We start from the raw sequence: 72089 nt of genomic DNA on the forward strand, positions 1-72089 counted from the left end.
CAAGGCCGTGCTGAAGGAGGCGACACCGTTCTGTAACCAGCACCTTGTTATATCAGATTTGACAGGACCATCCACAGCCTGGTGTCAGGCTCCAGGACGTGCTGAAGGAGGCGACACCGTTCAGTAACCAGCTCCTTGTTATATCAGATTTGACAGGACCATCCACAGCCTGGTGTCAGGCTCCAGGCCGTGCTGAAGGAGGTGACACCGTTCTGTAACCAGCTCCTTGTTATATCAGATTTGACAGGATGATCCACAGCCTGGTGTCAGGCTCCAGGCCGTGCTGAAGGAGGCGACACCGTTCTGTAACCAGCTCCTTGTTATATCAGATTTGACAGGACCATCCACAGCCTGGTGTCAGGCTCCATGCCGTGCTGAAGGAGGCGACACCGTTCTGTAACCAGCTCCTTGATATATCAGATTTGACAGGACCATCCACAGCCTGGTGTCAGGCTCCAGGCCGTGCTGAAGGAGGTGACACCGTTCTGTAACCAGCTCCTTGTTATATCAGATTTGACAGGACCATCCACAGCCTGGTGTCAGGCTCCAGGCCGTGCTGAAGGAGGTGACACCGTTCTGTAACCAGCACCTTGTTATATCAGATTTGACAGGACCATCCACAGCCTGGTGTCAGACTCAAGGCCGTGCTGAAGGAGGCGACACCGTTCTGTAACCAGCACCTTGTTATATCAGATTTGACAGGACCATCCACAGCCTGGTGTCAGGCTCCAGGCCGTGCTGAAGGAGGCGACACCGTTCTGTAACCAGCTCCTTGTTATATCAGATTTGACAGGACCATCCACAGCCTGGTGTCAGGCTCCAGGCCGTGCTGAAGGAGGAGACACCGTTCTGTAACCAGCTCCTTGTTATATCAGATTTGACAGGTCCATCCACAGCCTGGTGTCAGGCTCCAGGCCGTGCTGAAGGAGGTGACACCGTTCTGGAACCAACACCTTGTTATATCAGATTTGACAGGGCCACCCACAGCCTGGTGTCAGGCTCCAGGCCGTGCTGAAGGAGGCGACACCGTTCTGTAACCTGCTCCTTGTTATATCAGATTTGACAGGACCATCCTCAGACTGGTGTCAGGCTCCAGGCCGTGCTGAAGGAGGCGACACCGTTCTGTAACCAGCTCCTTGTTGGATCAGATTTGACAGGACCATCCACAGCCTGGTGTCAGGCTCCAGGCCGTGCTGAAGGAGGTGACACCGTTCTGTAACCAGGTCCTTGTTATATCAGATTTGACAGGACCATCCACAGCCTGGTGTCATCTCCAGGCCGAGCTGAAGGAGGCGACACCGTTATGTAACCAGCTCCTTGTTATATCAGATTTGACAGGACCATCCACAGCCTGGTGTCATGCTCCAGGCCGTGCTGAAGGAGGTGACACCGTTCTGTAACCAGCTCCTTGTTGTATCAGATTTGACAGGACCATCCACAGCCTGGTGTCAGGCTCCAGGCCGTGATGAAGGAGTCGACACCGTTCTGTAACCAGCTCCTTGTTATATCAGATTTGACAGGACCATCCACAGCCTGGTGTCAGGATCCAGGCCGTGCTGAAGGAGGCGACACCGTTCTGTAACCAGCACCTTGTTGTATCAGATTTGACAGGACCATCCACAGCCTGGTGTCAGGCTCCAGGCCGTGCTGAAGGAGGTGACACCGTTCTGTAACCAGCACCTTGTTGTATCAGATTTGACAGGACCATCCACAGCCTGGTGTCAGGCTCCAGGCCGTGCTGAAGGAGGCGACATCGATCTGTAACCAGCACCTTGTTATATCAGGTTTGACAGGACCATCCACAGCCTGGTATCAGGCTCCAGCCCGTGCTGAAGGAGGCGACACCGTTCTGTAACCAGCACCTTGTTATATCAGATTTGACAGGACCATCCACAGCCTGATGTCAGGCTCCAGGCCGTGCTGAAGGAGGCGACACCGTTCTGTAACCAGCACCTTGTTATATCAGATTTGACAGGACCATCCACAGCCTGGTGTCAGGCTCCAGGCCGTGCTGAAGGAGGCGACAACGTTCTGTAACCAGCTCCGTGTTATATCAGATTTGACAGGACCATCCACAGCCTGATGTCAGGCTCCAGGCCGTGCTGAAGGAGGCGACACCGTTCTGTAACCAGCACCTTGTTATATCAGATTTGACAGGACCATCCACAGCCTGGCGTCAGGCTCCAGGCCGTGCTGAAGGAGGCGACACCGTTCTATAACCAGCTCCTTGTTATATCAGATTTGACAGGAACATCCACAGCCTGGTGTCAGGCTCCAGGCCGTGCTGAAGGAGGCGACACCGTTCTGTAACCAGCACCTTGTTATATCAGATTTGTCAGGACCATCCACAGCCTGGTGTCAGGCTCCAGGCGGTGCTGAAGGAGGCGACACCGTTCTGTAACCAGCTCCTTGTTGTATCAGATTTGACAGGACCATCCACAGCCTGGTGTCAGGCTCCAGGCCGTGCTGAAGGAGGCGACACCGTTCTGTAACCAGCTCCTTGTTGTATCAGATTTGACAGGACCATCCACAGCCTGGTGTCAGGCTCCAGGCCGTGCTGAAGGAGGTGACACCGTTCTGTAACCAGCTCCTTGTTATATCAGATTTGACAGGATGATCCACAGCCTGGTGTCAGGCTCCAGGCCGTGCTGAAGGAGGCGACACCGTTCTGTAACCAGCTCCTTGTTATATCAGATTTGACAGGACCATCCACAGCCTGGTGTCAGGCTCCAGGCCGTGCTGAAGGAGGCGACACCGTTCTGTAACCAGCTCCTTGATATATCAGATTTGACAGGACAATCCACAGCCTGGTGTCAGGCTCCAGGCCGTGCTGAAGGAGGCGACACCGTTCTGTAACCAGCACCTTGTTATATCAGATTTGACAGGACCATCCACAGCCTGGTGTCAGGCTCCAGGCCGTGCTGAATGAGGCGACACCGTTCTGTAACCAGCTCCTTGTTATATCAAATTTGACAGTACCATCCACAGCCTGGTGTCAGGCTCCAGGCCGTGCTGAAGGAGGAGACACCGTTCTGTAACCAGCTCCTTGTTATATCAGATTTGACAGGTCCATCCACAGCCTGGTGTCAGGCTCCAGGCCGTGCTGAAGGAGGTGACACCGTTCTGGAACCAGCACCTTGTTGTATCAGATTTGACAGGAGCATCCACAGCCTGGTGTTAGGGTCCAGGCCGTGCTGAAGGAGGCGACACCGTTCTGTAACTAGCACCTTGTTATATCAGATTTGACAGGGCCACCCACAGCCTGGTGTCAGGCTCCAGGCCGTGCTGAAGGAGGCGACACCGTTCTGTAACCTGCTCCTTGTTATATCAGATTTGACAGGACCATCCTCAGACTGGTGTCAGGCTCCAGGCCGTGCTGAAGGAGGCGACACCGTTCTGTAACCAGCTCCTTGTTGTATCAGATTTGACAGGACCATCCACAGCCTGGTGTCAGGCTCCAGGCCGTGCTGAAGGAGGTGACACCGTTCTGTAACCAGGTCCTTGTTATATCAGATTTGACAGGACCATCCACAGCCTGGTGTCATCTTCAGGCCGAGCTGAAGGAGGCGACACCGTTCTGTAACCAGCTCCTTGTTATATCAGATTTGACAGGACCATCCACAGCCTGGTGTCATGCTCCAGGCCGTGCTGAAGGAGGTGACACCGTTCTGTAACCAGCTCCTTGTTGTATCAGATTTGACAGGACCATCCACAGCCTGGTGTCAGGCTCCAGGCCGTGCTGAAGGAGGTGACACCGTTCTGTAACCAGCACCTTGTTGTATCAGATTTGACAGGACCATCCACAGCCTGGTGTCAGGCTCCAGACCGTGCTGAAGGAGGCGACATCGTTCTGTAACCAGCACCTTGTTATATCAGGTTTGACAGGACCATCCACAGCCTGGTATCAGGCTCCAGCCCGTGCTGAAGGAGGCGACACCGTTCTGTAACCAGCACCTTGTTATATCAGATTTGACAGGACCATCCACAGCCTGATGTCAGGCTCCAGGCCGTGCTGAAGGAGGCGACACCGTTCTGTAACCAGCACCTTGTTATATCAGATTTGACAGGACCATCCACAGCCTGGTGTCAGGCTCCAGGCCGTGCTGAAGGAGGCGACACCGTTCTGTAACCAGCTCCGTGTTATATCAGATTTGACAGGACCATCCACAGCCTGATGTCAGGCTCCAGGCCGTGCTGAAGGAGGCGACACCGTTCTGTAACCAGCACCTTGTTATATCAGATTTGACAGGACCATCCACAGCCTGGCGTCAGGCTCCAGGCCGTGCTGAAGGAGGCGACACCGTTCTGTAACCAGCTCCTTGTTATATCAGATTTGACAGGACCATCCACAGCCTGGTGTCAGGCTCCAGGCCGTGCTGAAGGAGGCGACACCGTTCTGTAACCAGCTCCTTGTTATATCAGATTTGGCAGGAACATCCACAGCCTGGTGTCAGGCTCCAGGCCGTGCTGAAGGAGGCGACACCGTTCTGTAACCAGCACCTTGTTATATCAGATTTGTCAGGACCATCCACAGCCTGGTGTCAGGCTCCAGGCGGTGCTGAAGGAGGCGACACCGTTCTGTAACCAGCTCCTTGTTGTATCAGATTTGACAGGACCATCCACAGCCTGGTGTCAGGCTCCAGGCCGTGCTGAAGGAGGCGACACCGTTCTGTAACCAGCTCCTTGTTGTATCAGATTTGACAGGACCATCCACAGCCTGGTGTCAGGCTCCAGGCCGTGCTGAAGGAGGAGACACCGTTCTGTAACCAGCTCCTTGTTATATCTGATTTGACAGGTCCATCCACAGCCTGGTTTCAGGCTCCAGGCCGTGCTGAATGAGGTGACACCGTTCTGGAACCAGCACCTTGTTGTATCAGATTTGACAGGAGCATCCACAGCCTGGTGTTAGGGTCCAGGCCGTGCTGAAGGAGGCGACACCGTTCTGTAACTAGCACCTTGTTATATCAGATTTGACAGGGCCACCCACAGCCTGGTGTCAGGCTCCAGGCCGTGCTGAAGGAGGCGACACCGTTCTGTAACCTGCTCCTTGTTATATCAGATTTGACAGGACCATCCTCAGACTGGTGTCAGGCTCCAGGCCGTGCTGAAGGAGGCGACACCGTTCTGTAACCAGCTCCTTGTTGTATCAGATTTGACAGGACCATCCACAGCCTGGTGTCAGGCTCCAGGCCGTGCTGAAGGAGGTGACACCGTTCTGTAACCAGGTCCTTGTTATATCAGATTTGACAGGACCATCCACAGCCTGGTGTCATCTTCAGGCCGAGCTGAAGGAGGCGACACCGTTCTGTAACCAGCTCCTTGTTATATCAGATTTGACAGGACCATCCACAGCATGGTGTCATGCTCCAGGCCGTGCTGAAGGAGGTGACACCGTTCTGTAACCAGCTCCTTGTTGTATCAGATTTGACAGGACCATCCACAGCCTGGTGTCAGGCTCCAGGCCGTGCTGAAGGAGGTGACACCGTTCTGTAACCAGCACCTTGTTGTATCAGATTTGACAGGACCATCCACAGCCTGGTGTCAGGCTCCAGGCCGTGCTGAAGGAGGCGACATCGTTCTGTAACCAGCACCTTGTTATATCAGGTTTGACAGGACCATCCACAGCCTGGTATCAGGCTCCAGCCCGTGCTGAAGGAGGCGACACCGTTCTGTAACCAGCACCTTGTTATATCAGATTTGACAGGACCATCCACAGCCTGATGTCAGGCTCCAGGCCGTGCTGAAGGAGGCGACACCGTTCTGTAACCAGCACCTTGTTATATCAGATTTGACAGGACCATCCACAGCCTGGTGTCAGGCTCCAGGCCGTGCTGAAGGAGGCGACACCGTTCTGTAACCAGCTCCGTGTTATATCAGATTTGACAGGACCATCCACAGCCTGATGTCAGGCTCCAGGCCGTGCTGAAGGAGGCGACACCGTTCTGTAACCAGCACCTTGTTATATCAGATTTGACAGGACCATCCACAGCCTGGCGTCAGGCTCTAGGCCGTGCTGAAGGAGGCGACACCGTTCTGTAACAAGCTCCTTGTTATATCAGATTTGACAGGACCATCCACAGCCTGGTGTCAGGCTCCAGGCCGTGCTGAAGGAGGCGACACCGTTCTGTAACCAGCTCCTTGTTATATCAGATTTGGCAGGAACATCCACAGCCTGGTGTCAGGCTCCAGGCCGTGCTGAAGGAGGCGACACCGTTCTGTAACCAGCACCTTGTTATATCAGATTTGTCAGGACCATCCACAGCCTGGTGTCAGGCTCCAGGCGGTGCTGAAGGAGGCGACACCGTTCTGTAACCAGCTCCTTGTTGTATCAGATTTGACAGGACCATCCACAGCCTGGTGTCAGGCTCCAGGCCGTGCTGAAGGAGGCGACACCGTTCTGTAACCAGCTCCTTGTTGTATCAGATTTGACAGTACCATCCACAGACTGGTGTCAGGCTCCAGGCCGTGCTGAAGGAGGAGACACCGTCGTTCTGTAACCAGCTCCTTGTTATATCAGATTTGACAGGTCCATCCACAGCCTGGTGTCAGGCTCCAGGCCGTGCTGAAGGAGGTGACACCGTTCTGGAACCAGCACCTTGTTGTATCAGATTTGACAGGAGCATCCACAGCCTGGTGTTAGGGTCCAGGCCGTGCTGAAGGAGGCGACACCGTTCTGTAACTAGCACCTTGTTATATCAGTTTTGACAGGGCCACCCACAGCCTGGTGTCAGGCTCCAGGCCGTGCTGTAGGAGGCGACACCGTTCTGTAACCTGCGCCTTGTTATATCAGATTTGACAGGACCATCCTCAGACTGGTGTCAGGCTCCAGGCCGTGCTGAAGGAGGCGACACCGTTCTGTAACCAGCTCCTTGTTGTATCAGATTTGACAGGACCATCCACAGCCTGGTGTCAGGCTCCAGGCCGTGCTGAAGGAGGTGACACCGTTCTGTAACCAGGTCCTTGTTATATCAGATTTGACAGGACCATCCACAGCCTGGTGTCATCTCCAGGCCGAGCTGAAGGAGGCGACACCGTTCTGTAACCAGCTCCTTGTTATATCAGATTTGACAGGACCATCCACAGCCTGGTGTCATGCTCCAGGCCGTGCTGAAGGAGGTGACACCGTTCTGTAACCAGCTCCTTGTTGTATCAGATTTGACAGGACCATCCACAGCCTGGTGTCAGGCTCCAGGCCGTGCTGAAGGAGGTGACACCGTTCTGTAACCAGCACCTTGTTGTATCAGATTTGACAGGACCATCCACAGCCTGGTGTCAGGCTCCAGGCCGTGCTGAAGGAGGCGACACCGTTCTGTAACCAGCACCTTGTTATATCAGATTTGACAGGACCATCCACAGCCTGATGTCAGGCTCCAGGCCGTGCTGAAGGAGGCGACACCGTTCTGTAACCAGCACCTTGTTATATCAGATTTGACAGGACCATCCACAGCCTGATGTCAGGCTCCAGGCCGTGCTGAAGGAGGCAACACCGTTCTGTAACCAGCACCTTGTTATATCAGATTTGACAGGACAATCCACAGCCTGGCGTCAGGCTCCAGGCCGTGCTGAAGGAGGCGACACCGTTCTGTAACCAGCTCCTTGTTATATCAGATTTGACAGGACCATCCACAGCCTGGTGTCAGGCTCCAGGCCGTGCTGAAGGAGGCGACACCGTTCTGTAACCAGCTCCTTGTTATATCAGATTTGGCAGGAACATCCACAGCCTGGTGTCAGGCTCCAGGCCGTGCTGAAGGAGGCGACACCGTTCTGTAACCAGCACCTTGTTATATCAGATTTGTCAGGACCATCCACAGCCTGGTGTCAGGCTCCAGGCGGTGCTGAAGGAGGCGACACCGTTCTGTAACCAGCTCCTTGTTGTATCAGATTTGACAGGACCATCCACAGCCTGGTGTCAGGCTCCAGGCCGTGCTGAAGGAGGCGACACCGTTCTGTAACCAGCTCCTTGTTGTATCAGATTTGACAGGACCATCCACAGCCTGGTGTCAGGCTCCAGGCCGTGCTGAAGGAGGCGACACCGTTCTGTAACCAGCTCCTTGTTATATCAGATTTGACAGGACCATCCACAGCCTGGCGTCAGGCTCCAGGCCGTGCTGAAGGAGGTGACACCGTTCTGTAACCAGCTCCTTGTTGTATCAGATTTGACAGGACCATCCACAGCCTGGTGTCAGGCTCCAGGCCGTGCTGAAGGAGGCGACTCCGTTCTGTAACCAGCACCTTGTTATATCAGATTTGACAGGACCATCCACAGCCTGGTGTCAGGCTCCAGGCCGTGCTGAAGGAGGCGACATCGTTCTGTAACCAGCACCTTGTTATATCAGGTTTGACAGGACCATCCACAGCCTGGTGTCAGGCTCCAGGCCGTGCTGAAGGAGGCGACATCGTTCTGTAACCAGCACCTTGTTATATCAGGTGTGACAGGGCCATCCACAGCCTGGTATCAGGCTCCAGCCCGTGCTGAAGGAGGCGACACCGTTCTGTAACCAGCACCTTGTTGTATCAGATTTGACAGGACCATCCACAGCCTGGTGTCAGGCTCCAGGCCGTGCTGAAGGAGGCGACACCGTTCTGTAACCAGCACCTTGTTATATCAGGTTTGACAGGACCATCCACAGCCTGGTATCAGGCTCCAGCCCGTGCTGAAGGAGGCGACACCATTCTGTAACCAGCACCTTGTTATATCAGATTTGACAGGACCATCCACAGCCTGATGTCAGGCTCCAGGCCGTGCTGAAGGAGGCGACACCGTTCTGTAACCAGCACCTTGTTATATCAGATTTGACAGGACCATCCACAGCCTGGCGTCAGGCTCCAGGCCGTGCTGAAGGAGGCGACACCGTTCTGTAACCAGCTCCTTGTTATATCAGATTTGACAGGACCATCCACAGCCTGGTGTCAGGCTCCAGGCCGTGCTGAAGGAGGCGACACCGTTCTGTAACCAGCTCCTTGTTATATCAGATTTGGCAGGAACATCCACAGCCTGGTGTCAGGCTCCAGGCCGTGCTAAAGGAGGCGACACCGTTCTGTAACCAGCACCTTGTTATATCAGATTTGTCAGGACCATCCACAGCCTGGTGTCAGGCTCCAGGCGGTGCTGAAGGAGTAGACACCGTTCTGTAACCAGCTCCTTGTTGTATCAGATTTGACAGGACCATCCACAGCCTGGTGTCAGGCTCCAGGCCGTGCTGAAGGAGGCGACACCGTTCTGTAACCAGCTCCTTGTTGTATCAGATTTGACAGGACCATCCACAGCCTGGTGTCAGGCTCCAGGCCGTGCTGAAGGAGGAGACACCGTTCTGTAACCAGCTCCTTGTTATATCAGATTTGACAGGTCCATCCACAGCCTGGTGTCAGGCTCCAGGCCGTGCTGAAGGAGGTGACACCGTTCTGGAACCAGCACCTTGTTGTATCAGATTTGACAGGAGCATCCACTGCCTGGTGTTAGGGTCCAGGCCGTGCTGAAGGAGGCGACACCGTTCTGTAACTAGCACCTTGTTATATCAGATTTGACAGGGCCACCCACAGCCTGGTGTCAGGCTCCAGGCCGTGCTGAAGGAGGCGACACCGTTCTGTAACCTGCTCCTTGTTATATCAGATTTGACAGGACCATCCACAGCCTGGTGTCATCTCCAGGCCGAGCTGAAGGAGGCGACACCGTTCTGTAACCAGCTCCTTGTTATATCAGATTTGACAGGACCATCCACAGCCTGGTGTCATGCTCCAGGCCGTGCTGAAGGAGGTGACACCGTTCTGTAACCAGCTCCTTGTTGTATCAGATTTGACAGGACCATCCACAGCCTGGTGTCAGTCTCCAGGCCGTGCTGAAGGAGGCGACATCGTTCTGTAACCAGCACCTTGTTATATCAGGTTTGACAGGACCATCCACAGCCTGGTATCAGGCTCCAGCCCGTGCTGAAGGAGGCGACACCGTTCTGTAACCAGCACCTTGTTATATCAGATTTGACAGGACCATCCACAGCCTGGTGTCAGGCTCCAGGCCGTGCTGAAGGAGGCGACACCGTTCTGTAACCAGCTCCGTGTTATATCAGATTTGACAGGACCATCCACAGCCTGATGTCAGGCTCCAGGCCGTGCTGAAGGAGGCGACACCGTTCTGTAACCAGCACCTTGTTATATCAGATTTGACAGGACCATCCACAGCCTGGCGTCAGGCTCCAGGCCGTGCTGAAGGAGGCGACACCGTTCTGTAACCAGCTCCTTGTTATATCAGATTTGACAGGACCATCCACAGCATGGTCTCAGCCTCCAGGCCGTGCTGAAGGAGGCGACACCGTTCTGTAACCAGCTCCTTGTTATATCAGATTTGGCAGGAACATCCACAGCCTGGTGTCAGGCTCCAGGCCGTGCTGAAGGAGGCGACACCGTTCTGTAACCAGCACCTTGTTATATCAGATTTGTCACGACCATCCACAGCCTGGTGTCAGGCTCCAGGCGGTGCTGAAGGAGGCGACACCGTTCTGTAACCAGCTCCTTGTTGTATCAGATTTGACAGGACCATCCACAGCCTGGTGTCAGGCTCCAGGCCGTGCTGAAGGAGGCGACACCGTTCTGTAACCAGCTCCTTGTTGTATCAGATTTGACAGGACCATCCACAGCCTGGTGTCAGGCTCCAGGCCGTGCTGAAGGAGGAGACACCGTTCTGTAACCAGCTCCTTGTTATATCAGATTTGACAGGTCCATCCACAGCCTGGTGTCAGGCTCCAGGCCGTGCTGAAGGAGGTGACACCGTTCTGGAACCAGCACCTTGTTGTATCAGATTTGACAGGAGCATCCACAGCCTGGTGTTAGGGTCCAGGCCGTGCTGAAGGAGGCGACACCGTTCTGTAACTAGCACCTTGTTATATCAGTTTTGACAGGGCCACCCACAGCCTGGTGTCAGGCTCCAGGCCGTGCTGAAGGAGGCGACACCGTTCTGTAACCTGCTCCTTGTTATATCAGATTTGACAGGACCATCCTCAGACTTGTGTCAGGCTCCAGGCCGTGCTGAAGGAGGCGACACCGTTCTGTAACCAGCTCCTTGTTGTATCAGATTTGACAGGACCATCCACAGCCTGGTGTCAGGCTCCAGGCCGTGCTGAAGGAGGTGACACCGTTCTGTAACCAGCTCCTTGTTATAACAGATTTGACAGGACCATCCACAGCCTGGTGTCATGCTCCAGGCCGTTCTGAAGGAGGTGACACCGTTCTGTAACCAGCTCCTTGTTGTATCAGATTTGACAGGCCCATCCACAGCCTGGTGTCAGGCTCCAGGCCGTGCTGAAGGAGGTGACACCGTTCTGTAACCAGCACCTTGTTGTATCAGATTTGACAGGACCATCCACAGCCTGGTGTCAGGCTCCAGGCCGTGCTGAAGGAGGCGACACCGTTCTGTAACCATCACCTTGTTATATCAGATTTGACAGGACCATCCACAGCCTGATGTCAGGCTCCAGGCCGTGCTGAAGGAGGCGACACCGTTCTGTAACCAGCACCTTGTTATATCAGATTTGACAGGACCATCCACAGCCTGGTGTCAGGCTCCAGGCCGTGCTGAAGGAGGCGACACCGTTCTGTAACCAGCTCCGTGTTATATCAGATTTGACAGGACCATCCACAGCCTGATGTCAGGCTCCAGGCCGTGCTGAAGGAGGCGACACCGTTCTGTAACCAGCACCTTGTTATATCAGATTTGACAGGACAATCCACAGCCTGGCGTCAGGCTCCAGGCCGTGCTGAAGGAGGCGACACCGTTCTGTAACCAGCTCCTTGTTATATCAGATTTGACAGGACCATCCACAGCCTGGTGTCAGGCTCCAGGCCGTGCTGAAGGAGGCGACACCGTTCTGTAACCAGCTCCTTGTTATATCAGATTTGGCAGGAACATCCACAGCCTGGTGTCAGGCTCCAGGCCGTGCTGAAGGAGGCGACACCGTTCTGTAACCAGCACCTTGTTATATCAGATTTGTCAGGACCATCCACAGCCTGGTGTCAGGCTCCAGGCGGTGCTGAAGGAGGCGACACCGTTCTGTAACCAGCTCCTTGTTGTATCAGATTTGACAGGACCATCCACAGCCTGGTGTCAGGCTCCAGGCCGTGCTGAAGGAGGCGACACCGTTCTGTAACCAGCTCCTTGTTGTATCAGATTTGACAGGACCATCCACAGCCTGGTGTCAGGCTCCAGGCCGTGCTGAAGGAGGCGACACCGTTCTGTAACCAGCTCCTTGTTATATCAGATTTGACAGGACCATCCACAGCCTGGTGTCAGGCTCCAGGCCGTGCTGAAGGAGGTGACACCGTTCTGTAACCAGCTCCTTGTTGTATCAGATTTGACAGGACCATCCACAGCCTGGTGTCAGGCTCCAGGCCGTGCTGAAGGAGGCGACTCCGTTCTGTAACCAGCACCTTGTTATATCAGATTTGACAGGACCATCCACAGCCTGGTGTCAGGCTCCAGGCCTTGCTGAAGGAGGCGACATCGTTCTGTAACCAGCACCTTGTTATATCAGGTTTGACAGGACCATCCACAGCCTGGTGTCAGGCTCCAGGCCGTGCTGAAGGAGGCGACATCGTTCTGTAACCAGCACCTTGTTATATCAGGTTTGACAGGACCATCCACAGCCTGGTATCAGGCTCCAGCCCGTGCTGAAGGAGGCGACACCGTTCTGTAACCAGCACCTTGTTGTATCAGATTTGACAGGACCATCCACAGCCTGGTGTCAGGCTCCAGGCCGTGCTGAAGGAGGCGACATCGTTCTGTAACCAGCACCTTGTTATATCAGGTTTGACAGGACCATCCACTGCCTGGTATCAGGCTCCAGCCCGTGCTGAAGGAGGCGACACCATTCTGCAACCAGCACCTTGTTATATCAGATTTGACAGGACCATCCACAGCCTGATGTCAGGCTCCAGGCCGTGCTGAAGGAGGCGACACCGTTCTGTAACCAGCACCTTGTTATATCAGATTTGACAGGACCATCCACAGCCTGGTGTCAGGCTCCAGGCCGTGCTGAAGGAGGCGACACCGTTCTGTAACCAGCTCCGTGTTATATCAGATTTGACAGGACCATCCACAGCCTGATGTCAGGCTCCAGGCCGTGCTGAAGGAGGCGACACCGTTCTGTAACCAGCACCTTGTTATATCAGATTTGACAGGACCATCCACAGCCTGGCGTCAGGCTCCAGGCCGTGCTGAAGGAGGCGACACCGTTCTGTAACCAGCTCCTTGTTATATCAGATTTGACAGGACCATCCACAGCCTGGTGTCAGGCTCCAGGCCGTGCTGAAGGAGGCGACACCGTTCTGTAACCAGCTCCTTGTTATATCAGATTTGGCAGGAACATCCACAGCCTGGTGTCAGGCTCCAGGCCGTGCTGAAGGAGGCGACACCGTTCTGTAACCAGCACCTTGTTATATCAGATTTGTCAGGACCATCCACAGCCTGGTGTCAGGCTCCAGGCGGTGCTGAAGGAGGCGACACCGTTCTGTAACCAGCTCCTTGTTGTATCAGATTTGACAGGACCATCCACAGCCTGGTGTCAGGCTCCAGGCCGTGCTGAAGGAGGCGACACCGTTCTGTAACCAGCTCCTTGTTGTATCAGATTTGACAGGACCATCCACAGCCTGGTGTCAGGCTCCAGGCCGTGCTGAAGGAGGAGACACCGTTCTGTAACCAGCTCCTTGTTATATCAGATTTGACAGGTCCATCCACAGCCTGGTGTCAGGCTCCAGGCCGTGCTGAAGGAGGTGACACCGTTCTGGAACCAGCACCTTGTTGTATCAGATTTGACAGGAGCATCCACAGCCTGGTGTTAGGGTCCAGGCCGTGCTGAAGGAGGCGACACCGTTCTGTAACTAGCACCTTGTTATATCAGATTTGACAGGGCCACCCACAGCATGGTGTCAGGCTCCAGGCCGTGCTGAAGGAGGCGACACCGTTCTGTAACCTGCTCCTTGTTATATCAGATTTGACAGGACCATCCTCAGACTGGTGTCAGGCTCCAGGCCGTGCTGAAGGAGGCGACACCGTTCTGTAACCAGCTCCTTGTTGTATCAGATTTGACAGGACCATCCACAGCCTGGTGTCAGGCTCCAGGCCGTGCTGAAGGAGGTGACACCGTTCTGGAACCAGCACCTTGTTGTATCAGATTTGACAGGAGCATCCACAGCCTGGTGTTATGGTCCAGGCCGTGCTGAAGGAGGCGACACCGTTCTGTAACTAGCACCTTGTTATATCAGATTTGACAGGGCCACCCACAGCCTGGTGTCAGGCTCCAGGCCGTGCTGAAGGAGGCGACACCGTTCTGTAACCTGCTCCTTGTTATATCAGATTTGACAGGACCATCCTCAGACTGGTGTCAGGCTCCAGGCCGTGCTGAAGGAGGCGACACCGTTCTGTAACCAGCTCCTTGTTGTATCAGATTTGACAGGACCATCCACAGCCTGGTGTCAGGCTCCAGGCCGTGCTGAAGGAGGTGACACCGTTCTGTAACCAGGTCCTTGTTATATCAGATTTGACAGGACCATCCACAGCCTGGTGTCATCTCCAGGCCGAGCTGAAGGAGGCGACACCGTTCTGTAACCAGCTCCTTGTTATATCAGATTTGACAGGACCATCCACAGCCTGGTGTCATGCTCCAGGCCGTGCTGAAGGAGGTGACACCGTTCTGTAACCAGCTCCTTGTTGTATCAGATTTGACAGGACCATCCACAGCCTGGTGTCAGGCTCCAGGCAGTGCTGAAGGAGGTGACACCGTTCTGTAACCAGCATCTTGTTGTATCAGATTTGACAGGACCATCCACAGCCTGGTGTCAGGCTCCAGGCCGTGCTGAAGGAGGCGACATCGTTCTGTAACCAGCACCTTGTTATATCAGGTTTGACAGGACCATCCACAGCCTGGTATCAGGCTCCAGCCCGTGCTGAAGGAGGCGACACCGTTCTGTAACCAGCACCTTGTTATATCAGATTTGACAGGACCATCCACAGCCTGATGTCAGGCTCCAGGCCGTGCTGAAGGAGGCGACACCGTTCTGTAACCAGCACCTTGTTATATCAGATTTGACAGGACCATCCACAGCCTGGTGTCAGGCTCCAGGCCGTGCTGAAGGAGGCGACACCGTTCTGTAACCAGCTCCGTGTTATATCAGATTTGACAGGACCATCCACAGCCTGATGTCAGGCTCCAGGCCGTGCTGAAGGAGGCGACACCGTTCTGTAACCAGCACCTTGTTATATCAGATTTGACAGGACCATCCACAGCCTGGCGTCAGGCTCCAGGCCGTGCTGAAGGAGGCGACACCGTTCTGTAACCAGCTCCTTGTAATATCAGATTTGACAGGACCATCCACAGCCTGGTGTCAGGCTCCAGGCCGTGCTGAAGGAGGCGACACCGTTCTGTAACCAGCTCCTTGTTATATCAGATTTGGCAGGAACATCCACAGCCTGGTGTCAGGCTCCAGGCCGTGCTGAAGGAGGCGACACCGTTCTGTAACCAGCACCTTGTTATATCAGATTTGTCAGGACCATCCACAGCCTGGTGTCAGGCTCCAGGCGGTGCTGAAGGAGGCGACACCGTTCTGTAACCAGCTCCTTGTTGTATCAGATTTGACAGGACCATCCACAGCCTGGTGTCAGGCTCCAGGCCGTGCTGAAGGAGGCGACACCGTTCTGTAACCAGCTCCTTGTTGTATCAGATTTGACAGGACCATCCACAGCCTGGTGTCAGGCTCCAGGCCGTGCTGAGGAAGGAGACACCGTTCTGTAACCAGCTCCTTGTTATATCAGATTTGACAGGTCCATCCACAGCCTGGTGTCAGGCTCCAGGCCGTGCTGAAGGAGGTGACACCGTTCTGGAACCAGCACCTTGTTGTATCAGATTTGACAGGAGCATCCACAGCCTGGTGTTAGGGTCCAGGCCGTGCTGAAGGAGGCGACACCGTTCTGTAACTAGCACCTTGTTATATCAGTTTTGACAGGGCCACCCACAGCCTGGTGTCAGGCTCCAGGCCGTGCTGAAGGAGGCGACACCGTTCTGTAAACAGCTCCTTGTTATATCAGATTTGGCAGGACCATCCTCAGACTGGTGTCAGGCTCCAGGCCGTGCTGAAGGAGGCGACACCGTTCTGTAACCAGCACCTTGTTATATCAGATTTGTCAGGACCATCCACAGCCTGGTGTCAGGCTCCAGGCGGTGCTGAAGGAGGCGACACCGTTCTGTAACCAGCTCCTTGTTGTATCAGATTTGACAGGACCATCCACAGCCTGGTGTCAGGCTCCAGGCCGTGCTGAAGGAGGCGACACCGTTCTGTAACCAGCTCCTTGTTGTATCAGATTTGACAGGACCATCCACAGCCTGGTGTCAGGCTCCAGGCCGTGCTGAAGGAGGCGACACCGTTCTGTAACCAGCTCCTTGTTATATCAGATTTGACAGGACCATCCACAGCCTGGTGTCAGGCTCCAGGCCGTGCTGAAGGAGGTGACACCGTTCTGTAACCAGCTCCTTGTTGTATCAGATTTGACAGGACCATCCACAGCCTGGTGTCAGGCTCCAGGCCGTGCTGAAGGAGGCGACTCCGTTCTGTAACCAGCACCTTGTTATATCAGATTTGACAGGACCATCCACAGCCTGGTGTCAGGCTCCAGGCCTTGCTGAAGGAGGCGACATCGTTCTGTAACCAGCACCTTGTTATATCAGGTTTGACAGGACCATCCACAGCCTGGTGTCAGGCTCCAGGCCGTGCTGAAGGAGGCGACATCGTTCTGTAACCAGCACCTTGTTATATCAGGTTTGACAGGACCATCCACAGCCTGGTATCAGGCTCCAGCCCGTGCTGAAGGAGGCGACACCGTTCTGTAACCAGCACCTTGTTGTATCAGATTTGACAGGACCATCCACAGCCTGGTGTCAGGCTCCAGGCCGTGCTGAAGGAGGCGACATCGTTCTGTAACCAGCACCTTGTTATATCAGGTTTGACAGGACCATCCACTGCCTGGTATCAGGCTCCAGCCCTTGCTGAAGGAGGCGACACCATTCTGCAACCAGCACCTTGTTATATCAGATTTGACAGGACCATCCACAGCCTGATGTCAGGCTCCAGGCCGTGCTGAAGGAGGCGACACCGTTCTGTAACCAGCACCTTGTTATATCAGATTTGACAGGACCATCCACAGCCTGGTGTCAGGCTCCAGGCCGTGCTGAAGGAGGCGACACCGTTCTGTAACCAGCTCCGTGTTATATCAGATTTGACAGGACCATCCACAGCCTGATGTCAGGCTCCAGGCCGTGCTGAAGGAGGCGACACCGTTCTGTAACCAGCACCTTGTTATATCAGATTTGACAGGACCATCCACAGCCTGGCGTCAGGCTCCAGGCCGTGCTGAAGGAGGCGACACCGTTCTGTAACCAGCTCCTTGTTATATCAGATTTCACAGGACCATCCACAGCCTGGTGTCAGGCTCCAGGCCGTGCTGAAGGAGGCGACACCGTTCTGTAACCAGCTCCTTGTTATATCAGATTTGGCAGGAACATCCACAGCCTGGTGTCAGGCTCCAGGCCGTGCTGAAGGAGGCGACACCGTTCTGTAACCAGCACCTTGTTATATCAGATTTGTCAGGACCATCCACAGCCTGGTGTCAGGCTCCAGGCGGTGCTGAAGGAGGCGACACCGTTCTGTAACCAGCTCCTTGTTGTATCAGATTTGACAGGACCATCCACAGCCTGGTGTCAGGCTCCAGGCCGTGCTGAAGGAGGCGACACCGTTCTGTAACCAGCTCCTTGTTGTATCAGATTTGACAGGACCATCCACAGCCTGGTGTCAGGCTCCAGGCCGTGCTGAAGGAGGAGACACCGTTCTGTAACCAGCTCCTTGTTATATCAGATTTGACAGGTCCATCCACAGCCTGGTGTCAGGCTCCAGGCCGTGCTGAAGGAGGTGACACCGTTCTGGAACCAGCACCTTGTTGTATCAGATTTGACAGGAGCATCCACAGCCTGGTGTTAGGGTCCAGGCCGTGCTGAAGGAGGCGACACCGTTCTGTAACTAGCACCTTGTTATATCAGATTTGACAGGGCCACCCACAGCATGGTGTCAGGCTCCAGGCCGTGCTGAAGGAGGCGACACCGTTCTGTAACCTGCTCCTTGTTATATCAGATTTGACAGGACCATCCTCAGACTGGTGTCAGGCTCCAGGCCGTGCTGAAGGAGGCGACACCGTTCTGTAACCAGCTCCTTGTTGTATCAGATTTGACAGGACCATCCACAGCCTGGTGTCAGGCTCCAGGCCGTGCTGAAGGAGGTGACACCGTTCTGGAACCAGCACCTTGTTGTATCAGATTTGACAGGAGCATCCACAGCCTGGTGTTAGGGTCCAGGCCGTGCTGAAGGAGGCGACACCGTTCTGTAACTAGCACCTTGTTATATCAGATTTGACAGGGCCACCCACAGCCTGGTGTCAGGCTCCAGGCCGTGCTGAAGGAGGCGACACCGTTCTGTAACCTGCTCCTTGTTATATCAGATTTGACAGGACCATCCTCAGACTGGTGTCAGGCTCCAGGCCGTGCTGAAGGAGGCGACACCGTTCTGTAACCAGCTCCTTGTTGTATCAGATTTGACAGGACCATCCACAGCCTGGTGTCAGGCTCCAGGCCGTGCTGAAGGAGGTGACACCGTTCTGTAACCAGGTCCTTGTTATATCAGATTTGACAGGACCATCCACAGCCTGGTGTCATCTCCAGGCCGAGCTGAAGGAGGCGACACCGTTCTGTAACCAGCTCCTTGTTATATCAGATTTGACAGGACCATCCACAGCCTGGTGTCATGCTCCAGGCCGTGCTGAAGGAGGTGACACCGTTCTGTAACCAGCTCCTTGTTGTATCAGATTTGACAGGACCATCCACAGCCTGGTGTCAGGCTCCAGGCAGTGCTGAAGGAGGTGACACCGTTCTGTAACCAGCATCTTGTTGTATCAGATTTGACAGGACCATCCACAGCCTGGTGTCAGGCTCCAGGCCGTGCTGAAGGAGGCGACATCGTTCTGTAACCAGCACCTTGTTATATCAGGTTTGACAGGACCATCCACAGCCTGGTATCAGGCTCCAGCCCGTGCTGAAGGAGGCGACACCGTTCTGTAACCAGCACCTTGTTATATCAGATTTGACAGGACCATCCACAGCCTGATGTCAGGCTCCAGGCCGTGCTGAAGGAGGCGACACCGTTCTGTAACCAGCACCTTGTTATATCAGATTTGACAGGACCATCCACAGCCTGGTGTCAGGCTCCAGGCCGTGCTGAAGGAGGCGACACCGTTCTGTAACCAGCTCCGTGTTATATCAGATTTGACAGGACCATCCACAGCCTGATGTCAGGCTCCAGGCCGTGCTGAAGGAGGCGACACCGTTCTGTAACCAGCACCTTGTTATATCAGATTTGACAGGACCATCCACAGCCTGGCGTCAGGCTCCAGGCCGTGCTGAAGGAGGCGACACCGTTCTGTAACCAGCTCCTTGTTATATCAGATTTGACAGGACCATCCACAGCCTGGTGTCAGGCTCCAGGCCGTGCTGAAGGAGGCGACACCGTTCTGTAACCAGCTCCTTGTTATATCAGATTTGGCAGGAACATCCACAGCCTGGTGTCAGGCTCCAGGCCGTGCTGAAGGAGGCGACACCGTTCTGTAACCAGCACCTTGTTATATCAGATTTGTCAGGACCATCCACAGCCTGGTGTCAGGCTCCAGGCGGTGCTGAAGGAGGCGACACCGTTCTGTAACCAGCTCCTTGTTGTATCAGATTTGACAGGACCATCCACAGCCTGGTGTCAGGCTCCAGGCCGTGCTGAAGGAGGCGACACCGTTCTGTAACCAGCTCCTTGTTGTATCAGATTTGACAGGACCATCCACAGCCTGGTGTCAGGCTCCAGGCCGTGCTGAAGGAGGAGACACCGTTCTGTAACCAGCTCCTTGTTATATCAGATTTGACAGGTCCATCCACAGCCTGGTGTCAGGCTCCAGGCCGTGCTGAAGGAGGTGACACCGTTCTGGAACCAGCACCTTGTTGTATCAGATTTGACAGGAGCATCCACAGCCTGGTGTTAGGGTCCAGGCCGTGCTGAAGGAGGCGACACCGTTCTGTAACTAGCACCTTGTTATATCAGTTTTGACAGGGCCACCCACAGCCTGGTGTCAGGCTCCAGGCCGTGCTGAAGGAGGCGACACCGTTCTGTAAACTGCTCCTTGTTATATCAGATTTGACAGGACCATCCTCAGACTGGTGTCAGGCTCCAGGCCGTGCTGAAGGAGGCGACACCGTTCTGTAACCAGCTCCTTGTTGTATCAGATTTGACAGGACCATCCACAGTCTGGTGTCAGGCATCAGGCCGTGCTGAAGGAGGTGACACCGTTCTGTAACCAGGTCCTTGTTATATCAGATTTGACAGGACCATCCACAGCCTGGTGTCATCTCCAGGCCGAGCTGAAGGAGGCGACACCGTTCTGTAACCAGCTCCTTGTTATATCAGATTTGACAGGACCATCCACAGCCTGGTGTCATGCTCCAGGCCGTGCTGAAGGAGGTGACACCGTTCTGTAACCAGCTCCTTGTTGTATCAGATTTGACAGGACCATCCACAGCCTGGTGTCAGGCTCCAGGCCGTGCTGAAGGAGGCGACATCGTTCTGTAACCAGCACCTTGTTATATCAGGTTTGACAGGACCATCCACAGCCTGGTGTCAGGCTCCAGGCCGTGCTGAAGGAGGCGACATCGTTCTGTAACCAGCACCTTGTTATATCAGGTTTGACAGGACCATCCACAGCCTGGTATCAGGCTCCAGCCCGTGCTGAAGGAGGCGACACCGTTCTGTAACCAGCATCTTGTTGTATCAGATTTGACAGGACCATCCACAGCCTGGTGTCAGGCTCCAGGCCGTGCTGAAGGAGGTGACACCGTTCTGTAACCAGCTCCTTGTTATATCAGATTTGACAGGACCATCCACAGCCTGGTGTCAGGCTCCAGGCCGTGCTGAAGGAGGCGACACCGTTCTGTAACCAGCACCTTGTTGTATCAGATTTGACAGGACCATCCACAGCCTGGTGTCAGGCTCCAGGCCGTGCTGAAGGAGGCGACATCGTTCTGTAACCAGCACCTTGTTATATCAGGTTTGACAGGACCATCCACAGCCTGGTATCAGGCTCCAGCCCGTGCTGAAGGAGACGACACCATTCTGTAACCAGCACCTTGTTATATCAGATTTGACAGGACCATCCACAGCCTGATGTCAGGCTCCAGGCCGTGCTGAAGGAGGCGACACCGTTCTGTAACCAGCACCTTGTTATATCAGATTTGACAGGACCATCCACAGCCTGGTGTCAGGCTCCAGGCCGTGCTGAAGGAGGCGACACCGTTCTGTAACCAGCTCCGTGTTATATCAGATTTGACAGGACCATCCACAGCCTGATGTCAGGCTCCAGGCCGTGCTGAAGGAGGCGACACCGTTCTGTAACCAGCACCTTGTTATATCAGATTTGACAGGACCATCCACAGCCTGGCGTCAGGCTCCAGGCCGTGCTGAAGGAGGCGACACCGTTCTGTAACCAGCTCCTTGTTATATCAGATTTGACAGGACCATCCACAGCCTGGTGTCAGGCTCCAGGCCGTGCTGAAGGAGGCGACACCGTTCTGTAACCAGCTCCTTGTTATATCAGATTTGGCAGGAACATCCACAGCCTGGTGTCAGGCTCCAGGCCGTGCTGAAGGAGGCGACACCGTTCTGTAACCAGCACCTTGTTATATCAGATTTGTCAGGACCATCCACAGCCTGGTGTCAGGCTCCAGGCGGTGCTGAAGGAGGCGACACCGTTCTGTAACCAGCTCCTTGTTGTATCAGATTTGACAGGACCATCCACAGCCTGGTGTCAGGCTCCAGGCCGTGCTGAAGGAGGCGACACCGTTCTGTAACCAGCTCCTTGTTGTATCAGATTTGACAGGACCATCCACAGCCTGGTGTCAGGCTCCAGGCCGTGCTGAAGGAGGAGACACCGTTCTGTAACCAGCTCCTTGTTATATCAGATTTGACAGGTCCATCCACAGCCTGGTGTCAGGCTCCAGGCCGTGCTGAAGGAGGTGACACCGTTCTGGAACCAGCACCTTGTTGTATCAGATTTGACAGGAGCATCCACAGCCTGGTGTTAGGGTCCAGGCCGTGCTGAAGGAGGCGACACCGTTCTGTAACTAGCACCTTGTTATATCAGATTTGACAGGGCCACCCACAGCCTGGTGTCAGGCTCCAGGCCGTGCTGAAGGAGGCGACACCGTTCTGTAACCTGCTCCTTGTTATATCAGATTTGACAGGACCATCCTCAGACTGGTGTCAGGCTCCAGGCCGTGCTGAAGGAGGCGACACCGTTCTGTAACCAGCTCCTTGTTGTATCAGATTTGACAGGACCATCCACAGCCTGGTGTCAGGCTCCAGGCCGTGCTGAAGGAGGTGACACCGTTCTGTAACCAGGTCCTTGTTATATCAGATTTGACAGGACCATCCACAGCCTGGTGTCATCTCCAGGCCGAGCTGAAGGAGGCGACACCGTTCTGTAACCAGCTCCTTGTTATATCAGATTTGACAGGACCATCCACAGCCTGGTGTCATGCTCCAGGCCGTGCTGAAGGAGGTGACACCGTTCTGTAACCAGCTCCTTGTTGTATCAGATTTGACAGGACCATCCACAGCCTGGTGTCAGGCTCCAGGCCGTGCTGAAGGAGGTGACACCGTTCTGTAACCAGCACCTTGTTGTATCAGATTTGACAGGACCATCCACAGCCTGGTGTCAGGCTCCAGGCCGTGCTGAAGGAGGCGACATCGTTCTGTAACCAGCACCTTGTTATATCAGTTTTGACAGGACCATCCACAGCCTGGTATCAGGCTCCAGCCCGTGCTGAAGGAGGCGACACCGTTCTGTAACCAGCACCTTGTTATATCAGATTTGACAGGACCATCCACAGCCTGATGTAAGGCTCCAGGCCGTGCTGAAGGAGGCGACACCGTTCTGTAACCAGCACTTTGTTATATCAGATTTGACAGGACCATCCACAGCCTGGCGTCAGGCTCCAGGCCGTGCTGAAGGAGGCGACACCGTTCTGTAACCAGCTCCTTGTTATATCAGATTTGACAGGACCATCCACAGCCTGGTGTCAGGCTCCAGGCCGTGCTGAAGGAGGCGACACCGTTCTGTAACCAGCTCCTTGTTATATCAGATTTGGCAGGAACATCCACAGCCTGGTGTCAGGCTCCAGGCCGTGCTGAAGGAGGCGACACCGTTCTGTAACCAGCACCTTGTTATATCAGATTTGTCAGGACCATCCTAGGCCTGGTGTCAGGCTCCAGGCGGTGCTGAAGGAGGCGACACCGTTCTGTAACCAGCTCCTTGTTGTATCAGATTTGACAGGACCATCCACAGCCTGGTGTCAGGCTCCAGGTCGTGCTGAAGGAAGCGACACCGTTCTGTAACCAGCTCCTTGTTGTATCAGATTTGACAGGACCATCCACAGCCTGGTGTCAGGCTCCAGGCCGTGCTGAAGGAGGCGACACCGTTCTGTAACCAGCTCCTTGTTATATCAGATTTGACAGGACCATCCACAGCCTGGTGTCAGGCTCCAGGCCGTGCTGAAGGAGGTGACACCGTTCTGTAACCAGCTCCTTGTTGTATCAGATTTGACAGGACCATCCACAGCCTGGTGTCAGGCTCCAGGCCGTGCTAAAGGAGGCGACTCCGTTCTGTAACCAGCACCTTGTTATATCAGATTTGACAGGACCATCCACAGCCTGGTGTCAGGCTCCAGGCCGTGCTGAAGGAGGCGACATCGTTCTGTAACCAGCACCTTGTTATATCAGGTTTGACAGGACCATCCACAGCCTGGTGTCAGGCTCCAGGCCGTGCTGAAGGAGGCGACATCGTTCTGTAACCAGCACCTTGTTATATCAGGTTTGACAGGACCATCCACAGCCTGGTATCAGGCTCCAGCCCGTGCTGAAGGAGGCGACACCGTTCTGTAACCAGCTCCTTGTTATATCAGATTTGACAGGACCATCCAGAGCCTGGTGTCAGGCTCCAGGCCGTGCTGAAGGAGGCGACACCGTTCTGTAACCAGCTCCTTGTTATATCAGATTTGACAGGCCCATCCACAGCCTGGTGTCAGGCTCCAGGCCGTGCTGAAGGAGGCGACAACGTTCTGTAACCAGCACCTTGTTGTATCAGATTTGACAGGACCATCCACAGCCTGGTATAAGGCTCCAGGCCGTGTTGAAGGAGGTGACACCGTACTGTAACCAGCACCTTGTTGTATCAGATTTGACAGGACCATCCACAGCCTGGTGTCAGGCTCCAGGCCGTGCTGAAGGAGGCGACATCGTTCTGTAACCAGCACCTTGTTATATCAGGTTTGACAGGACCATCCACAGCCTGGTATCAGGCTCCAGCCCGTGCTGAAGGAGGCGACACCGTTCTGTAACCAGCTCCTTGTTATATCAGATTTGACAGGACCATCCACAGCCTGATGTCAGGCTCCAGGCCGTGCAGAAGGAGGCGACACCGTTCTGTAACCAGCACCTTGTTATATCAGATTGGACAGGACCATCCACAGCCTGGCGTCAGGCTCCAGGCCGTGCTGAAGGAGGCGACACCGTTCTGTAACCAGCTCCTTGTTATATCAGATTTCACAGGACCATCCACAGCCTGGTGTCAGGCTCCAGGCCGTGCTGAAGGAGGCGACACCGTTCTGTAACCAGCACCTTGTTATATCAGATTTGTCAAGACCATCCACAGCCTGGTGTCAGGCTCCATGCGGTGCTGAAGGAGGCGACACCGTTCTGTAACCAGCTCCTTGTTGTATCAGATTTGACAGGACCATCCACAGCCTGGTGTCAGGGTCCAGGCCGTGCTGAAGGAGGCGACACCGTTCTGTAACCAGCTCCTTGTTGTATCAGATTTGACAGGACCATCCACAGCCTGGTGTCAGGCTCCAGGCCGTGCTGAAGGAGGTGACACCGTTCTGTAACCAGCTCCATGTTATATCAGATTTGACAGGATGATCCACAGCCTGGTGTCAGGCTCCAGGCCGTGCTGAAGGAGGCGACACCGTTCTGTACCCAGCTCCTTGTTATATCAGATTGGACAGGACCATCCACAGCCTGGTGTCAGGCTCCAGGCCGTGCTGAAGGAGGCGACACCGTTCTGTAACCAGCTCCTTGATATATCAGATTTGACAGGACCATCCACAGCCTGGTGTCAGGCTCCAGGCCGTGCTGAAGGAGGTGACACCGTTCTGTAACCAGCTCCTTGTTATATCAGATTTGACAGGACCATCCACAGCCTGGTGTCAGGCTCCAGGCCGTGCTGAAGGAGGTGACACCGTTCTGTAACCAGCACCTTGTTATATCAGATTTGACAGGACCATCCGCAGCCTGGTGTCAGGCTCCAGGCGTGCTGAAGGAGGCGACACCATTCTGTAACCAGCACCTTGTTATATCAGATTTGACAGGTCCATCCACAGCCTGGTGTCAGGCTCCAGGCCGTGCTGAAGGAGGTGACACCGTTCTGGAACCAGCACCTTGTTGTATCAGATTTGACAGGAGCATCCACAGCCTGGTGTTAGGGTCCAGGCGGTGCTGAAGGAGGCGACACCGTTCTGTAACCAGCACCTTGTTATATCAGATTTGACAGGGCCAGCCACAGCCTGGTGTCAGGCTCCAGGCCGTGCTGAAGGAGGCGACACCGTTCTGTAACCTGCTCCTTGTTATATCAGATTTGACAGGACCATCCTCAGACTGGTGTCAGGCTCCAGGCCGTGCTGAAGGAGGCGACACCGTTCTGTAACCAGATCCTTGCTGTATCAGATTTGACAGGACCATCCACAGCCTGGTGTCAGGCTCCAGGCCGTGCTGAATGAGGTGACACCGTTCAGTAACCAGGTCCTTGTTATATCAGATTTGACAGGACCATCCACAGCCTGGTGTCATCTCCAGGCCGAGCTGAAGGAGGTGACACCGTTCTGTGACCAGCTCCTTGTTGTATCAGATTTGACAGGACCATCCACAGCCTGGTGTCAGGCTCCAGGCCGTGCTGAAGGAGTCGACACCGTTCTGTAACCAGCTCCTTGTTATATCAGATTTGACAGGACCATCCACAGCCTGGTGTCAGGATCCAGGCCGTGCTGAAGGAGGCGACACCGTTCTGTAACCAGCACCTTGTTGTATCAGATTTGACAGGACCATCCACAGCCTGGTGTCAGGCTCCAGGCCGTGCTGAAGGAGGTGACACCGTTCTGTAACCAGCACCTTGTTGTATCAGATTTGACAGGACCATCCACAGCCTGGTGTCAGGCTCCAGGCCGTGCTGAAGGAGTCGACATCGTTCTGTAACCAGCACCTTGTTATATCAGGTTTGACAGGACCATCCACAGCCTGGTATCAGGCTCCAGCCCGTGCTGAAGGAGGCGACACCGTTCTGTAACCAGCACCTTGTTATATCAGATTTGACAGGACCATCCACAGCCTGATGTCAGGCTCCAGGCCGTGCTGAAGGAGGCGACACCGTTCTGTAACCAGCACCTTATTATATCAGATTTGACAGGACCATCCACAGCCTGGTGTCAGGCTCCAGGCCGTGCTGAAGGAGGCGACACCGTTCTGTAACCAGCTCCGTGTTATATCAGATTTGACAGGACAATCCACAGCCTGATGTCAGGCTCCAGGCCGTGCTGAAGGAGGCGACACCGTTCTGTAACCAGCTCCTTGTTATATCAGATTTGACAGGACCATCCACAGCCTGGTGTCAGGCTCCAGGCCGTGCTGAAGGAGGCGACACCGTTCTGTAACAAGCTCCTTGTTATATCAGATTTGACAGGACCATCCACAGTCTGGCGTCAGGCTTCAGGCCGTGCTGAAGGAGGCGACACCGTTCTGTAACAAGCTCCTTGTTATATCAGATTTGACAGGAACATCCACAGCCTGGTGTCAGGCTCCAGGCCGTGCTGAAGGAGGCGACACCGTTCTGTAACCAGCACCTTGTTATATCAGATTTGTCAGGACCATCCACAGCCTGGTGTCAGGCTGCAGGCCGTGCTGAAGGAGGCGACACCGTTCTGTAACCAGCTCCTTGTTGTATCAGATTTGACAGGACCATCCACAGCCTGGTGTCAGGCTCCAGGCCGTGCTGAAGGAGGCGACACCGTTCTGTAACCAGCTCCTTGTTATATCAGATTTGACAGGACCATCCACAGCCTGGTGTCAGGCTCCAGGCCGTGCTGAAGGAGGTGACACCGTTCTGTAACCAGCTCCTTGTTGTATCAGATTTGACAGGACCATCCACAGCCTGGTGTCAGGCTCCAGGCCGTGCTGAAGGAGGCGACTCCGTTCTGTAACCAGCACCTTGTTATATCAGATTTGACAGGACCATCCACAGCCTGGTGTCAGGCTCCAGGCCGTGCTGAAGGAGGCGACATCGTTCTGTAACCAGCACCTTGTTATATCAGGTTTGACAGGACCATCCACAGCCTGGTGTCAGGTTCCAGGCTGTGCTGAAGGAGGCGACACCGTTCTGTAACCAGCACCTTGTTATATCAGATTTGACAGGACCATCCACAGCCTGGTGTCAGGCTCCAGGCCGTGCTGAAGGAGGCGACTCCGTTCTGTAACCAGCACCTTGTTATATCAGATTTGACAGGACCATCCACAGCCTGGTGTCAGGCTCCAGGCCGTGCTGAAGGAGGCGACATCGTTCTGTAACCAGCACCTTGTTATATCAGGTTTGACAGGACCATCCACAGCCTGGTATCAGGCTCCAGCCCGTGCTGAAGGAGGCGACACCGTTCTGTAACCAGCTCCTTGTTATATCAGATTTGACAGGACCATCCAGAGCCTGGTGTCAGGCTCCAGGCCGTGCTGAAGGAGGCGACACCGTTCTGTAACAAGCTCCTTGTTATATCAGATTTGACAGGACCATCCACAGCCTGGTGTCAGGCTCCAGGCCGTGCTGAAGGAGGCGACACCGTTCTGTAACCAGCTCCTTGATATATCAGATTTGACATGACCATCCACAGCCTGGTGTCAGGCTCCAGGCCGTGCTGAAGGAGGTGACACCGTTCTGTAACCAGCTCCTTGTTATATCAGATTTGACAGGCCCATCCACAGCCTGGTGTCAGGCTCCAGGCCGTGCTGAAGGAGGCGACACCGTTCTGTAACCAGCACCTTGTTGTATCAGATTCGACAGGACCATCCACAGCCTGGTGTCAGGCTCCAGGCCGTGCTGAAGGAGGTGACACCGTTCTGTAACCAGCACCTTGTTGTATCAGATTTGACAGGACCATCCACAGCCTGGTGTCAGGCTCCAGGCCGTGCTGAAGGAGGCGACATCGTTCTGTAACCAGCACCTTGTTATATCAGGTTTGACAGGACCATCCACAGCCTGGTATCAGGCTCCAGCCCGTGCTGAAGGAGGCGACACCGTTCTGTAACCAGCTTCTTGTTATATCAGATTTGACAGGACCATCCACAGCCTGATGTCAGGCTCCAGGCCGTGCAGAAGGAGGCGACACCGTTCTGTAACCAGCACCTTGTTATATCAGATTTGACAGGACCATCCACAGCCTGGTGTCAGGCTCCAGGCCGTGCTGAAGGAGGCGACATCGTTCTGTAACCAGCACCTTGTTATATCAGATTTGACAGGACCATCCACAGCCTGGTGTCAGGCTCCAGGCCGTGCTGAAGGAGGCGACACCGTTCTGTAACCAGCTCCTTGTTATATCAGATTTGACAGGACCATCCACAGCCTGGTGTCAGGCTCCAGGCCGTGCTGAAGGAGGCGACACCGTTCTGTAACAAGCTCCTTGTTATATCAGATTTGACAGGAACATCCACAGCCTGGTGTCAGGCTCCAGGCCGTGCTGAAGGAGGCGACACCGTTCTGTAACCAGCACCTTGTTATATCAGATTTGTCAGGACCATCCACAGCCTGGTGTCAGGCTGCAGGCCGTGCTGAAGGAGGCGACACCGTTCTGTAACCAGCTCCTTGTTGTATCAGATTTGACAGGACCATCCACAGCCTGGTGTCAGGCTCCAGGCCGTGCTGAAGGAGGCGACACCGTTCTGTAACCAGCTCCTTGTTATATCAGATTTGACAGGACCATCCACAGCCTGGTGTCAGGCTCCAGGCCGTGCTGAAGGAGGTGACACCGTTCTGTAACCAGCTCCTTGTTGTATCAGATTTGACAGGACCATCCACAGCCTGGTGTCAGGCTCCAGGCCGTGCTGAAGGAGGCGACTCCGTTCTGTAACCAGCACCTTGTTATATCAGATTTGACAGGACCATCCACAGCCTGGTGTCAGGCTCCAGGCCGTGCTGAAGGAGGCGACATCGTTCTGTAACCAGCACCTTGTTATATCAGGTTTGACAGGACCATCCACAGCCTGGTGTCAGGTTCCAGGCTGTGCTGAAGGAGGCGACACCGTTCTGTAACCAGCACCTTGTTATATCAGATTTGACAGGACCATCCACAGCCTGGTGTCAGGCTCCAGGCCGTGCTGAAGGAGGCGACTCCGTTCTGTAACCAGCACCTTGTTATATCAGATTTGACAGGACCATCCACAGCCTGGTGTCAGGCTCCAGGCCGTGCTGAAGGAGGCGACATCGTTCTGTAACCAGCACCTTGTTATATCAGGTTTGACAGGACCATCCACAGCCTGGTATCAGGCTCCAGCCCGTGCTGAAGGAGGCGACACCGTTCTGTAACCAGCTCCTTGTTATATCAGATTTGACAGGACCATCCAGAGCCTGGTGTCAGGCTCCAGGCCGTGCTGAAGGAGGCGACACCGTTCTGTAACAAGCTCCTTGTTATATCAGATTTGACAGGACCATCCACAGCCTGGTGTCAGGCTCCAGGCCGTGCTGAAGGAGGCGACACCGTTCTGTAACCAGCTCCTTGATATATCAGATTTGACATGACCATCCACAGCCTGGTGTCAGGCTCCAGGCCGTGCTGAAGGAGGTGACACCGTTCTGTAACCAGCTCCTTGTTATATCAGATTTGACAGGCCCATCCACAGCCTGGTGTCAGGCTCCAGGCCGTGCTGAAGGAGGCGACACCGTTCTGTAACCAGCACCTTGTTGTATCAGATTCGACAGGACCATCCACAGCCTGGTGTCAGGCTCCAGGCCGTGCTGAAGGAGGTGACACCGTTCTGTAACCAGCACCTTGTTGTATCAGATTTGACAGGACCATCCACAGCCTGGTGTCAGGCTCCAGGCCGTGCTGAAGGAGGCGACATCGTTCTGTAACCAGCACCTTGTTATATCAGGTTTGACAGGACCATCCACAGCCTGGTATCAGGCTCCAGCCCGTGCTGAAGGAGGCGACACCGTTCTGTAACCAGCTTCTTGTTATATCAGATTTGACAGGACCATCCACAGCCTGATGTCAGGCTCCAGGCCGTGCAGAAGGAGGCGACACCGTTCTGTAACCAGCACCTTGTTATATCAGATTTGACAGGACCATCCACATCCTGGTGTCAGGCTCCAGGCCGTGCTGAAGGAGGCGACATCGTTCTGTAACCAGCACCTTGTTATATCAGATTTGACAGGACCATCCACAGCCTGGTGTCAGGCTCCAGGCCGTGCTGAAGGAGGCGACACCGTTCTGTAACCAGCTCCTTGTTATATCAGATTTGACAGGACCATCCACAGCCTGGTGTCAGGCTCCAGGCCGTGCTGAAGGAGGCGACACCGTTCTGTAACCAGCTCCTTGTTATATCAGATTTGACAGGACCATCCACAGCCTGGTGTCAGGCTCCAGGCCGTGCTGAAGGAGGTGACACCGTTCTGTAACCAGCTCCGTGTTATATCAGATTTGACAGGACCATCCACAGCCTTGTGTCAGGCTCCAGGCCGTGCTGAAGGAGGCGATACCGTTCTGTCACCAGCTCCTTGTTATATCAGATTTGACAGGACCATCCACAGCCTGGTGTCAGGCTCCAGGCCGTGCTGAAGGAGGCGACATCGTTCTGTAACCAGCACCTTGTTATATCAGGTTTGACAGGACCATCCACAGCCTGGTGTCAGGTTCCAGGCTGTGCTGAAGGAGGCGACACCGTTCTGTAACCAGCACCTTGTTATATCAGATTTGACAGGACCATCCACAGCCTGGTGTCAGGCTCCAGGCCGTGCTGAAGGAGGCGACTCCGTTCTGTAACCAGCACCTTGTTATATCAGATTTGACAGGACCATCCACAGCCTGGTGTCAGGCTCCAGGCCGTGCTGAAGGAGGCGACATCGTTCTGTAACCAGCACCTTGTTATATCAGGTTTGACAGGACCATCCACAGCCTGGTATCAGGCTCCAGCCCGTGCTGAAGGAGGCGACACCGTTCTGTAACCAGCTCCTTGTTATATCAGATTTGACAGGACCATCCAGAGCCTGGTGTCAGGCTCCAGGCCGTGCTGAAGGAGGCGACACCGTTCTGTAACAAGCTCCTTGTTATATCAGATTTGACAGGACCATCCACAGCCTGGTGTCAGGCTCCAGGCCGTGCTGAAGGAGGCGACACCGTTCTGTAACCAGCTCCTTGATATATCAGATTTGACATGACCATCCACAGCCTGGTGTCAGGCTCCAGGCCGTGCTGAAGGAGGTGACACCGTTCTGTAACCAGCTCCTTGTTATATCAGATTTGACAGGCCCATCCACAGCCTGGTGTCAGGCTCCAGGCCGTGCTGAAGGAGGCGACACCGTTCTGTAACCAGCACCTTGTTGTATCAGATTCGACAGGACCATCCACAGCCTGGTGTCAGGCTCCAGGCCGTGCTGAAGGAGGTGACACCGTTCTGTAACCAGCACCTTGTTGTATCAGATTTGACAGGACCATCCACAGCCTGGTGTCAGGCTCCAGGCCGTGCTGAAGGAGGCGACATCGTTCTGTAACCAGCACCTTGTTATATCAGGTTTGACAGGACCATCCACAGCCTGGTATCAGGCTCCAGCCCGTGCTGAAGGAGGCGACACCGTTCTGTAACCAGCTTCTTGTTATATCAGATTTGACAGGACCATCCACAGCCTGATGTCAGGCTCCAGGCCGTGCAGAAGGAGGCGACACCGTTCTGTAACCAGCACCTTGTTATATCAGATTTGACAGGACCATCCACATCCTGGTGTCAGGCTCCAGGCCGTGCTGAAGGAGGCGACATCGTTCTGTAACCAGCACCTTGTTATATCAGATTTGACAGGACCATCCACAGCCTGGTGTCAGGCTCCAGGCCGTGCTGAAGGAGGCGACACCGTTCTGTAACCAGCTCCTTGTTATATCAGATTTGACAGGACCATCCACAGCCTGGTGTCAGGCTCCAGGCCGTGCTGAAGGAGGCGACACCGTTCTGTAACCAGCTCCTTGTTATATCAGATTTGACAGGACCATCCACAGCCTGGTGTCAGGCTCCAGGCCGTGCTGAAGGAGGTGACACCGTTCTGTAACCAGCTCCGTGTTATATCAGATTTGACAGGACCATCCACAGCCTTGTGTCAGGCTCCAGGCCGTGCTGAAGGAGGCGATACCGTTCTGTCACCAGCTCCTTGTTATATCAGATTTGACAGGACCATCCACAGCCTGGTGTCAGGCTCCAGGCCGTGCTGAAGGAGGCGACACCGTTCTGTAACCAGCTCCTTGTTATATCAGATTTCACAGGCCCATCCACAGCCTGGTGTCAGGCTCCAGGCCGTGCCGAAGGAGGCGACTCCGTTCTGTAACCAGCACCTTGTTATATCAGATTTGACAGGACCATCCACAGCCTGGTGTCAGGCTCCAGGCCGTGCTGAAGGAGGCGACATCGTTCTGTAACCAGCACCTTGTTATATCAGGTTTGACAGGACCATCCACAGCCTGGTATCAGGCTCCAGCCCGTGCTGAAGGAGGCGACACCGTTCTGTAACCAGCTCCTTGTTATATCAGATTTGACAGGACCATCCAGAGCCTGGTGTCAGGCTCCAGGCCGTGCTGAAGGAGGCGACACCGTTCTGTAACCAGCTCCTTGATATATCAGATTTGACATGACCATCCACAGCCTGGTGTCAGGCTCCAGGCCGTGCTGAAGGAGGTGACACCGTTCTGTAACCAGCTCCTTGTTATATCAGATTTGACAGGCCCATCCACAGCCTGGTGTCAGGCTCCAGGCCGTGCTGAAGGAGGCGACACCGTTCTGTAACCAGCTCCTTGTTATATCAGATTTGACAGGACCATCCACAGCCTGGTGTCAGGCTCCAGGCCGTGCTGAAGGAGGCGACACCGTTCTGTAACCAGCACCTTGTTATATCAGATTTGACTGGACCATCCACAGCCTGGTGTCAGGCTCCAGGCCGTGCTGAAGTAGGCGACACATTTCTGTAACCAGCTCCTTGTTGTATCAGATTTGACAGGACCATCCACAGCCTGGTGTCAGGCTCCAGGCCGTGCTGAAGGAGGCGACATCGTTCTGTAACCTGCTTCTTGTTATATCAGATTTGACAGGCCCATCCACAGCCTGGTGTCAGGCTCTAGGCCGTGCTGAAGGAGGCGATACCGTTCTGTCACCAGCTCCTTGTTATATCAGATTTGACAGGACCATCCACAGCCTGGTGTCAGGCTCCAGGCCGTGCTGAAGGAGGCGACACCGTTCTGTAACCAGCTCCTTGTTATATCAGATTTGACAGGCCAATCCAGAGCCTGGTGTCAGGCTCCAGGCCGTGCTGAAGGAGGCGACACCGTTCTGTAACCAGCTCCTTGTTATATCAGATTTGACAGGATGATCCACAGCCTGGTGTCTGGCTCCAGGCCGTGCTGAAGGAGGCGACACCGTTCTGTAACCAGCTCCTTGTTGTATCAGATTTGACAGGACCATCCACAGCCTGGTGTCAGGCTCCAGGCCGTGCTGAAGGAGGCGACACCGTTCTGTAACCAGCGCCTTGCTGTATCAGATTTGACAGGACCATCCACAGCCTGGTGTTAGGGTCCAGGCCGTGCTCAAGGAGGCGACACCGTTCTGTAACCAGCACCTTGTTATATCAGGTTTGACAGGACCATCCACAGCCTGGTGTCAGGCTCCAGGACGTGCTGAAGGAGGCGACACCGTTCTGTAACCTGCTTCTTGTTATATCAGATTTGACAGGACCATCCACAGCCTGGTGTCAGGCTCCAGGCCGTGCTGACGGAGGTGACACCGTTCTGTAACCAGCTCCTTGTTTATCAGATTTGACAGGACCATCCACAGCCTGGTGTCAGGCTCCAGGCCGTGCTGAAGGGGGCGACACCGTTCTGTAACCAGCTCCTAGTTATATCAGATTTGACAGGACCATCCACAGCCTGGTGTCAGGCTCCAGGCCGTGATGAAGGAGGCGACACCGTTCTGTAACCTGCTCCTTGTTATATCAGATTTGACAGGACCATCCACAGCCTGGTGTCAGGCTCCAGGCCATGCTGAAGGAGGCGACACCGTTCTGTAACCAGCTCCTTGTTATATCAGATTTGAAAGGACCATCCACAGCCTGGTGTCAGGCTCCAGGCCGTGCTGAAGGAGGCGACACCGTTCTGTAACCTGCTCCTCGTTATATCAGATTTGACAGGACCATCCAACGCCTGGTGTCAGGCTGCAGGCCGTGCTGACGGAGGCGACACCGTTCTGTAACCAGCTCCTTGTTGTATCAGATTAGACAGGACCATCAACAGCCTGGTGTCAGGCTCCAGGCCGTGCTGAAGGAGGCGACACCGTTCTGTAACCTGCTCCTCGTTATATCAGATTTGAAAGGACCACCCACAGCCTGGTGTAAGGCTCCAGGCCGTGCTGAAGGAGGTGACACCGTTCTGTAACCAGGTCCATGTTTTATCAGATTTGACTGGACCATCCACAGCCTGGTGTCAGGCTCCAGGCCGTGCTGAAGGAGGCGACACCGTTCTGTAACCAGCTCCTTGTTATATCAGATTTGACAGGACCATCAACAGCATAGTGTCAGGCTCCAGGCCGTGCTGAAGGAGGTGACACCGTTCTGTAACCAGCACCTTGTTATATCAGATTTGACAGGACCATCCACAGCCTGGTGTCAGGCTCCAGGCCGTGCTGAAGGAGGCGACACCGTTCTGTAACCAGCACCTTGTTATATCAGATTTGACAGGACCATCCACAGCCTGGTGTCAGGCTCCAGGCCGTGCTGAAGGAGGCGACACCGTTCTGTAACCAGCTCCTTGTTGTATCAGATTTGACAGGACCATCCACAGCCTGGTGTCAGGCTCCAGGCCGTGCTGAAGGAGGCGACACCGTTCTGTAACCAGCGCCTTGTTGTATCAGATTTGACAGGACCATCCACAGCCTGGTGTTAGGGTCCAGGCCGTGCTGAAGGAGGCGACACCGTTCTGTAACCAGCACCTTGTTATATCAGATTTGACAGGACCATCCACAGCCTGGTGTCAGGCTCCAGGCCGTGCTGAAGGAGGCGACACCGTTCTGTAACCAGCTCATTGTTATATCAGATTTGAAAGGACCATCCACAGCCTGGTGTCAGGCTCCAGGCCGTGCTGAAGGAGGCGACACCGTTCTGCAACCTGCTCCTCGTTATATCAGATTTGACAGGACCATCCAAAGCCTGGTGTCAGGCTCCAGGCCGTGCTGAAGGAGGCGACACCGTTCTGTAACCAGCTCCTTGTTGTATCAGATTAGACAGGACTATCAACAGCCTGGTGTCAGGCTCCAGGCCGTGCTGAAGGAAGCGACACCGTTCTGTAACCAGCTCCTTGTTGTATCAGATTTGACAGGACCATCCACAGCCTGGTGTCAGGCTCCAGGCCGTGCTGAAGGAGGTGACACCGTTCTGTAACCATCTCCTTGTTATATCAGATTTGACAGGACCATCCACAGCCTGGTGTCAGGCTCCAGGCCGTGCTGAAGGAGGCGACACCGTTCTGTAACCAGCACCTTGTTATATCAGATTTGACAGGACCATCCACAGCCTGGTGTCAGGCTCCAGGCCGTGCTGAAGGAGACGACACCGTTCTGTAACCAGCTCCTTGTTATATCAGATTTGACAGGACCATCCACAGCCTGGTGTCAGGCTCCAGGCCGTGCTGAAGGAGGTGACACCGTTCTATAACCAGCTCCTTGTTGTATCAGATTTGACAGGACCATCCACAGCCTGGTCTCAGGCTCCAGGCCGTGCTGAAGGAGGCGAGACCGTTCTGTAACCAGCTCCTTGTTGTATCAGATTTGACAGGACCATCCACAGCCTGTGTTAGGGTCCAGGCCGTGCTGAAGGAGGCGACACTGTTCTGTAACCAGCACCTTGTTATATCAGATTTGACAGGACCATCCACAGCCTGGTGTCAGGCTCCAGGCCGTGCTGAAGGAGGTGACACCGTTCTGTAACCTGTTCCTTGTTATATCAGATTTGACAGGACCATCCACAGCCTGGTGTCAGGCTCCAGGCCGTGCTGAAGGAGGCGACACCGTTCTGTAACCAGCTCCTTGTTATATCAGATTTGACAGGACCATCCACAGCATAGTGTCAGGCTCCAGGCCGTGCTGAAGGAGGTGACACCGTTCTGTAACCAGCACCTTGTTATATCAGATTTGACAGGACCATCCACAGCCTGGTGTCAGGCTCCAGGCCGTGCTGAAGGAGGCGACACCGTTCTGTAACCAGCACCTTGTTATATCAGATTTGACAGGACCATCCACAGCCTGGTGTCAGGCTCCAGGCCGTGCTGAAGGAGGCGACACCGTTCTGTAACCAGCTCCTTGTTGTATCAGATTTGACAGGACCATCCACAGCCTGGTGTCAGGCTCCAGGCCGTGCTGAAGGAGGCGACACCGTTCTGTAACCAGCTCCTTGTTGTATCAGATTTGACAGGACCATCCACAGCCTGGTGTCAGGCTCCAGGCCGTGCTGAAGGGGGCGACACCGTTCTGTAACCAGCTCCTTGTTATATCAGATTTGACAGGACCATCCACAGCCTGGTGTCAGGCTCCAGGCCGTGCTGAAGGAGGCGACACCGTTCTGTAACCTGCTCCTTGTTATATCAGATTTGACAGGACCATCCACAGCCTGGTGTCAGGCTCCAGGCCATGCTGAAGGAGGCGACACCGTTCTGGAACCAGCTCCTTGTTATATCAGATTTGAAAGGACCATCCACAGCCTGGTGTCAGGCTCCAGGCCGTGCTGAAGGAGGCGACACCGTTCTGTAACCTGCTCCTCGTTATATCAGATTAGACAGGACCATCCAACGCCTGGTGTCAGGCTGCAGGCCGTGCTGAAGGAGGCGACACCGTTCTGTAACCAGCTCCTTGTTGTATCAGATTAGACAGGACCATCAACAGCCTGGTGTCAGGCTCCAGGCCGTGCTGAAGGAGGCGACACCGTTCTGTAACCTGCTCCTCGTTATATCAGATTTGAAAGGACCACCCACAGCCTGGTGTAAGGCTCCAGGCCGTGCTGAAGGAGGTGACACCGTTCTGTAACCAGGTCCATGTTTTATCAGATTTGACTGGACCATCCACAGCCTGGTGTCAGGCTCCAGGCCGTGCTGAAGGAGGCGACACCGTTCTGTAACCAGCACCTTGTTATATCAGATTTGACAGGACCATCCACAGCCTGGTGTCAGGCTCCAGGCCGTGCTGAAGGAGGCGACACCGTTCTGTAACCAGCACCTTGTTATATCAGATTTGACAGGACCATCCACAGCCTGGTGTCAGGCTCCAGGCCGTGCTGAAGGAGGCGACACCGTTCTGTAACCAGCTCCTTGTTATATCAGATTTGACAGGACCATCCACAGCCTGGTGTCAGGCTCCAGGCCGTGCTGAAGGAGGCGACACCGTTCTGTAACCAGCGCCTTGTTGTATCAGATTTGACAGGACCATCCACAGCCTGGTGTTAGGGTCCAGGCCGTGCTGAAGGAGGCGACACCGTTCTGTAACCAGCACCTTGTTATATCAGATTTGACAGGACCATCCACAGCCTGGTGTCAGGCTCCAGGCCGTGCTGAAGGAGGCGACACCGTTCTGTAACCAGCTCCTTGTTATATCAGATTTGAAAGGACCATCCACAGCCTGGTGTCAGGCTCCAGGCCGTGCTGAAGGAGGCGACACCGTTCTGTAACCTGCTCCTCGTTATATCAGATTTGACAGGACCATCCAAAGCCTGGTGTCAGGCTCCAGGCCGTGCTGAAGGAGGCGACACCGTTCTGTAACCAGCTCCTTGTTGTATCAGATTTGACAGGACCATCCACAGCCTGGTGTCAGGCTCCAGGCCGTGCTGAAGGAGGCGAGACCGTTCTGTAACCAGCTCCTTGTTGTATCAGATTTGACAGGACCATCCACAGCCTGTGTTAGGGTCCAGGCCGTGCTGAAGGAGGCGACACTGTTCTGTAACCAGCACCTTGTTATATCAGATTTGACAGGACCATCCACAGCCTGGTGTCAGGCTCCAGGCCGTGCTGAAGGAGGCGACACCGTTCTGTAACCAGCTCCTTGTTGTATCAGATTAGACAGGACTATCAACAGCCTGGTGTCAGGCTCCAGGCCGTGCTGAAGGAAGCGACACCGTTCTGTAACCAGCTCCTTGTTGTATCAGATTTGACAGGACCATCCACAGCCTGGTGTCAGGCTCCAGGCCGTGCTGAAGGAGGTGACACCGTTCTGTAACCATCTCCTTGTTATATCAGATTTGACAGGACCATCCACAGCCTGGTGTCAGGCTCCAGGCCGTGCTGAAGGAGGCGACACCGTTCTGTAACCAGCACCTTGTTATATCAGATTTGACAGGACCATCCACAGCCTGGTGTCAGGCTCCAGGCCGTGCTGAAGGAGACGACACCGTTCTGTAACCAGCTCCTTGTTATATCAGATTTGACAGGACCATCCACAGCCTGGTGTCAGGCTCCAGGCCGTGCTGAAGGAGGTGACACCGTTCTGTAACCAGCTCCTTGTTGTATCAGATTTGACAGGACCATCCACAGCCTGGTCTCAGGCTCCAGGCCGTGCTGAAGGAGGCGAGACCGTTCTGTAACCAGCTCCTTGTTGTATCAGATTTGACAGGACCATCCACAGCCTGTGTTAGGGTCCAGGCCGTGCTGAAGGAGGCGACACTGTTCTGTAACCAGCACCTTGTTATATCAGATTTGACAGGACCATCCACAGCCTGGTGTCAGGCTCCAGGCCGTGCTGAAGGAGGTGACACCGTTCTGTAACCTGTTCCTTGTTATATCAGATTTGACAGGACCATCCACAGCCTGGTGTCAGGCTCCAGGCCGTGCTGAAGGAGGCGACACCGTTCTGTAACCAGCTCCTTGTTATATCAGATTTGACAGGACCATCCACAGCATAGTGTCAGGCTCCAGGCCGTGCTGAAGGAGGTGACACCGTTCTGTAACCAGCACCTTGTTATATCAGATTTGACAGGACCATCCACAGCCTGGTGTCAGGCTCCAGGCCGTGCTGAAGGAGGCGACACCGTTCTGTAACCAGCACCTTGTTATATCAGATTTGACAGGACCATCCACAGCCTGGTGTCAGGCTCCAGGCCGTGCTGAAGGAGGCGACACCGTTCTGTAACCAGCTCCTTGTTGTATCAGATTTGACAGGACCATCCACAGCATGGTGTCAGGCTCCAGGCCGTGCTGAAGGAGGCGACACCGTTCTGTAACCAGCTCCTTGTTGTATCAGATTTGACAGGACCATCCACAGCCTGGTGTCAGGCTCCAGGCCGTGCTGAAGGGGGCGACACCGTTCTGTAACCAGCTCCTTGTTATATCAGATTTGACAGGACCATCCACAGCCTGGTGTCAGGCTCCAGGCCGTGCTGAAGGAGGCGACACCGTTCTGTAACCTGCTCCTTGTTATATCAGATTTGACAGGACCATCCACAGCCTGGTGTCAGGCTCCAGGCCATGCTGAAGGAGGCGACACCGTTCTGGAACCAGCTCCTTGTTATATCAGATTTGAAAGGACCATCCACAGCCTGGTGTCAGGCTCCAGGCCGTGCTGAAGGAGGCGACACCGTTCTGTAACCTGCTCCTCGTTATATCAGATTAGACAGGACCATCCAACGCCTGGTGTCAGGCTGCAGGCCGTGCTGAAGGAGGCGACACCGTTCTGTAACCAGCTCCTTGTTGTATCAGATTAGACAGGACCATCAACAGCCTGGTGTCAGGCTCCAGGCCGTGCTGAAGGAGGCGACACCGTTCTGTAACCTGCTCCTCGTTATATCAGATTTGAAAGGACCACCCACAGCCTGGTGTAAGGCTCCAGGCCGTGCTGAAGGAGGTGACACCGTTCTGTAACCAGGTCCATGTTTTATCAGATTTGACTGGACCATCCACAGCCTGGTGTCAGGCTCCAGGCCGTGCTGAAGGAGGCGACACCGTTCTGTAACAAGCTCCTTGTTATATCAGATTTGACAGGACCATCCACAGCATAGTGTCAGGCTCCAGGCCGTGCTGAAGGAGGCGACACCGTTCTGTAACCAGCACCTTGTTATATCAGATTTGACAGGACCATCCACAGCCTGGTGTCAGGCTCCAGGCCGTGCTGAAGGAGGCGACACCGTTCTGTAACCAGCACCTTGTTATATCAGATTTGACAGGACCATCCACAGCCTGGTGTCAGGCTCCAGGCCGTGCTGAAGGAGGCGACACCGTTCTGTAACCAGCTCCTTGTTGTATCAGATTTGACAGGACCATCCACAGCCTGGTGTCAGGCTCCAGGCCGTGCTGAAGGAGGCGACACCGTTCTGTAACCAGCGCCTTGTTGTATCAGATTTGACAGGACCATCCACAGCCTGGTGTTAGGGTCCAGGCCGTGCTGAAGGAGGCGACACCGTTCTGTAACCAGCACCTTGTTATATCAGATTTGACAGGACCATCCACAGCCTGGTGTCAGGCTCCAGGCCGTGCTGAAGGAGGCGACACCGTTCTGTAACCAGCTCCTTGTTATATCAGATTTGAAAGGACCATCCACAGCCTGGTGTCAGGCTCCAGGCCGTGCTGAAGGAGGCGACACCGTTCTGTAACCTGCTCCTCGTTATATCAGATTTGACAGGACCATCCAAAGCCTGGTGTCAGGCTCCAGGCCGTGCTGAAGGAGGCGACACCGTTCTGTAACCAGCTCCTTGTTGTATCAGATTAGACAGGACTATCAACAGCCTGGTGTCAGGCTCCAGGCCGTGCTGAAGGAAGCGACACCGTTCTGTAACCAGCTCCTTGTTGTATCAGATTTGACAGGACCATCCACAGCCTAGTGTCAGGCTCCAGGCCGTGCTGAAGGAGGTGACACCGTTCTGTAACCATCTCCTTGTTATATCAGATTTGACAGGACCATCCACAGCCTGGTGTCAGGCTCCAGGCCGTGCTGAAGGAGGCGACACCGTTCTGTAACCAGCACCTTGTTATATCAGATTTGACAGGACCATCCACAGCCTGGTGTCAGGCTCCAGGCCGTGCTGAAGGAGACGACACCGTTCTGTAACCAGCTCCTTGTTATATCAGATTTGACAGGACCATCCACAGCCTGGTGTCAGGCTCCAGGCCGTGCTGAAGGAGGTGACACCGTTCTGTAACCAGCTCCTTGTTGTATCAGATTTGACAGGACCATCCACAGCCTGGTGTCAGGCTCCAGGCCGTGCTGAAGGAGGCGAGACCGTTCTGTAACCAGCTCCTTGTTGTATCAGATTTGACAGGACCATCCACAGCCTGTGTTAGGGTCCAGGCCGTGCTGAAGGAGGCGACACTGTTCTGTAACCAGCACCTTGTTATATCAGATTTGACAGGACCATCCACAGCCTGGTGTCAGGCTCCAGGCCGTGCTGAAGGAGGTGACACCGTTCTGTAACCTGTTCCTTGTTATATCAGATTTGACAGGACCATCCACAGCCTGGTGTCAGGCTCCAGGCCGTGCTGAAGGAGGCGACACCGTTCTGTAACCAGCTCCTTGTTATATCAGATTTGACAGGACCATCCACAGCATAGTGTCAGGCTCCAGGCCGTGCTGAAGGAGGTGACACCGTTCTGTAACCAGCACCTTGTTATATCAGATTTGACAGGACCATCCACAGCCTGGTGTCAGGCTCCAGGCCGTGCTGAAGGAGGCGACACCGTTCTGTAACCAGCACCTTGTTATATCAGATTTGACAGGACCATCCACAGCCTGGTGTCAGGCTCCAGGCCGTGCTGAAGGAGGCGACACCGTTCTGTAACCAGCTCCTTGTTGTATCAGATTTGACAGGACCATCCACAGCCTGGTGTCAGGCTCCAGGCCGTGCTGAAGGAGGCGACACCGTTCTGTAACCAGCGCCTTGTTGTATCAGATTTGACAGGACCATCCACAGCCTGGTGTTAGGGTCCAGGCCGTGCTGAAGGAGGCGACACCGTTCTGTAACCAGCACCTTGTTATATCAGATTTGACAGGACCATCCACAGCCTGGTGTCAGGCTCCAGGCCGTGCTGAAGGAGGCGACACCGTTCTGTAACCAGCTCCTTGTTATATCAGATTTGAAAGGACCATCCACAGCCTGGTGTCAGGCTCCAGGCCGTGCTGAAGGAGGCGACACCGTTCTGTAACCTGCTCCTCGTTATATCAGATTTGATAGGACCATCCAAAGCCTGGTGTCAGGCTCCAGGCCGTGCTGAAGGAGGCGACACCGTTCTGTAACCAGCTCCTTGTTGTATCAGATTAGACAGGACTATCAACAGCCTGGTGTCAGGCTCCAGGCCGTGCTGAAGGAAGCGACACCGTTCTGTAACCAGCTCCTTGTTGTATCAGATTGGACAGGACCATCCACAGCCTGGTGTCAGGCTCCAGGCCGTGCTGAAGGAGGCGACACCGTTCTGTAACCAGCACCTTGTTATATCAGATTTGACAGGACCATCCACAGCCTGGTGTCAGGCTCCAGGCCGTGCTGAAGGAGGCGACACCGTTCTGTAACCAGCTCCTTGTTATATCAGATTTGACAGGACCATCCACAGCCTGGTGTCAGGCTCCAGGCCGTGCTGAAGGAGGTGACACCGTTCTGTAACCAGCTCCTTGTTGTATCAGATTTGACAGGACCATCCACAGCCTGGTGTCAGGCTCCAGGCCGTGCTGAAGGAGGCGACACCGTTCTGTAACCAGCTCCTTGTTGTATCAGATTTGATAGGACCATCCACAGCCTGTGTTAGGGTCCAGGCCGTGCTGAAGGAGGCGATACTGTTCTGTAACCAGCACCTTGTTATATCAGATTTGACAGGACCATCCACAGCCTGGTGTCAGGCTCCAGGCCGTGCTGAAGGAGGTGACACCGTTCTGTAACCTGTTCCTTGTTATATCAGATTTGACAGGACCATCCACAGCCTGGTGTCAGGCTCCAGGCCGTGCTGACGGAGGTGACACCGTTCTGTAACCAGCTCCTTGTTATATCAGATTTGACAGGACCATCCACAGCCTGGTGTCAGGCTCCAGGCCGTGCTGAAGGAGGTGACACCGTTCTGTAACCAGGTCCATGTTTTATCAGATTTGACTGGACCATCCACAGCCTGGTGTCAGGCTCCAGGCCGTGCTGAAGGAGGCGACACCATTCTGTAACCAGCTCCTTGTTATATCAGATTTGACAGGACCATCCACAGCATAGTGTCAGGCTCCAGGCCGTGCTGAAGGAGGTGACACCGTTCTGTAACCAGCACCTTGTTATATCAGATTTGACAGGACCATCCACAGCCTGGTGTCAGGCTCCAGGCCGTGCTGAAGGAGGCGACACCGTTCTGTAACCAGCACCTTGTTATATCAGATTTGACAGGACCATCCACAGCCTGGTGTCAGGCTCCAGGCCGTGCTGATGGAGGCGACACCGTTCTGTAACCAGCTCCTTGTTGTATCAGATTTGACAGGACCATCCACAGCCTGGTGTCAGGCTCCAGGCCGTGCTGAAAGAGGCGACACCGTTCTGTAACCAGCGCCTTGTTGTATCAGATTTGACAGGACCATCCACAGCCTGGTGTTAGGGTCCAGGCCGTGCTGAAGGAGGCGACACCGTTCTGTAACCAGCACCTTGTTATATCAGATTTGACAGGACCATCCACAGCCTGGTGTCAGGCTCCAGGCCGTGCTGAAGGAGGCGACACCGTTCTGTAACCAGCTCCTTGTTATATCAGACTTGAAAGGACCATCCAAAGCCTGGTGTCAGTCTCCAGGCCGTGCTGAAGGAGGCGACACCGTTCTGTAACCAGCTCCTTGTTGTATCAGATTAGACAGGACTATCAACAGCCTGGTGTCAGGCTCCAGGCCGTGCTGAAGGAAGCGACACCGTTCTGTAACCAGCTCCTTGTTGTATCAGATTTGACAGGACCATCCACAGCCTGGTGTCAGGCTCCAGGCCGTGCTGAAGGAGGTGACACCGTTCTGTAACCATCTCCTTGTTATATCAGATTTGACAGGACCATCCACAGCCTGGTGTCAGGCTCCAGGCCGTGCTGAAGGAGGCGACACCGTTCTGTAACCAGCACCTTGTTATATCAGATTTGACAGGACCATCCACAGCCTGGTGTCAGGCTCCAGGCCGTGCTGAAGGAGGCGACACCGTTCTGTAACCAGCTCCTTGTTATATCAGATTTGACAGGACCATCCACAGCCTGGTGTCAGGCTCCAGGCCGTGCTGAAGGAGGTGACACCGTTCTGTAACCAGCTCCTTGTTGTATCAGATTTGACAGGACCATCCACAGCCTGGTGTCAGGCTCCAGGCCGTGCTGAAGGAGGCGACACCGTTCTGTAACCAGCTCCTTGTTGTATCAGATTTGACAGGACCATCCACAGCCTGTGTTAGGGTCCAGGCCGTGCTGAAGGAGGCGACACTGTTCTGTAACCAGCACCTTGTTATATCAGATTTGACAGGACCATCCACAGCCTGGTGTCAGGCTCCAGGCCGTGCTGAAGGAGGTGACACCGTTCTGTAACCTGTTCCTTGTTATATCAGATTTGACAGGACCATCCACAGCCTGGTGTCAGGCTCCAGGCCGTGCTGACGGAGGTGACACCGTTCTGTAACCAGCTCCTTGTTATATCAGATTTGACCGGACCATCCACAGCCTGGTGTCAGGCTCCAGGCCGTGCTGAAGGAGGCGACACCGTTCTGTAACCAGCGACTTGTTGTATCAGATTTCACAGGACCATCCACAGCCTGTGTTAGGGTCCAGGCCGTGCTGAAGGAGGCGACACTGTTCTGTAACCAGCACCTTGTTATATCAGATTTGACAGGACCATCCACAGCCTGGTGTCAGGCTCCAGGCCGTGCTGAAGGAGGTGACACCGTTCTGTAACCTGCTCCTTGTTATATCAGATTTGACAGGACCATCCACAGCCTGGTGTCAGGCTCCAGGCCGTGCTGACGGAGGTGACACCGTTCTGTAACCAGCTCCTTGTTTTTCAGATTTGACAGGACCATCCACAGCCTGGTGTCAGGCTCCAGGCCGTGCTGAAGGGGGCGACACCGTTCTGTAACCAGCTCCTTGTTATATCAGATTTGACAGGACCATCCACAGCCTGGTGTCAGGCTCCAGGCCGTGCAGAAGGAGGCGACACCATTCTGTAACCTGCTCCTTGTTATATCAGATTTGACACGACCATCCACAGCCTGGTGTCAGGCTCCAGGCCGTGCTGAAGGAGGCGACACCGTTCTGTAACCAGCTCCTTGTTATATCAGATTTGAAAGGACCATCCACAGCCTGGTGTCAGGCTCCAGGCCGTGCTGAAGGAGGCGACACCGTTCTGTAACCAGCTCCTTGTTGTATCAGATTAGACAGGACCATCGACAGCCTGGTGTCAGGCTCCAGGCCGTGCTGAAGGAAGCGACACCGTTCTGTAACCAGCTCCTTGTTGTATTAGATTTGACAGGACCAGCCGCAGCCTGGTGTAAGGCTCCAGGCCGTGCTGAAGGAGGTGACACCGTTCTGTAACCAGGTCCGTGTTATATCAGATTTGACTGGACCATCCACAGCCTGGTGTCAGGCTCCAGGCCGTGCTGAAGGGGGCGACACCGTTCTGTAACCATCTCCTTGTTATATCAGATTTGACAGGACCATCCACAGCCTGGTGTCAGTCCCAAGGCCGTGCTGAAGGAGGCGACACCGTTCTGTAACCAGCACCTTGTTATATCAGATTTGACAGGACCATCCACAGCCTGGTGTCAGGCTCCAGGCCGTGCTGAAGGAGGCGACACCGTTCTGTAACCAGCTCCTTGTTATATCAGATTTGACAGGACCATCCACAGCCTGGTGTCAGGCTTCAGGCCGTGCTGAAGGAGGCGACACCGTTCTGTAACCAGCACCTTGTTATATCAGATTTGACAGGACCATCCACAGCCTGGTGTCAGGCTCCAGGCCGTGCTGAAGGAGGCGACACCGTTCTGTAACCAGCTCCTTGTTATATCAGATTTGACAGGACCATCCACAGCCTGGTGTCAGTCTCCAGGCCGTGCTGAAGGAGGCGACACCGTTCTGTAACCAGCACCTTGTTATATCAGATTTGACAGGACCATCCACAGCCTGGTGCCAGGCTCCAGGCCGTGCTGAAGGAGGCGACACCGTTCTGTAACCAGCTCCTTGTTATGTCAGATTTGACAGGACCATCCACAGCCTGGTGTCAGGCTCCAGGCCGTGCTGAAGGAGGCGACACCGTTCTGTAACCAGCTCCTTGTTATATCAGATTTGACAGGACCATCCACAGCCTGGTGTCAGGCTCCAGGCCGTGCTGAAGGAGGCGACACCGTTCTGTAACCAGCTCCTTGTTATATCAGATTTGACAGGACCATCCACAGCCTGGTGTCAGGCTCCAGGCTGTGCTGAAGGAGGCGACACCGTTCTGTAACCAGCTCCTTGTTATATCAGATTTGACAGGACCATCCACAGCCTGGTGTCAGGCTCCAGGCCGTGCTGAAAGAGGCGACACCGTTCTGTAACCAGCGCCTTGTTGTATCAGATTTGACAGGACCATCCACAGCCTGGTGTTAGGGTCCAGGCCGTGCTGAAGGAGGCGACACCGTTCTGTAACCAGCACCTTGTTATATCAGATTTGACAGGACCATCCACAGCCTGGTGTCAGGCTCCAGGCCGTGCTGAAGGAGGCGACACCGTTCTGTAACCAGCTCCTTGTTATATCAGACTTGAAAGGACCATCCAAAGCCTGGTGTCAGTCTCCAGGCCGTGCTGAAGGAGGCGACACCGTTCTGTAACCAGCTCCTTGTTGTATCAGATTAGACAGGACTATCAACAGCCTGGTGTCAGGCTCCAGGCCGTGCTGAAGGAAGCGACACCGTTCTGTAACCAGCTCCTTGTTGTATCAGATTTGACAGGACCATCCACAGCCTGGTGTCAGGCTCCAGGCCGTGCTGAAGGAGGTGACACCGTTCTGTAACCATCTCCTTGTTATATCAGATTTGACAGGACCATCCACAGCCTGGTGTCAGGCTCCAGGCCGTGCTGAAGGAGGCGACACCGTTCTGTAACCAGCACCTTGTTATATCAGATTTGACAGGACCATCCACAGCCTGGTGTCAGGCTCCAGGCCGTGCTGAAGGAGGCGACACCGTTCTGTAACCAGCTCCTTGTTATATCAGATTTGACAGGACCATCCACAGCCTGGTGTCAGGCTCCAGGCCGTGCTGAAGGAGGTGACACCGTTCTGTAACCAGCTCCTTGTTGTATCAGATTTGACAGGACCATCCACAGCCTGGTGTCAGGCTCCAGGCCGTGCTGAAGGAGGCGACACCGTTCTGTAACCAGCTCCTTGTTGTATCAGATTTGACAGGACCATCCACAGCCTGTGTTAGGGTCCAGGCCGTGCTGAAGGAGGCGACACTGTTCTGTAACCAGCACCTTGTTATATCAGATTTGACAGGACCATCCACAGCCTGGTGTCAGGCTCCAGGCCGTGCTGAAGGAGGTGACACCGTTCTGTAACCTGTTCCTTGTTATATCAGATTTGACAGGACCATCCACAGCCTGGTGTCAGGCTCCAGGCCGTGCTGACGGAGGTGACACCGTTCTGTAACCAGCTCCTTGTTATATCAGATTTGACCGGACCATCCACAGCCTGGTGTCAGGCTCCAGGCCGTGCTGAAGGAGGCGACACCGTTCTGTAACCAGCGACTTGTTGTATCAGATTTCACAGGACCATCCACAGCCTGTGTTAGGGTCCAGGCCGTGCTGAAGGAGGCGACACTGTTCTGTAACCAGCACCTTGTTATATCAGATTTGACAGGACCATCCACAGCCTGGTGTCAGGCTCCAGGCCGTGCTGAAGGAGGTGACACCGTTCTGTAACCTGCTCCTTGTTATATCAGATTTGACAGGACCATCCACAGCCTGGTGTCAGGCTCCAGGCCGTGCTGACGGAGGTGACACCGTTCTGTAACCAGCTCCTTGTTTTTCAGATTTGACAGGACCATCCACAGCCTGGTGTCAGGCTCCAGGCCGTGCTGAAGGGGGCGACACCGTTCTGTAACCAGCTCCTTGTTATATCAGATTTGACAGGACCATCCACAGCCTGGTGTCAGGCTCCAGGCCGTGCAGAAGGAGGCGACACCATTCTGTAACCTGCTCCTTGTTATATCAGATTTGACACGACCATCCACAGCCTGGTGTCAGGCTCCAGGCCGTGCTGAAGGAGGCGACACCGTTCTGTAACCAGCTCCTTGTTATATCAGATTTGAAAGGACCATCCACAGCCTGGTGTCAGGCTCCAGGCCGTGCTGAAGGAGGCGACACCGTTCTGTAACCAGCTCCTTGTTGTATCAGATTAGACAGGACCATCGACAGCCTGGTGTCAGGCTCCAGGCCGTGCTGAAGGAAGCGACACCGTTCTGTAACCAGCTCCTTGTTGTATTAGATTTGACAGGACCAGCCGCAGCCTGGTGTAAGGCTCCAGGCCGTGCTGAAGGAGGTGACACCGTTCTGTAACCAGGTCCGTGTTATATCAGATTTGACTGGACCATCCACAGCCTGGTGTCAGGCTCCAGGCCGTGCTGAAGGGGGCGACACCGTTCTGTAACCATCTCCTTGTTATATCAGATTTGACAGGACCATCCACAGCCTGGTGTCAGTCCCAAGGCCGTGCTGAAGGAGGCGACACCGTTCTGTAACCAGCACCTTGTTATATCAGATTTGACAGGACCATCCACAGCCTGGTGTCAGGCTCCAGGCCGTGCTGAAGGAGGCGACACCGTTCTGTAACCAGCTCCTTGTTATATCAGATTTGACAGGACCATCCACAGCCTGCTGTCAGGCTTCAGGCCGTGCTGAAGGAGGCGACACCGTTCTGTAACCAGCACCTTGTTATATCAGATTTGACAGGACCATCCACAGCCTGGTGTCAGGCTCCAGGCCGTGCTGAAGGAGGCGACACCGTTCTGTAACCAGCTCCTTGTTATATCAGATTTGACAGGACCATCCACAGCCTGGTGTCAGTCTCCAGGCCGTGCTGAAGGAGGCGACACCGTTCTGTAACCAGCACCTTGTTATATCAGATTTGACAGGACCATCCACAGCCTGGTGCCAGGCTCCAGGCCGTGCTGAAGGAGGCGACACCGTTCTGTAACCAGCTCCTTGTTATGTCAGATTTGACAGGACCATCCACAGCCTGGTGTCAGGCTCCAGGCCGTGCTGAAGGAGGCGACACCGTTCTGTAACCAGCTCCTTGTTATATCAGATTTGACAGGACCATCCACAGCCTGGTGTCAGGCTCCAGGCCGTGCTGAAGGAGGCGACACCGTTCTGTAACCAGCTCCTTGTTATATCAGATTTGACAGGACCATCCACAGCCTGGTGTCAGGCTCCAGGCTGTGCTGAAGGAGGCGACACCGTTCTGTAACCAGCTCCTTGTTATATCAGATTTGACAGGACCATCCACAGCCTGGTGTCAGGCTCCAGGCCGTGCTGAAGGAGGCGACACTGTTCTGTAACCAGCACCTTGTTATATCAGATTTGACTGGACCATCCACAGCCTGGTGTCAGGCTCCAGGCCGTGCTGAAGGAGGCGACACCGTTCTGTAACCAGCACCTTGTTATATCAGATTTGACTGGACCATCCACAGCCTGGTGTCAGGCTCCTGGCCGTGCTGAAGGAGGCGACACCGTTCTGTAACCAGCACCTTGTTATATCAGATTTGACAGGACCATCCACAGCCTGGTGTCAGGCTCCAGGCCGTGCTGAAGGAGGCGACACCGTTCTGTAACCAGCTCCTTGTTGTATCAGATTAGACAGGACCATCAACAGCCTGGTGTCAGGCTCCAGGCCGTGCTGAAGGAAGCGACACCGTTCTGTAACCAGCTCCTTGTTGTATCAGATATGACAGGACCAGCCGCAGCCTGGTGTAAGGCTCCAGGCCGTGCTGAAGGAGGTGACACCGTTCTGTAACCAGCTATTTGTTATATCAGATTTGTCAGGACCATCCACAGCATGGTGTCAGGCTCCAGGCCGTGCTGAAGGAGGTGACACCGTTCTGTAACCATCTCCTTGTTATATCAGATTTGACAGGACCATCCACAGCCTGGTGTCAGGCTCCAGGCCGTGCTGAAGGAGGCGACACCGTTCTGTAACCAGCACCTTGTTATATCAGATTTGACAGTTCCATCCACAGCCTGGTGTCAGGCTCCAGGCCGTGCTGAAGGAGGCGACACCGTTCTGTAACCAGCTCCTTGTTATATCAGATTTGACAGGACCATCCACAGCCTGGTGTCAGGCTCCAGGCCGTGCTGAAGGAGGTGACACCGTTCTGTAACCAGCACCTTGTTATATCAGATTTGACAGGACCATCCACAGCCTGGTGTCAGGCTCCAGGCCGTGCTGAAGGAGGCGACACCGTTCTGTAACCAGCTCCTTGTTATATCAGATTTGACAGGACCATCCACAGCCTGGTGTCAGGCTCCAGGCCGCGCTGAAGGAGGTGACACCGTTCTGTAACCAGCACCTTGTTATATCAGATTTGACAGGACCATCACAGCCTGGTGTCAGGCTCCAGGCCGTGCTGAAGGAGGTGACACCGTTCTGTAACCAGGACCTTGTTATATCAGATTTGACAGGACCATTCACAGCTTGGTGTCAGGCTCCAGGCCGTGCTGAAGGAGGCGACACCGTTCTGTAACCAGCTCCTTGTTGTATCAGATTAGACAGGACCATCAACAGCCTGGTGTCAGGCTCCAGGCCGTGCTGAAGGAGGTGACACCGTTCTGTAACCAGGTCCGTGTTATATCAGATTTGACTGGACCATCCACAGCCTGGTGTCAGGCTCCAGGCCGTGCTGAAGGAGGCGACACCGTTCTGTAACCAGCACCTTGTTATATCAGATTTGGCAGGACCATCCGCAGCCTGGTGTCAGGCTCCAGGCCGTGCTGAAGTAGGCGACACCGTTCTGTAACCAGCTATTTGTTATATCAGATTTGACAGGACCATCCACAGCCTGGTGTCAGGCTCCAGGCCGTGCTGAAGGAGGCGACACCGTTCTGTAACCAGCACCTTGTTATATCAGATTTGACAGGACCATCCACAGCCTGGTGTCAGGCTCCAGGCCGTGCTGAAGGAGGCGACACCGTTCTGTAACCAGGTCCGTGTTATATCAGATTTGACTGGACCATCCACAGCCTGGTGTCAGGCTCCAGGCCGTACTGAAGGAGGTGACACCGTTCTGTAACCAGCTCCTTGTTATATCAGATTTGACAGGACCATCCACAGCCTGGTGTCAGGCTCCAGGCCGTGCTGAAGGAGGCGACACCGTTCTGTAACCAGCACCTTGTTATATCAGATTTGACAGGACCATCCACAGCCTGGTGTCAGGCTCCAGGCCGTGCAGAAGGAGGCGACACCGTTCTGTAACCAGCTCCTTGTTGTATCAGATTTGACAGGACCATCCACAGCCTGGTGTCAGGCTCCAGGCCGTGCTGAAGGAGGCGACACCGTTCTGTAACCAGCGCCTTGTTGTATCAGATTTGACAGGACCATCCACAGCCTGTGTTAGGGTCCAGGCCGTGCTGAAGGAGGCGACACTGTTCTGTAACCAGCACCTTGTTATATCAGATTTGACAGGACCATCCACAGCCTGGTGTCAGGCTCCAGGCCGTGCTGACGGAGGCGACACCGTTCTGTATCCAGCTCCTTGTTGTATCAGATTAGACAGGACCATCAACAGCCTGGTGTCAGGCTCCAGGCCGTGCTGAAGGAAGCGACACCGTTCTGTAACCAGGTCCTTGTTGTATTAGATTTGACAGGACCAGCCGCAGCCTGGTGTAAGGCTCCAGGCCGTGCTGAAGGAGGTGACACCGTTCTGTAACCAGGTCCGTGTTATATCAGATTTGACTGGACCTTCCACAGCCTGGTGTCAGGCTCCAGGCCGTGATGAAGGGGGCGACACCGTTCTGTAACCATCTCCTTGTTATATCAGATTTGACAGGACCATCCACGGCCTGGTGTCAGTCTCCAGGCCGTGCTGAAGGAGGCGACACCGTTCTGTAACCAGCACCTTGTTATATCAGATTTGACAGGACCATCCACAGCCTGGTGTCAGGCTCCAGGCCGTGCTGAAGGAGGCGACACCGTTCTGTAACCAGCTCCTTGTTGTATCAGATTTGACAGGACCATCCACAGCCTGGAGTCAGGCTCCAGGCCGTGCTGAAGGAGGTGACACCGTTCTGTAACCAGCGCCTTGTTGTATCAGATTTGACAGGACCATCCACAGCCTGGTGTTAGGGTCCAGGCCGTGCTGAAGGAGGCGACACCGTTCTGTAACCAGCTCCTTGTTATATCAGATTTGAAAGGACCATCCACAGCCTGGTGTCAGGCTCCAGGCCGTGCTGAAGGAGGCGACACCGTTCTGTAACCTGCTCCTCGTTATATCAGATTTGACAGGACCATCCAAAGCCTGGTGTCAGGCTCCAGGCCGTGCTGAAGGAGGCGACACCGTTCTGTAACCAGCTCCTTGTTGTATCAGATTAGACAGGACCATCAACAGCCTGGTGTCAGGCTCCAGGCCGTGCTGAAGGAAGCGACACAGTTCTGTAACCAGCTCCTTGTTGTATCAGATTTGACAGGACCATCCACAGCCTGGTGCCAGGCTCCAGGCCGTGCTGAAGGAGGCGACACCGTTCTGTAACCAGCTCCGTGTTATATCAGATTTGAAAGGACCACCCACAGCCTGGTGTAAGGCTCCAGGCCGTGCTGAAGGAGGTGACACCGTTCTGTAACCAGCACCTTGTTATATCAGATTTGACAGGACCATCCACAGCCTGGTGTAAGCCTCCAGGCCATGCTGAAGGAGGTGACACCGTTCTGTAACCAGCTCCTTGTTCTATCAGATTTGACAGGACCATCCACAGCCTGGTGTCAGGCTCCAGGCCGTGCTGAAGGAGGCGACACCGTTCTGTAACCAGGTCCGTGTTATATCAGATTTGACTGGACCATCCACAGCCTGATGTGAGGCTCCAGGCCGTACTGAAGGAGGTGACACCGTTCTGTAACCAGCTCCTTGTTATATCAGATTTGACAGGACCATCCACAGCCTGGTGTCAGGCTCCAGGCCGTGCTGAAGGAGGCGACACCGTTCTGTAACCAGCACCTTGTTATATCAGATTTGACAGGACCATCCACAGCCTGGTGTCAGGCTCCAGGCCGTGCAGAAGGAGGCGACACCGTTCTGTAACCAGCTCCTTGTTGTATCAGATTTGACAGGACCATCCACAGCCTGGTGTCAGGCTCCAGGCCGTGCTGAAGGAGGCTACACCGTTCTGTAACCAGCGCCTTGTTGTATCAGATTTCACAGGACCATCCACAGCCTGTGTTAGGGTCCAGGCCGTGCTGAAGGAGGCGACACTGTTCTGTAACCAGCACCTTGTTATATCAGATTTGACAGGACCATCCACAGCCTGGTGTCAGGCTCCAGGCCGTGCTGAAGGAGGTGACACCGTTCTGTAACCTGCTCCTTGTTATATCAGATTTGACAGGACCATCCACAGCCTGGTGTCAGGCTCCAGGCCGTGCTGACGGAGGTGACACCGTTCTGTAACCAGCTCCTTGTTTTTCAGATTTGACAGGACCATCCACAGCCTGGTGTCAGGCTCCAGGCCGTGCTGAAGGGGGCGACACCGTTCTGTAACCAGCTCCTTGTTATATCAGATTTGACAGGACCATCCACAGCCTGGTGTCAGGCTCCAGGCCGTGCAGAAGGAGGCGACACCATTCTGTAACCTGCTCCTTGTTATATCAGATTTGACACGACCATCCACAGCCTGGTGTCAGGCTCCAGGCCGTGCTGAAGGAGGCGACACCGTTCTGTAACCAGCTCCTTGTTATATCAGATTTGAAAGGACCATCCACAGCCTGGTGTCAGGCTCCAGGCCGTGCTGAAGGAGGCGACACCGTTCTGTAACCAGCTCCTTGTTGTATCAGATTAGACAGGACCATCGACAGCCTGGTGTCAGGCTCCAGGCCGTGCTGAAGGAAGCGACACCGTTCTGTAACCAGCTCCTTGTTGTATTAGATTTGACAGGACCAGCCGCAGCCTGGTGTAAGGCTCCAGGCCGTGCTGAAGGAGGTGACACCGTTCTGTAACCAGGTCCGTGTTATATCAGATTTGACTGGACCATCCACAGCCTGGTGTCAGGCTCCAGGCCGTGCTGAAGGGGGCGACACCGTTCTGTAACCATCTCCTTGTTATATCAGATTTGACAGGACCATCCACAGCCTGATGTCAGTCCCAAGGCCGTGCTGAAGGAGGCGACACCGTTCTGTAACCAGCACCTTGTTATATCAGATTTGACAGGACCATCCACAGCCTGGTGTCAGGCTCCAGGCCGTGCTGAAGGAGGCGACACCGTTCTGTAACCAGCTCCTTGTTATATCAGATTTGACAGGACCATCCACAGCCTGGTGTCAGGCTCCAGGCCGTGCTGAAGGAGGCGACACCGTTCTGTAACCAGCACCTTGTTATATCAGATTTGACAGGACCATCCACAGCCTGGTGTCAGGCTCCAGGCCGTGCTGAAGGAGGCGACACCGTTCTGTAACCAGCTCCTTGTTATATCAGATTTGACAGGACCATCCACAGCCTGGTGTCAGTCTCCAGGCCGTGCTGAAGGAGGCGACACCGTTCTGTAACCAGCACCTTGTTATATCAGATTTGACAGGACCATCCACAGCCTGGTGCCAGGCTCCAGGCCGTGCTGAAGGAGGCGACACCGTTCTGTAACCAGCTCCTTGTTATATCAGATTTGACAGGACCATCCACAGCCTGGTGTCAGTCTCCAGGCCGTGCTGAAGGAGGCGACACCGTTCTGTAACCAGCACCTTGTTATATCAGATTTGACAGGACCATCCACAGCCTGGTGCCAGGCTCCAGGCCGTGCTGAAGGAGGCGACACCGTTCTGTAACCAGCTCCTTGTTATGTCAGATTTGACAGGACCATCCACAGCCTGGTGTCAGGCTCCAGGCCGTGCTGAAGGAGGCGACACCGTTCTGTAACCAGCTCCTTGTTATATCAGATTTGACAGGACCATCCACAGCCTGGTGTCAGGCTCCAGGCCGTGCTGAAGGAGGCGACACCGTTCTGTAACGAGCTCCTTGTTATATCAGATTTGACAGGACCATCCACAGCCTGGTGTCAGGCTCCAGGCTGTGCTGAAGGAGGCGACACCGTTCTGTAACCAGCTCCTTGTTATATCAGATTTGACAGGACCATCCACAGCCTGGTGTCAGGCTCCAGGCCGTGCTGAAGGAGGCGACACTGTTCTGTAACCAGCACCTTGTTATATCAGATTTGACTGGACCATCCACAGCCTGGTGTCAGGCTCCAGGCCGTGCTGAAGGAGGCGACACCGTTCTGTAACCAGCACCTTGTTATATCAGATTTGACAGGACCATCCACAGCCTGGTGTCAGGCTCCAGGCCGTGCTGAAGGAGGCGAAACCGTTCTGTAACCAGCTCCTTGTTGTATCAGATTAGACAGGACCATCAACAGCCTGGTGTCAGGCTCCAGGCCGTGCTGAAGGAAGCGACACCGTTCTGTAACCAGCTCCTTGTTGTATCAGATTTGACAGGACCAGCCGCAGCCTGGTGTAAGGCTCCAGGCCGTGCTGAAGGAGGTGACACCGTTCTGTAACCAGCTATTTGTTATATCAGATTTGTCAGGACCATCCACAGCATGGTGTCAGGCTCCAGGCCGTGCTGAAGGTGGTGACACCGTTCTGTAACCATCTCCTTGTTATATCAGATTTGACAGGACCATCCACAGCCTGGTGTCAGGCTCCAGGCCGTGCTGAAGGAGGCGACACCGTTCTGTAACCAGCACCTTGTTATATCAGATTTGACAGGACCATCCACAGCCTGGTGTCAGGCTCCAGGCCGTGCTGAAGGAGGCGACACCGTTCTGTAACCAGCACCTTGTTATATCAGATTTGACAGGACCATCCACAGCCTGGTGTCAGGCTCCAGGCCGTGCTGAAGGAGGCGACACCGTTCTGTAACCAGCTCCTTGTTATATCAGATTTGACAGGACCATCCACAGCCTGGTGTCAGGCTCCAGGCCGCGCTGAAGGAGGTGACACCGTTCTGTAACCAGCACCTTGTTATATCAGATTTGACAGGACCATCACAGCCTGGTGTCAGGCTCCAGGCCGTGCTGAAGGAGGTGACACCGTTCTGTAACCAGGACCTTGTTATATCAGATTTGACAGGACCATTCACAGCTTGGTGTCAGGCTCCAGGCCGTGCTGAAGGAGGCGACACCGTTCTGTAACCAGCTCCTTGTTGTATCAGATTAGACAGGACCATCAACAGCCTGGTGTCAGGCTCCAGGCCGTGCTGAAGGAGGTGACACCGTTCTGTAACCAGGTCCGTGTTATATCAGATTTGACTGGACCATCCACAGCCTGGTGTCAGGCTCCAGGCCGTGCTGAAGGAGGCGAAACCGTTCTGTAACCAGCACCTTGTTATATCAGATTTGGCAGGACCATCCGCAGCCTGGTGTCAGGCTCCAGGCCGTGCTGAAGGAGGCGACACCGTTCTGTAACCAGCTATTTGTTATATCAGATTTGACAGGACCATCCACAGCCTGGTGTCAGGCTCCAGGCCGTGCTGAAGGAGGCGACACCGTTCTGTAACCAGCACCTTGTTATATCAGATTTGACAGGACCATCCACAGCCTGGTGTCAGGCTCCAGGCCGTGCTGAAGGAGGCGACACCGTTCTGTAACCAGGTCCGTGTTATATCAGATTTGACTGGACCATCCACAGCCTGGTGTCAGGCTCCAGGCCGTACTGAAGGAGGTGACACCGTTCTGTAACCAGCTCCTTGTTATATCAGATTTGACAGGACCATCCACAGCCTGGTGTCAGGCTCCAGGCCGTGCTGAAGGAGGCGACACCGTCCTGTAACCAGCACCTTGTTATATCAGATTTGACAGGACCATCCACAGCCTGGTGTCAGGCTCCAGGCCGTGCAGAAGGAGGCGACACCGTTCTGTAACCAGCTCCTTGTTGTATCAGATTTGACAGGACCATCCACAGCCTGGTGTCAGGCTCCAGGCCGTGCTGAAGGAGGCGACACCGTTCTGTAACCAGCGCCTTGTTGTATCAGATTTGACAGGACCATCCACAGCCTGTGTTAGGGTCCAGGCCGTGCTGAAGGAGGCGACACTGTTCTGTAACCAGCACCTTGTTATATCAGATTTGACAGGACCATCCACAGCCTGGTGTCAGGCTCCAGGCCGTGCTGACGGAGGCGACACCGTTCTGTAACCAGCTCCTTGTTGTATCAGATTAGACAGGACCATCAACAGCCTGGTGTCAGGCTCCAGGCCGTGCTGAAGGAAGCGACACCGTTCTGTAACCAGCTCCTTGTTGTATTAGATTTGACAGGACCAGCCGCAGCCTGGTGTAAGGCTCCAGGCCGTGCTGAAGGAGGTGACACCGTTCTGTAACCAGTTCCGTGTTATATCAGATTTGACTGGACCTTCCACAGCCTGGTGTCAGGCTCCAGGCCGTGATGAAGGGGGCGACACCGTTCTGTAACCATCTCCTTGTTATATCAGATTTGACAGGACCATCCACGGCCTGGTGTCAGTCTCCAGGCCGTGCTGAAGGAGGCGACACCGTTCTGTAACCAGCACCTTGTTATATCAGATTTGACAGGACCATCCACAGCCTGGTGTCAGGCTCCAGGCCGTGCTGAAGGAGGCGACACCGTTCTGTAACCAGCTCCTTGTTATATCAGATTTGACAGGACCATCCACAGCCTGGTGTCAGGCTTCAGGCCGTGCTGAAGGAGGCGGCACCGTTCTGTAACCAGCACCTTGTTATATCAGATTTGACAGGACCATCCACAGCCTGATGTCAGGCTCCAGGCCGTGCTGAAGGAGGCGACACCGTTCTGTAACCAGCTCCTTGTTATATCAGATTTGACAGGACCATCAACAGCCTGGTGTCAGGCTCCATGCCGTGCTGAAGGAAGCGACACCGTTCTGTAACCAGCTCCTTGTTGTATCAGATTTGACAGGACCAGCCGCAGCCTGGTGTAAGGCTCCAGGCCGTGCTGAAGGAGGTGACACCGTTCTGTAACCAGGTCCGTGTTATATCAGATTTGACTGGACCATCCACAGCCTGGTGTCAGGCTCCAGGCCGTGCTGAAGGAGGCGACACCGTTCTGTAACCAGCTATTTGTTATACCAGATTTGACAGGACCATCCACAGCATGGTGTCAGGCTCCAGGCCGTGCTGAAGGAGGTGACACCGTTCTGTAACCATCTCCTTGTTATATCAGATTTGACAGGGCCATCCACAGCCTGGTGTCAGGCTCCAGGCCTTGCTGAAGGACGCGACACCGTTCTGTAACCAGCACCTTGTTATATCAGATTTGACAGGACCATCCACAGCCAGGTGTCACGCTCCAGGCCGTGCTGAAGGAGGCGACACCGTTCTGTAACCAGCTCCTTGTTATATCAGATTTGACAGGACCATCCACAGCCTGGTGTCAGGCTCCAGGCCGTGCTGAAAGAGGTGACACCGTTCTGTAACCAGCACCTTGTTATATCAGATTTGACTGGACCATCCACAGCCTGGTGTCAGGCTCCAGGCCGTGCTGAAGGAGGCGACACCGTTCTGTAACCAGCTCCTTGTTATATCAGATTTGACAGGACCATCCACAGCCTGGTGTCAGGCTCCAGGCCGCGCTGAAGGAGGTGACACCGTTTTGTAACCAGCACCTTGTTATATCAGATTTGACAGGACCATCACAGCCTGGTGTCAGGCTCCAGGCCGTGCTGAAGGAAGCGACACCGTTCTGTAACCAGCTCCTTGTTGTATCAGATTTGACAGGACCAGCCGCAGCCTGGTGTAAGGCTCCAGGCCGTGCTGAAGGAGGTGACACCGTTCTGTAACCAGGTCCGTGTTATATCAGATTTGACTGGACCATCCACAGCCTGGTGTCAGGCTCCAGGCCGTGCTGAAGGAGGCGACACCGTTCTGTAACCAGCACCTTGTTATATCAGATTTGGCAGGACCATCCGCAGCCTGGTGTCAGGCTCCAGGCCGTGCTGAAGCAGGCGACACCGTTCTGTAACCAGCTATTTGTTATATCAGATTTGACAGGACCATCCACAGCCTGGTGTCAGGCTCCAGGCCGTGCTGAAGGAGGCGACACCGTTCTGTAACCAGCACCTTGTTATATCAGATTTGACAGGACCATCCACAGCCTGGTGTCAGGCTCCAGGCCGTGCTGAAGGAGGCGACACCGTTCTGTAACCAGGTCCGTGTTATATCAGATTTGACTGGACCATCCACAGCCTGGTGTCAGGCTCCAGGCCGTACTGAAGGAGGTGACACCGTTCTGTAACCAGCTCCTTGTTATATCAGATTTGACAGGACCATCCACAGCCTGGTGTCAGGCTCCAGGCCGTGCTGAAGGAGGCGACACCGTTCTGTAACCAGCACCTTGTTATATCAGATTTGACAGGACCATCCACAGCCTGGTGTCAGGCTCCAGGCCGTGCAGAAGGAGGCGACAACGTTCTGTAACCAGCTCCTTGTTGTATCAGATTTGACAGGACCATCCACAGCCTGGTGTCAGGCTCCAGGCCGTGCTGAAGGAGGCGACACCGTTCTGTAACCAGCGCCTTGTTGTATCAGATTTGACAGGACCATCCACAGCCTGTGTTAGGGTCCAGGCCGTGCTGAAGGAGGCGACACTGTTCTGTAACCAGCACCTTGTTATATCAGATTTGACAGGACCATCCACAGCCTGGTGTCAGGCTCCAGGCCGTGCTGACGGAGGCGACACCGTTCTGTAACCAGCTCCTTGTTGTATCAGATTAGACAGGACCATCAACAGCCTGGTGTCAGGCTCCAGGCCGTGCTGAAGGAAGCGACACCGTTCTGTAACCAGCTCCTTGTTGCATTAGATTTGACAGGACCAGCCGCAGCCTGGTGTAAGGCTCCAGGCCGTGCTGAAGGAGGTGACACCGTTCTGTAACCAGGTCCGTGTTATATCAGATTTGACTGGACCTTCCACAGCCTGGTGTCAGGCTCCAGGCCGTGCTGAAGGATGCGACACCGTTCTGTAACCATCTCCTTGTTATATCAGATTTGACAGGACCATCCACGGCCTGGTGTCAGTCTCCAGGCCGTGCTGAAGGAGGCGACACCGTTCTGTAACCAGCACCTTGTTATATCAGATTTGACAGGACCATCCACAGCCTGGTGTCAGGCTCCAGGCCGTGCTGAAGGAGGCGACACCGTTCTGTAACCAGCTCCTTGTTATATCAGATTTGACAGGACCATCCACAGCCTGGTGTCAGGCTTCAGGCCGTGCTGAAGGAGGCGACACCGTTCTGTAACCAGCACCTTGTTATATCAGATTTGACAGGACCATCCACAGCCTGATGTCAGGCTCCAGGCCGTGCTGAAGGAGGCGACACCGTTCTGTAACCAGCTCCTTATTATATCAGATTTGACAGGACCATCAACAGCCTGGTGTCAGGCTCCATGCCGTGCTGAAGGAAGCGACACCGTTCTGTAACCAGCTCCTTGTTGTATCAGATTTGACAGGACCAGCCGCAGCCTGGTGTAAGGCTCCAGGCCGTGCTGAAGGAGGTGACACCGTTCTGTAACCAGGTCCGTGTTATATCAGATTTGACTGGACCATCCACAGCCTGGTGTCAGGCTCCAGGCCGTGCTGAAGGAGGCGACACCGTTCTGTAACCAGCTATTTGTTATACCAGATTTGACAGGACCATCCACAGCATGGTGTCAGGCTCCAGGCCGTGCTGAAGGAGGTGACACCGTTCTGTAACCATCTCCTTGTTATATCAGATTTGACAGGGCCATCCACAGCCTGGTGTCAGGCTCCAGGCCTTGCTGAAGGACGCGACACCGTTCTGTAACCAGCACCTTGTTATATCAGATTTGACAGGACCATCCACAGCCAGGTGTCAGGCTCCAGGCCGTGCTGAAGGAGGCGACACCGTTCTGTAACCAGCTCCTTGTTATATCAGATTTGACAGGACCATCCACAGCCTGGTGTCAGGCTCCAGGCCGTGCTGAAAGAGGTGACACCGTTCTGTAACCAGCACCTTGTTATATCAGATTTGACTGGACCATCCACAGCCTGGTGTCAGGCTCCAGGCCGTGCTGAAGGAGGCGACACCGTTCTGTAACCAGCTCCTTGTTATATCAGATTTGACAGGACCATCCACAGCCTGGTGTCAGGCTCCAGGCCGCGCTGAAGGAGGTGACACCGTTTTGTAACCAGCACCTTGTTATATCAGATTTGACAGGACCATCACAGCCTGGTGTCAGGCTCCAGGCCGTGCTGAAGGAAGCGACACCGTTCTGTAACCAGCTCCTTGTTGTATCAGATTTGACAGGACCAGCCGCAGCCTGGTGTAAGGCTCCAGGCCGTGCTGAAGGAGGTGACACCGTTCTGTAACCAGGTCCGTGTTATATCAGATTTGACTGGACCATCCACAGCCTGGTGTCAGGCTCCAGGCCGTGCTGAAGGAGGCGACACCGTTCTGTAACCAGCTATTTGTTAAATCAGATTTGACAGGACCATCCACAGCATGGTGTCAGGCTCCAGGCCGTGCTGAAGGAGGTGACACCGTTCTGTAACCATCTCCTTGTTATATCAGATTTGACAGGACCATCCACAGCCTGGTGTCAGGCTCCAGGCCGTGCTGAAGGGGGCGACACCGTTCTGTAACCAGCTCCTTGTTATATCAGATTTGACAGGACCATCCACAGCCTGGTGTCAGGCTCCAGGCCGTGCAGAAGGAGGCGACACCATTCTGTAACCAGCTCCTTGTTATATCAGATTTGACACGACCATCCACAGCCTGGTGTCAGGCTCCAGGCCGTGCTGAAGGAGGCGACACCGTTCTGTAACCAGCTCCTTGTTATATCAGATTTGAAAGGACCATCCACAGCCTGGTGTCAGGCTCCAGGCCGTGCTGAAGGAGGCGACACCGTTCTGTAACCTGCTCCTCGTTATATCAGATTTGACAGGACCATCCACAGACTGGTGTCAGGCTCCAGGCCGTGCTGAAGGAAGCGACACCGTTCTGTAACCAGCTCCTTGTTGTATTAGATTTGACAGGACCAGCCGCAGCCTGGTGTCAGGCTCCAGGCCGTGCTGAAGGAGGTGACACCGTTCTGTAACCAGGTCCGTGTTATATCAGATTTGACTGGACCATCCACAGCCTGGTGTCAGGCTCCAGGCCGTGCTGAAGGAGGTGACACCGTTCTGTAACCAGGTCCGTGTTATATCAGATTTGACTGGACCATCCACAGCCTGGTGTCAGGCTCCAGGCCGTGCTGAAGGGGGCGACACCGTTCTGTAACCATCTCCTTGTTATATCAGATTTGACAGGACCATCCACAGCCTGGTGTCAGTCTCCAGGCCGTGCTGAAGGAGGCGACACCGTTCTGTAACCAGCACCTTGTTATATCAGATTTGACAGGACCATCCACAGCCTGGTGTCAGGCTCCAGGCCGTGCTGAAGGATGCGACACCGTTCTGTAACCAGCTCCTTGTTATATCAGATTTGACAGGACCATCCACAGCCTGGTGTCAGGCTCCAGGCCGTGCTGAAGGAGGCGACACCGTTCTGTAACCAGCTCCTTGTTATATCAAATTTGACAGGACCATCCACAGCCTGGTGTCAGTCTCCAGGCCGTGCTGAAGGAGGCGACACCGTTCTGTAACCAGCACCTTGTTATATCAGATTTGACAGGACCATCCACAGCCTGGTGCCAGGCTCCAGGCCGTGCTGAAGGAGGCGACACCGTTCTGTAACCAGCTCCTTGTTATATCAGATTTGACAGGACCATCCACAGCCTGGTGTCAGGCTCCAGGCCGTGCTGAAGGAGGCGACACCGTTCTGTAACCAGCTCCTTGTTATATCAGATTTGACAGGACCATCCACAGCCTGGTGTCAGGCTCCAGGCTGTGCTGAAGGAGGCGACACCGTTCTGTAACCAGCTCCTTGTTATATCAGATTTGACAGGACCATCCACAGCCTGGTGTCAGGCTCCAGGCCGTGCTGAAGGAGGCGACACTGTTCTGTAACCAGCACCTTGTTATATCAGATTTGACAGGACCATCCACAGCCTGGTGTCAGGCTCCAGGCCGTGCTGAAGGAGGCGACACCGTTCTGTAACCAGCACCTTGTTATATCAGATTTGACAGGACCATCCACAGCCTGGTGTCAGGCTCCAGGCCGTGCTGAAGGAGGCGACACCGTTCTGTAACCAGCTCCTTGTTGTATCAGATTAGACATGACCATCAACAGCCTGGTGTCAGGCTCCAGGCCGTGCTGAAGGAAGCGACACCGTTCTGTAACCAGCTCCTTGTTGTATCAGATTTGACAGGACCAGCCGCAGCCTGGTGTAAGGCTCCAGGCCGTGCTGAAGGAGGTGACACCGTTCTGTAACCAGGTCCTTGTTATATCAGATTTGACTGGACCATCCACAGCCTGGTGTCAGGCTCCAGGCCGTGCTGAAGGAGGCGACACCGTTCTGTAACCTGCTCCTCGTTATATCAGATTTGACAGGACCATCCACAGACTGGTGTCAGGCTCCAGGCCGTGCTGAAGGAAGCGACACCGTTCTGTAACAAGCTCCTTGTTGTATTAGATTTGACAGGACCAGCCGCAGCCTGGTGTCAGGCTCCAGGCCGTGCTGAAGGAGGTGACACCGTTCTGTAACCAGGTCCGTGTTATATCAGATTTGACTGGACCATCCACAGCCTGGTGTCAGGCTCCAGGCCGTGCTGAAGGAGGTGACACCGTTCTGTAACCAGGTCCGTGTTATATCAGATTTGACTGGACCATCCACAGCCTGGTGTCAGGCTCCAGGCCGTGCTGAAGGGGGCGACACCGTTCTGTAACCATCTCCTTGTTATATAAGATTTGACAGGACCATCCACAGCCTGGTGTCAGTCTCCAGGCCGTGCTGAAGGAGGCGACACCGTTCTGTAACCAGCACCTTGTTATATCAGATTTGACAGGACCATCCACAGCCTGGTGTCAGGCTCCAGGCCGTGCTGAAGGATGCGACACCGTTCTGTAACCAGCTCCTTGTTATATCAGATTTGACAGGACCATCCACAGCCTGGTGTCAGGCTCCAGGCCGTGCTGAAGGAGGCGACACCGTTCTGTAACCAGCTCCTTGTTATATCAAATTTGACAGGACCATCCACAGCCTGGTGTCAGTCTCCAGGCCGTGCTGAAGGAGGCGACACCGTTCTGTAACCAGCACCTTGTTATATCAGATTTGACAGGACCATCCACAGCCTGGTGCCAGGCTCCAGGCCGTGCTGAAGGAGGCGACACCGTTCTGTAACCAGCTCCTTGTTATATCAGATTTGACAGGACCATCCACAGCCTGGTGTCAGGCTCCAGGCCGTGCTGAAGGAGGCGACACCGTTCTGTAACCAGCTCCTTGTTATATCAGATTTGACAGGACCATCCACAGCCTGGTGTCAGGCTCCAGGCTGTGCTGAAGGAGGCGACACCGTTCTGTAACCAGCTCCTTGTTATATCAGATTTGACAGGACCATCCACAGCCTGGTGTCAGGCTCCAGGCCGTGCTGAAGGAGGCGACACTGTTCTGTAACCAGCACCTTGTTATATCAGATTTGACAGGACCATCCACAGCCTGGTGTCAGGCTCCAGGCCGTGCTGAAGGAGGCGACACCGTTCTGTAACCAGCACCTTGTTATATCAGATTTGACAGGACCATCCACAGCCTGGTGTCAGGCTCCAGGCCGTGCTGAAGGAGGCGACACCGTTCTGTAACCAGCTCCTTGTTGTATCAGATTAGACATGACCATCAACAGCCTGGTGTCAGGCTCCAGGCCGTGCTGAAGGAAGCGACACCGTTCTGCAACCAGCTCCTTGTTGTATCAGATTTGACAGGACCAGCCGCAGCCTGGTGTAAGGCTCCAGGCCGTGCTGAAGGAGGTGACACCGTTCTGTAACCAGGTCCTTGTTATATCAGATTTGACTGGACCATCCACAGCCTGGTGTCAGGCTCCAGGCCGTGCTGAAGGAGGCGACACCGTTCTGTAACCAGCTATTTGTTATATCAGATTTGACAGGACCATCCACAGCATGGTGTCAGGCTCCAGGCCGTGCTGAAGGAGGCGACACCGTTCTGTAACCAGCTCCTTGTTATATCAGATTTGACAGGACCATCCACAGCCTGGTGTCAGGCTCCAGGCCGTGCTGAAGGAGGTGACACCGTTCTGTAACCAGCACCTTGTTATATCAGATTTGACTGGACCATCCACAGCCTGGTGTCAGGCTCCAGGCCGTGCTGAAGGAGGCGACACCGTTCTGTAACCAGCTCCTTGTTATATCAGATTTGACAGGACCATCCACAGCCTGGTGTCAGGCTCCAGGCCGCGCTGAAGGAGGTGACACCGTTCTGTAACCAGCACCTTGTTATATCAGATTTGACAGGACCATCACAGCCTGGTGTCAGGCTCCAGGCCGTGCTGAAGGAGGTGACACCGTTCTGTAACCAGGACCTTGTTATATCAGATTTGACAGGACCATTCACAGCTTGGTGTCAGGCTCCAGTCCGTGCTGAAGGAGGCGACACCGTTCTGTAACCAGCTCCTTGTTGTATCAGATTAGACAGGACCATCAACAGCCTGGTGTCAGGCTCCAGGCCGTGCTGAAGGAAGCGACACCGTTCTGTAACCAGCACCTTGTTGTATCAGATTTGACAGGACCATCCACAGCCTGGTGTCAGGCTCCAGGACGTGCTGAAGGAGGCGACACCGTTCTGTAACCAGCGCCTTGTTGTATCAGATTTGACAGGACCATCCACAGCCTGTGTTAGGGTCCAGGCCGTGCTGAAGGAGGCGACACTGTTCTGTAACCAGCACCTTGTTATATCAGATTTGACAGGACCATCCACAGCCTGGTGTCAGGCTCCAGGCCGTGCTGACGGAGGTGACAGCGTTCTGTAACCAGCTCCTTGTTATATCAGATTTGACAGGACCATCCACAGCCTGGTGTCAGGCTCCAGGCCGTGCTGAAGGGGGCGACACCGTTCTGTAACCAGCTCCTTGTTATATCAGATTTGACAGGACCATCCACAGCCTGGTGTCAGGCTCCAGGCCGTGCAGAAGGAGGCAACACCATTCTGTAACCTGCTCCTTGTTATATCAGATTTGACACGACCATCCACAGCCTGGTGTCAGGCTCCAGGCCGTGCTGAAGGAGGCGACACCGTTCTGTAACCAGCTCCTTGTTATATCAGATTTGAAAGGACCATCCACAGCCTGGTGTCAGGCTCCAGGCCGTGCTGAAGGAAATGACACCGTTCTGGAACCAGCTCCTTGTTATATCAGATTTGACAGGACCATCCACAGCCTGGTGTCAGGCTCCAGGCCGTGCTGAAGGAGGCGACACTGTTCTGTAACCAGCACCTTGTTATATCAGATTTGACTGGACCATCCACAGCCTGGTGTCAGGCTCCAGGCCGTGCTGAAGGAGGCGACACCGTTCTGTAACCAGCACCTTGTTATATCAGATTTGACAGGACCATCCACAGCCTGGTGTCAGGCTCCAGGCCGTGCTGAAGGAGGCGACGCCGTTCTGTAACCAGCTCCTTGTTGTATCAGATTAGACAGGACCATCAACAGCCTGGTGTCAGGCTCCAGGCCGTGCTGAAGGAAGCGACACCGTTCTGTAACCAGCTCCTTGTTGTATCAGATTTGACAGGACCAGCCGCAGCCTGGTGTAAGGCTCCAGGCCGTGCTGAAGGAGGTGACACCGTTCTGTAACCAGGTCCGTGTTATATCAGATTTGACAGGACCATCCACAGCCTGGTGTCAGGCTCCAGGCCGTGCTGAAGGAGGCGACACCGTTCTGTAACCAGCTCCTTGTTATATCAGATTTGACAGGACCATCCACAGCCTGGTGTCAGGCTCCAGGCCGTGCTGAAGGAGGCGACACCGTTCTGTAACCAGCACCTTGTTATATCAGATTTGACAGGACCATCCACAGCCTGGTGTCAGGCTCCAGGCCGTGCTGAAGGAGGCGACACCGTTCTGTAACCAGCTCCTTGTTATATCAGATTTGACAGGACCATCCACAGCCTGGTGTCAGTCTCCAGGCCGTGCTGAAGGAGGCGACACCGTTCTGTAACCAGCACCTTGTTATATCAGATTTGACAGGACCATCCACAGCCTGGTGCCAGGCTCCAGGCCGTGCTGAAGGAGGCGACACCGTTCTGTAACCAGCTCCTTGTTATATCAGATTTGACAGGACCATCCACAGCCTGGTGTCAGGCTCCAGGCCGTGCTGAAGGAGGCGACACCGTTCTGTAACCAGCTCCTTGTTATATCAGATTTGACAGGACCATCCACAGCCTGGTGTCAGGCTCCAGGCCGTGCTGAAGGAGGCGACACTGTTCTGTAACCAGCACCTTGTTATATCAGATTTGACTGGACCATCCACAGCCTGGTGTCAGGCTCCAGGCCGTGCTGAAGGAGGCGACACCGTTCTGTAACCAGCACCTTGTTATATCAGATTTGACAGGACCATCCACAGCCTGGTGTCAGGCTCCAGGCCGTGCTGAAGGAGGCGACACCGTTCTGTAACCAGCTCCTTGTTGTATCAGATTAGACAGGACCATCAACAGCCTGGTGTCAGGCTCCAGGCCGTGCTGAAGGAGGCGACACCGTTCTGTAACCAGCTCCTTGTTGTATCAGATTTGACAGGGCCATCCACAGCCTGGTGTCAGGCTCCAGGCCGTGCTGAAGGAGGCGACACCGTTCTGTAACCAGCACCTTGTTATATCAGATTTGACAGGACCATCCACAGCCTGGTGTCAGGCTCCAGGCCTGGCTGAAGGAGGTGACACCGTTCTGTAACCAGCACCTTGTTATATCAGATTTGACTGGACCATCCACAGCCTGGTGTCAGGCTCCAGGCCGTGCTGAAGGATTTGACACCGTTCTGTAACCAGCACCTTGTTATATCAGATTTGACTGGACCATCCACAGCCTGGTTTCAGGCTCCAGGCCGTGCTGAAGGAGGCGACACCGTTCTGTAACCAGCTCCTTGTTATATCAGATTTGACAGGACCATCCACAGCCTGGTGTCAGGCTCCAGGCCGCGCTGAAGGAGGTGACACCGTTCTGTAACCAGCACCTTGTTATATCAGATTTGACAGGACCATCACAGCCTGGTGTCAGGCTCCAGGCCGTGCTGAAGGAGGTGACACCGTTCTGTAACCTGCTCCTCGTTATATCAGATTTGACAGGACCATTCACAGCTTGGTTTCAGGCTCCAGGCCGTGCTGAAGGAGGCGACACCATTCTGTAACCAGCTCCTTGTTGTATCAGATTAGACAGGACCATCAACAGCCTGGTGTTAGGCTCCAGGCCGTGCTGAAGGAAGCGACACCGTTCTGTAACCAGCTCCATGTTGTATCAGATTTGACAGGACCAGCCGCAGCCTGGTGTAAGTCTCCAGGCCGTGCTGAAGGAGGCGACACCGTTCTGTAACCAGCACCATGTTATATCAGGTTTGACAGGACCATCCACAGCCTGGTGTCAGGCTCCAGGCCGTGCTGAAGGAGGTGACACCGTTCTGTAACCAGGTCCGTGTTATATCAGATTTGACTGGACCATCCACAGCCTGGTGTCAGGCTCCAGGCCGTGCTGAAGGAGGCGAAACCGTTCTGTAACCAGCACCTTGTTATATCAGATTTGACAGGACCATCCGCAGCCTGGTGTCAGGCTCCAGGCCGTGCTGAAGGAGGCGACACCGTTCTGTAACCAGCTATTTGTTATATCAGATTTGACAGGACCATCCACAGCATGGTGTCAGGCTCCAGGCCGTGCTGACGGAGGTGAGACCGTTCTGTAACCATCTCCTTGTTATATCAGATTTGACAGGACCATCCACAGCCTGGTGACAGGCTCCAGGCCGTGCTGAAGGAGGCGACACCGTTCTGTAACCAGCACCTTGTTATATCAGATTTGACAGGACCATCCACAGCCTGGTGTCAGGCTCCAGGCCGTGCTGAAGGAGGCAACACCGTTCTGTAACCAGCTCCTTGTTATATCAGATTTGACAGGACCATCCACAGCCTGGTGTCAGGCTCCAGGCCTGGCTGAAGGAGGTGACACCGTTCTGTAAAGAGCACCTTGTTATATCAGATTTGACTGGACCATCAACAGCCTGGTGTCAGGCTCCAGGCCGTGCTGAAGGAGGCGACACCATTCTGTAACCAGCACCTTGTTATATCAGATTTGAGAGGACCATCCACAGCCTGGTGTCAGGCTCCAGGCCGTGCTGAAGGAGGCGACACCGTTCTGTAACCAGCTCCTTGTTATATCAGATTTGACAGGACCATCACAGCCTGTTGTCAGGCTCCAGGCCGTGCTGAAGGAGGTGACACCGTTCTGTAACCAGGACCTTGTTATATCAGATTTGACAGGACCATTCACAGCTTGGTGTCAGGCTCCAGGCCGTGCTGAAGGAGGCGACTCCGTTCTGTAACCAGCACCTTGTTATATCAGATTTGACAGGACCATCCACAACCTGGTGTCAGGCTCCAGGCCGTGCTGAAGGAGGCGACACCGTTCTGTAACATGCTCCTTGTTATATCAGATTTGACAGGACCATCCACAGCCTGGTGTCAGGCTCCAGGCCGTGCTGAAGGAGGCGACACCGTTCTGTAACCAGCTCCTTGTTGTATCAGATTTGACAGGACCATCCACAGCCTGGTGTCAGGCTCCAGGCCATGCTGAAGGAGGCGACACCGTTCTGTAACCAGCTCGTTGTTGTATCAGATTTGACAGGACCATCCACAGCCTGGTGTCAGGCTCCAGGCCGTGCTGAAGGAGGCGTCACCGTTCTGTAACCAGCTCCTTGTTATATCAGATTTGACAGGACCATCCACAGCCGGGTGTCAGGCTCCAGGCCGTGCTGAAGGAGGCGACACCGTTCTGTAACCAGCTCCTTGTTTTCTCAGATTTGACAGGACCATCCACAGCCTGGTGTCAGGATCCAGGCCGTGCTGAAGGAGGCGACACCGTTCTGTAACCAGCTCCTTGTTATATCAGATTTGACAGGACCATCCACAGACTGGTGTCAGGCTCCAGGCCGTGCTGAAGGAGGCGACACCGTTCTGTAACCAGCACCTTGTTATATCAGATTTGACAGGACCATCCACAGACTGGTGTCAGGCTCCAGGCCGTGCTGAAGGAGGCGACACCGTTCTGTAACCAGCTCCTTGTTATATCAGATACGACACGACTATCCACAGCCTGGTGTCAGGCTCCAGGCCGTGCTGAAGGAGGCGACACCGTTCTGTAACCAGCTCCTTGTTATATCAGATTTGACAGGACCATCCACAGCCTGGTGTCAGGCTCCAGGCCGTGCTGAAGGAGGCGACACCGTTCTGTAACCAGCTCCTTGTTATATCAGATTTGACAGGACCATCCACAGCCTGGTGTCAGGCTCCAGGCCGTGCTGAAGGAGGCGACACTGTTCTGTAACCAGCTCCTTGTTATATCAGATACGACAGGACTATCCACAGCCTGGTGTCAGGCTCCAGGCCGTGCTGAAGGAAACGACACCATTCTGTAACCAGCTCCTTGTTATATCAGATTTGACAGGACCACCCACAGCCTGGTGTCAGGCTCCAGGCCGTGCTGAAGGAGGCGACACCGTTCTGTAACCAGCTCCTTGTTATATCAGATTTGACAGGACCATCCACAGCCTGCTGTCAGGCTCCAGGCCGTTCTGAAGGAGGCGACACCATTCTGTAACCAGCTCCTTGTTATATCAGATTTGACAGGACAATCCACAGCCTGGTGTCAGGCTCCAGACCGTGCTGAAGGAGGCGACACCGTTCTGTAACCAGCTCCTTGTTATATCAGATTTGACAGGACCATCCACAGCCTGGTGTCAGGCTCCAGGCCGTGCTGAAGGAGGCGACACCATTCTGTAACCATCTCCTTGTTATATCAGATTTGACAGGACCATCCACAGCCTGGTGTCAGGCTCCAGGCCATGCTGAAGGAGGCGACACCGTTCTGTAACCAGCTCCTTGTTATATCAAATACGACAGGACTATCCACAGCCTGGTGTCAGGCTCCAGGCCGTGCTGAAGGAGGCAACACCGTTCTGTAACCAGCTCCTTGTTATATCAGATTTGACAGGACCATCCACAGCCTGGTGTCAGGCTCCAGGCCTGGCTGAAGGAGGTGACACCGTTCTGTAACCAGCACCTTGTTATATCAGATTTGACTGGACCATCCACAGCCTGGTGTCAGGCTCCAGGCCGTGCTGAAGGAGGCGACACCGTTCTGTAACCAGCTCCTTGTTTTCTCAGATTTGACAGGACCATCCACAGCCTGGTGTCAGGATCCAGTCCGTGCTGAAGGAGGCGACACTGTTCTGTAACCAGCTCCTTGTTATATCAGATACGACAGGACTATCGACAGCCTGGTGTCAGGCTCCAGGCCGTGCTGAAGGAGGCGACACCGTTCTGTAACCAGCTCCTTGTTA

The sequence above is a fragment of the Scyliorhinus torazame genome, chromosome 23 (assembly GCF_047496885.1).
Source record: "Scyliorhinus torazame isolate Kashiwa2021f chromosome 23, sScyTor2.1, whole genome shotgun sequence".
NCBI classification, from domain to species: Eukaryota; Metazoa; Chordata; class Chondrichthyes; order Carcharhiniformes; family Scyliorhinidae; genus Scyliorhinus; species Scyliorhinus torazame.